We start from the raw sequence: 72,089 nt of genomic DNA on the forward strand, positions 1-72,089 counted from the left end.
TAACTTGACAATGTGTAAGATATAAATATAAGATCAAGTTGAGGATTGAATGTGTGCAAGGAATAGAAGATTTGAAGATGCTTAGAGGAAGCAAATTAGAAGGATAAGCAAAATATCCTTGTTGAGTTGCAAAGATACATTCAATCAGAAAGGATCAAGTATAAAAGCTAGAATTGAGATCTATAATCAGACATTTAGTTACATAAAAAATTATGTCATCTCATTGTTACTCTCTAACCATTGTAGCAATGATCTAAATCTCTTAACAAAGTCTACTTAACAACTATTTATAAATCTTCTAACAAGGTAGCATTTCTAGATTGAAGTGTTTAAAGTCCTCTAACAAGGCCACTCCTATCAGGATGATTAAATCTTCTAATAGGATCACACCTAACACTATTTTCTGTAACTTTTAACAAGGTTGGCTCTTAATGGGGCTCACTTTAGAAGAGTGAAAATTAGTAACTAGTTAAAATTGGTGGTTTTTCCCAAATTGGGTTTCCACATTAATTCTTGGTGTCAATTGTGTTCATGCTATTTATTTTATCCAACTAAGTTAAGTAAGGCTATTCATAGATAATATCTTAAGATTTTCATTTTCTGAGTTACTATTTCTATTTTAGTGTTTGTTGAGTTACAACATTTACTAGTGTAAACCAAGTGCCTATGTATTAATCGAGCATCAATAATTTTTGTAAATTTTATGTTATGTATTAACATCTAAGTGATCTAAAATTTATTTTAGTGGTAACTAATTCACCCCTCCTCTCTTAGTTACTCCTCTTATATTTGTAACAATCTTTATATCATAAGTTAAGTATTTGAAATATTTATTGAAGAGATTTGGCTTGGAAATTTGTAAGCCTATTGGTACACCAATGATAACTGATCACAAGTTATCTAGCAAAGATGAGACACCTAAGTTGAGTAGAAGAAGTACAAATCCATGATTGGAGGTTTTCAATATATGACTCACACTAGACCGATATAGAAAATGTAGTCAAGATTGTAGCTAGATTTCATGCTGATCCCAAGGAGTATCACTATGCAACAGTAAAAAGGTATTCAAATATTTGAAGGGAACATCTGATTATGGAATATGGTATGACAGATTGAGTAATTTTACTCTATGTACATATAATGATGCATTTTGGGTAGGCAATATAGATGACATAAAGAGAACTAGTGGTGAAGCATTCTTTCTTGGAGGAAGATTGGTTTCTTGACTAAGCAAGAAACAAGCTTGTATCTCATAGAGCATAGCTGAGGCAGAGTATATGGTAGCAAAAAATAGTTGTAATTAAGTGATGTGGATGAAGCAGATGCTGAAAGACATTTGGATAGAACTTTTAGAACTTTTTTTCATATATTGTGATAACAGATGTATAGTGAGTATGTCTAAGAATCATGTATTGCATTCTAAGACTAAGCATATATCTATTAAGTATAATGTTTTGAGAGAGAAAACATTAAAAAAGGAGATTAGATTGGATGATGTGAGTACTAAAGTTTAGATTGTAGATATCTTTATGAAGCCCTTACCTAAAGATACATTTGAGTACTTGAGAAGTATGCTTGGGGTCATGCCCCTACCTACTTTAAGGTAGATGATGTAGGGATTTCTTCAGTCTAGTGGTACAAAGCACTATTGTTTGACTAGATTGAATGTTGATGCTTCATGTATGGGGGAGTATCTGTGATGAGAAAAGTCATTAAGGACTCTTGATATTTGGTATTGAACAATGTCTTTGGATACTTGAGTTGGTTAAAATATTTGAGCAACACTTGATGTAATGAGGTATTTTTTCATTGATGTCAATGGGGGAGAAGAGTGCATGAAAAACATATCCTAAGAATACATGGGGAAGAAGAGTGTCCTAAGTGTGTATGGGGGAGAAGAGTGCATAAACATATGTACTTTATTATGGAGATTTAGAAAGATTTGTGAATATCTCTATGGGGGAGATATAGAACATGAAGAAATAGAACAAGTAGTGTTCTAGAGGATTTTCAAATTTGATTGATGAAGAGGATTTGAAAAGATGAGAACAACAACAATAGTAGCAGAGTACTGTTTGGTATTCTTGGAACTTAGATGTTTTTTATCTATGTTGTCGTGAATGCCAAAGGGGGATATTGTTAGCATGAATGTTGATGGTATTCCTTTGGGGGAGTATCCTAAGCATTGGAGAGTATTAACATGTTGCATTCATGATTGTGTTTTTCATTGATGTCAACATAGCAGTAAGTTTGTGAAGACTGACATAATAGCAGACATAGATCATACTTGTACGGATAGAGTTTTGATGTATAAGTGATGCATGTTTAAGGACATGTTTTACCTTTTGTTCTAATGATGAGGTTAAATGCACAAAGTCTAAGTCAAAGATGTACGAAAGCTACAAGTGATTTACAAAGAGTAGTGCAAAGACAGAGTACATGGAAAGTAGTTTCTGAAGATCCTATTATATCTTCTAGCAGAGAAATAATTTGATGATACATGGTCAACTAGTGACAAAGGGTAGTTTGATGGTGATGTCAGCAAGTTTACAGGTCCTAAAGTTGCACATGTAAGAAGTTGTATAGACTGTGAGCTAACAATGCTATTGTAATTGTGAATTAATTAGTTATCTTGTTATAATTAATTGGGAAAGCCTCAAGGCCAACTCAAGGACTTATTTTGAAGATATAGTATACAGGAAAGATGTTTTCCTTGTTTGTATAGGAGCAAAAATTGAGTGTATGTTCTATGTGAAGTTAGAAAAGGAGCATAGTGTTTGGTGAATGAGAGTAATTGATCCAGGGGATTATTGGATGTGAGATTTTTGATCTAGTTACAAGATTAGAAGAAGTAGAGATATGGTTGATAGGATAGAGAAAGAGAAAGGAAGTATAATTCTATTCTATTACTTTGCAAGGAATAATACAAAGATCATTTAGGCAATGGTTTCATTGGTCTTTCCCTTGAAGCTATTTGGATAGTAGGTCCATCTGCCTTCTACAAATCCTAAGAGGCTTGGCACAACACAACTTCTAATAGGGTTGGAATCTCCTAACAAGGACTAATATCTACTGAATATTATTATAGGCTTCAAATAGGGTCCATCCTCTAACAAGGAATACTTATATTAGTACATCAACTTTTGAATATCATTCCCACTAGGGTTTTCCCTCTGATCAAGGATTTCCCTAGTTAACATATCTGGTGTTATTGTGCATGAGTATCTTGTTGTGGTTTTTGATTATATTATTCACATGGTTAAGTTTGATTAAGGTTGATAATTGTGATAATAGTTGGATAATTGATTCACCCCCTCCCCCTTCTAAGTTATATTGGTGGACTATATATTCAAACATAGACATGGCATAAATACCTAAAAAGTAAAAAATATATTAAAATTGGTTTTTTCTTGCTTTAATTTTTGTAAATAGAGAACAAACTTAGACCAAAAATATGCCCCAAACTTAGAAAGTCCATAGAAATTCACCTAGGACTTGACTAAGTTTGAGGTAAGAGGCCACTAGTCTCTAGAAGGCTACCTTACCTCAAGACTTCCAAAGTCCTTAAAGGTCTCATCAAGTCCTGTAACAGTAGTATATATGTTCATTTTGAGATATTATCAATAATGATCCAAATAAGTGCTCATTATAAGGACAATTTTATAACTTTCAAGATGTATGTATATTCAGTAGCATAATAGTTACTTAAATTTTGATGGGACTACAAGAAAACCTTAGGGTACATGTTGTGGTGGGGAGATTTGATTAGGATAGGCTCTTAAGAGATGGTGAAAACTTGCAACAATAACCTTTAGGAAATAAAAATAATCAAGTCGAAGGGATACCCTCCTATGGGGGTTTTAAAATCACCCTCTTAATTTGGATTAAAGTGTTCTCTATAGAAGTTGGTTCTAAGCACATTCCTAATGTTATTAAAGGAATGTATAGTCAACTAGTCTATTGAAGGGGTTTGGAGATATTCACATATGTCATTTGGCCCTGGATTATTTTGAAATTAATCATGTATTTAAAGAAGGAAATATGATTGTTGATATCATGGATATGTTGGACTATCATAGGAAGGGTTGAGATGCTTGAGGAAGAAATAATCCTTTCCAAATAAAATTCAAACTCTCATAAAGGGAGAGAGCCCAATTGCCAATATTAATGGATGACATTTAACTTTGGCTATTATGGATCCTACTTTATACAACCATGTTTTGAACATGGATTAATATAAGATTCAAGATTTTGAAGGCCAAAAGAAGGAAAATTTTAATTTGAAAATAAATTTAAAATGGAATAAGGAGTAGATGACTCGGAAACAAGACTTGTGGATTTGAATTGGCAAAAAGGGTTGGGGTGATCAAGTCATATTTAGTAATAAAAAATTATCTATGTATCAAGAGAAGGATTGTAGGAGTTGTAAAGACTTTTTAGAGGGACATATAATGATGTGATAGCATCATTTAAAGGTGTTGCAATTTAATCAATTAATGAATACCTTTTATTTCTTTAAAGTGTGTGGATATCATGTATCAGGGAAAGGGGAAATCCTTTGTGGGTAGAATTTGTGTATGTAGAATTAAAGTACTTGAGGGAATGTAGAAATGATTATACCCAAGATAACACACAAAGCTTAAATATCTATTTTAATCACTAGGTTTCTATGGAAATTTTTCATAATTATGTTCAACTATGTCATTTTGGAATTTGGGTAGGCCTCTTTACAAATTTTTTTTTCTTCTTTCCCTAATATGGGTAGGGACTATATTAGCATTAAGCCTAGTGCATGTGATGAATTCTAAAATGATACCATTGTATGATATATGTATCTTCAAGGAGGGATTTCTAAGTTTATCGAGTCTATTAACTTGAATATGATGAGGGCTTGTTAATGTAAGATATTATCTCTAAGGGGGGTGGGAGGGTTATATTGGAAAAAAATTCCTTTTAAATTGGTGAAGAAGTGATAATGAAGACTATTGGGCTATTAAATAAGTGTAAAAAGTGGAAGAAAAATAGTTGACTAGAAGATAAAGAAAATATTAAAATATTCTTATGAGGGAATGAACCTTTGATCAAGATGAATAATGGTTATGAAAGGAAGTAGTTGTCTCTGCCATAAAGCTAGGTTTCTCTTATGATTATGAATTACTTTATTTTAGAAGATCAATTCAAATTTTATTATTTCTATCTGAATATGCCACTTCTTAACCACTTTATCAACCATTACCTTATTTTATTCCTATTTTTCCTACTAAGCACCCTTTAGAGTTATGTTATGGAAATGGTGGAGGTTGCCAAAAGTTAGGGAAAAAATCCCATCCCTCTAAACCATGGTTTGATTTGTGGGTTACATTATTTTTTCTTAGCTCTTTGTCCACCTAGTTCAAGACTCCTTTACTTTCCAACATCACTGATACCCTTGGTGCAAGGAAAACTGCAACAAATAATATAACCATTTCCACATAACCCATAATAGATCTGAAACAAATATGCAATTTAAATCCACATGCAAGAGAATAGATAACATACCAACAAAAATGTGACACAAGATATACCCTAAGAAACCCTCATTGAGGGAAAAACATAGCCTCCAAAAGTATCCATCACCATGTATTATTTAGCAAAAACACCATTTCAATACAACCATGGAAGCCTTTAAAGCCATAGCCACAACCAAGAAATCCATGTGAACAATCATGAATCCACATATCCCATTCGATGCTTCCAACATCCACAAATGCTCCCTTGGCTAACCTGTCAAGCCTTGTCTTTCTTGATTTTTTTTTTTTTCCTTTTGTCTTTCTGTCTTGTCTCTACAACTAAACTTGTGGCTGCTTATATATTAGTAAATCCCACAAAACCACCAAGTGGTATTACATAAACCATGTGCTACCTAACCCATTGATCCCACATTTAATATTGGACATTTAATTCTTTTCCCCAATATTAAATAATTACATCAAATATTATCACAATGTTCCAATACAACTCATCAAGTATATACCATGGAAATATTTACATGTTGCACATCCATCTAGGTTATCCTAGGTGTAATATTACATAGTAAAATAAAATAATACAATATAAAAATATTATACAATATGTGCAACACACATAATCTCAACAATATCCTACTTTTTGTATACATTGCATAGGGTTAATCTGTAGCCATATAAATGAACAAGGAAACAATCCCTCCTAGCACATCTACCATCATCGATCAAAGTACATGAAGTGCTCCATCTTGGTACTTGCAACAAAATCAAAGTATCCAACCTCTCAAACATGAATGAAGCCACCTTCAATAATGTCACTATAGAAGCCATCCAAAGAGAAAGCCACCCAACCTGTCACATAAGAAGATCATAAAATCCTATTCCAAATAAAATATCAAGCAAAAAACCTAATCCAAAGGTAATCACATGTATCTGTAGTTGTCAAATATCCAGAGCTAAAATAACACCCAGAACAAATGCTAACCTATCAAACTATCCATACCTCTAAAGGTATACCAAGTGAATCTCACATCAACATATCCAATTCGTAACCTACAATCACAAGCCTCAAGAGGAATAACTACCACATATATACCAAGGAGATCCCACTGCAAAGATAATGTCAAATCTATAACTAATCCACTCACAACATCTCAAAAAATTGAATCCATGTAGTATCAAGGAATCCATAATACATAAACCTATAATATGCAAGAACAACTCTCATAACAAGTCTCCAACACTCTCCCAAGTTGTCCACAACCAAAAAAAAAGGAGAGATAAATGAGTAACCATGTCATCTTTCACATGAAACACATGAGCACAAACTAGTGATCACAATCTCAAATCCAATATAAGTGAAACCAAACATCCAGGAAGATAACCAAGACTGGAGAGAAACCATGCAAGAAGCCACAACAACACCCACACCATACAATATAAATAATCATGGATGTGAGCCTCTCATAAGAAGGTCAAACTCATAAAATATTTCTAAACCAATGAATATGTCCAATATAAAAACCATCTCCCAAACTCAACCAACATAACAACAACAGATGCACAAGGAGATAACCAATTTTAAACCATCTCTCAAATGAACCCTCTAGAACTAACTCATGTCTCATAGCTCACAATCTATATCCATGAATGATAAGCAAAAACATAATACACTTAAGAGAAACAATGGAAAATATCTCTCAAGTTGTAAACCACTAAGTAGACCAAGAGTGGGAATGAGAATACTCATCAAGATATCCAAATCTCCAACCAAGACTCATCTAAGAACAATATCCTCTCAAGTCCATATTAGGTGAATGCCCTCGGGTTGTCTACTAAAACCATCAATTATCTCAACATGTACTTCTCTCTTCCAAGAGAAATCATCATCACCACCATCTCTAAGTATCCATGAGCACCTATAACTAGTCAATCCATGCCAACTCGAAAGGTAATATGGAAATATCACAAAGTATCAAGAGAATGATCAATTTACTAAATACTAAGAAACTATACCAAGATCAATGTCAAAGTTCCAACCACAACATAATCTAAACCATCTCAACCAAAGAGATAACATACTCCATATGAACATACCATAACATGTCAAAACTCTAAACATGTATCAAGAGTATACCATGACATAATAATGAAACCATCTTAATACCAAGGATAACATGTCAAATGAAAGCATAAACCACACATTTACCAAGAACCCCATGAGTCCTCTAGATGCAACCATCTCCACACACCATGAAGATAACAAAGAACCCCATAAGTCCTCAAGATCAAACCATCTTCACACACCATGAAGATAACAAGTGAACCATGCAAATGTCAAATATGCTTCTACAACAATAGGATCTAAGAAAAACCTACAACATTTGAAAACACTCAATAAGTATATCAATGCCAATAACTCCCACTCAACCATGGTACTAAGTCACCCATATCATCATAAAGCCTATCTCCTACATGAAGATCCTCCAGGTCTACACACACACATAGGCAAAGTGTTGATACCAAGTGAAACCAAGATCTCCAAACCAAGAAGATATAAACCAAACTAGGAACTAATCCTAAACTATCACCTCATCACTGTCACAAGCTCTCACAAAATTTTATATTTAAGATATCCATTAAATCATGATGAAAAAAACTATTTTCTAACCATGAGAATCAACCAAGGCATCAAACCATCAAAGAACTTAAAGTGCGCATCATGAGCTCCTCAAAAGAAACCAAATAACCATGATCCTCAATCAAGAAGATATATAGCACCATAGCTAAATAAAGAATCCAAACTAATGAACCTCAAGGATATAATTCTATACCCAATCATGTCATGCCAAAATCTATGACACCATGATCACATCCATGAACAAAGTAACTAACTGCCAATGTGTCCAACCTGTCAGCATAAAATAGTCAACCACAATCCTCCACCATGATTGTACTTGGTAACAACATCTCATCCCTTCTACATGAAAAAAAATTAGTAAGTCATGTGACTTAGAGAATATATAATGCAAATCCAAGCTACCAATCTGAATATGCATCAATAATGAAAGATCAATGGGCAAAGACAACCCATATCCAAGTCACAAATGCAACCTATAAGTATAGACCACTTACAACACTACACAACTTGTAGACCCAACAAGTCATCATATATATCCAAATCAAACACTAATATCCATACCATCATAAGACCAATCTCAAATATAAGTTGAGTATACAATGACATCAAACTCAATTCTCCAAAATATACAAGGTCATAAACTCATAATGTTACTACAGTCAATATATATCATAAACTATTCAGATCAATATTTCACCAAATAAATCATGCAAAAATTGCACCAAATCTAAACCAATATGTAAATCTCTCCAAGAACTTTCTATTGACTACTCGAAATCCAAAATCTAACTCTGTATGCCAAAGTTATGCCCAAACTTGTGTCAAAATAAACAACATCTAACTCTTGGCTCTTAAAACCTAACAAATGTCAATATTATAAAATAAAACCTACACCATGTTGTAGTTCTCTGAATTAGCTTTCCAATGACTATAAAAAGTCCAAAACCCGATATCACTATGATTTTCACTACGATTTTTCACTTTCACTACGATTTTTCACTTTTTTTTACAAAAATTCTAATGGGATTAAATTTGATGGCCATCATGGGCTGAAACTAAAGAACATTTGTATTTTCTCTTCACATGTCCAAACTAGGAATATTATATATCAAAGTTTATGGAAACATCAACTTGGATCCAATAGTGAGGTCTATTTTTGTCCAGGAGATCATTTCTGCAAGCTTCTCCCTAAAACCCTTATTTAAATGAAACATCCAAAAAATCCATTTGTCCAACAATTTCACATGCCCAAAATATACCAACATCCCATCATAACAACAAACCCATAAACCCTCATATCTGCAATTAACAACCTATGAAACAAATATATCTTACCCTTTCTTTTATCCTCTTATGCATTCCCATGGATTCAATCTAGGGTTACAAAAACAAAAACCATAGCTCTGATGCCACTTGTAAGGAAACTTGCAACAAATAATATAATCATTTCCACATAACCCATAATAGATGTGAAATAAATATGCAATTGAAATCCACATGCAAGAAAATATACAACATACCCACAAAAATGTGACATAAAATATACCCTGGGAAACCCTCATTGAGGAAAAAATCTAGCCTCCAAAAGCATCCATCACCATGTACTATTCAACAAAAACACCATTGCAATACAATCATGGAATCCTTCAAAGCCATAGCCACAACTAAGCAATCCATGTGAACATGCATGAATCTACACATCACATGCTATGCTTCCAACATTCACAAATTCTCCCTTGGCTAACCTATCAAGCCTTATCTTGCTTGACTCTTACTTTTTTTGCCTTTTATTTTTCTGTCTTGTCCGTACAACTACCCTTGTGGCTACTTATATATAAGCAAGTCCTACAAAACCACCAAGTGGTATTACATAAACCATGTGCTACATAATCCATTGACCTCACATTTAATATTTGACATGTAATTTTTCCCCCAATATTAAATAATTACATCAAATACTATCACAATGTTACAATACAACTCATAAAGTATATCCCATGGGAATCTTTACATGTTGCACATCCGTCTAGGTGCTCCTAGGTGTAATATTACATAATAAAACAAAATAATACAATATAACAATATTATGCAATGTGTGCAACACACATAATCTCAACACCTACATTAGTCAAAAGAAGTCTATCTATTATTCTAGTATCTCTAATCCCACTTATAGGTTAGGAACTCTTGAAACCCTTACTCTATGTTTCATTATTTTGAAAAATTGTGGTTTAAAAAGTAAATATTCTAAACTCTTGAATGCTAGTAAGAATAGAGGCCCATGTCCCACACCACACACACACATACAACTAAAAAGATAAAATTCTCCATTAAAGAGGTGCTAAGCAAGGAGGAAGATGGGGATGTGGAAGAATAAAATAGTAATAAAAATTCCCATAGGATGGCAACCCACTTTGTGGACAAAGGTAAAAATCCTAGTTGGTTGACTATATATTAGAGGAAGAGGGAGAGGACTAAGGGGCTGGAAAATCTAAAAGGAAGGATGAGAAGGTGGAGAATGTTAGTAGTAAAGGAGGTAAAAGTAAAACCACCAACAATTATAAGACTTCTATAGCTAACATCCCCACTCACATTTATAATAATGTGAAAATGGAGCCCATTGACTTAACTAGGGATATGATGCTAGAGGAAGAAAATATTAACATGACTATTATCAAAGGTACACATAGTAATTGTTAGACTACAAACACTAAGTTGTCTATGTTGGGGACCAAGTTAGGAGTGCTGAAAAATATAGTTCTTGACATGGAAAGGAAGATAGGGAGTGTCTCAACTTTTATCCTCTCCATGATGCACAATTTGGTAACTTCCATGTGTTTGACGTAGTGTAAAGTATTGGGAAAGGATGTGAAATGTGAATGATAGAGCTATCAGCTAAAATAATTATTGAGAAGTAGGCAATTGAATAGATAAAGAAAAATTAGGACAATATGAAGACTATTATGCTTAAGAATTACAAGGAGTTTCTAGACCACATTGGATTGAATTTAGAGTAAGTATTTTTTTCCAGTGTCAAAAAAGTGGGGAAATAATGACAAGTTTTTGTATGTATTATGATTATGTAAGGAGTTATACAGATTTGATATTGTACACAAAAAAGGTTTTGAAAAATAGGTCATAATCAGGAGGCATATGTATAGGGGAAGTTCGTATATAATTTCAAGTTATTTTTAAGCATGATGTTTTTTCCACTAATGTCAAAGGGGAGAATGTTACTCCCATAAATAATTATGTTTCCTATTAGTGTCAACAAGATAAGTGAAGGTGAATAGAGTAACTAAGTCACTATGTTGCTAATGGAATGAAGGAAAAGAATGATAAGTTGTTGGAAATATAATGACAAGCAAGTGACTGAGAGGGGGGGTGAAACAAGAACCATTTAAACTTTTTCTCACTTCAAATTACTTTAGTTTTATGTCTTTAGATTATCTAATCTACTTCCATGCATGAACATAAATCAATAAAGAAATCAATACCATAACAGTTTGACACAAGATATGGAAACCTAAAAACCCTCCAAGTAGAAGGCAAAATTGGGGTGGGGATGACCCCCACAATGCTGCATTACTACAATAATAAAGTTTTCCTATTAGGGCTTACAATTGATCACTTTTGATGATCTATTCTATTAGGAGTATGAAGGATTGTTAGGTCCACCTTGTAAAAGGATTTTATGATACAATGAAGTATCTACTCTGTTTAGAGATTTAGCAAAGGACTGTTAGGTCCATCTGGTTAGAGGATTTGACTAATGCACTTGTTAGGATGAATCATCTAGTTGATCTTTGCTTTGAAACTCTATTTTATGATGTAGATCCTTTGAATAATATGATCACCTAAATGTGATGGATGAGTCTCTACTCCACCTTTTATACTACCTTGTAGCTTGATTACTTAAACTACTTCATATTCACTTCTTGTCCTCAAAATAATCATATATCTATTCTATATTTTCTTAAGCACTTAGACAAATGAAATTTCCTTCCTTATATATCCCAAAATCAATAACATCACATCAAGTCAGCTCCCACAATAGATATCTTCAAAATAATCAGATTATACCTTTAGGTCGACCCAAATAGTGATGCTTAGGCAATACTATGCACTAATCTTTTGTTTATGCTCAGGCAATATAGTGAACTTGGGTGACATTGTTGCTCAATTAACACTATGACACTCAAGTGATATATGAGCTTAGTTCACATAATGGACTTAGTTAACACTATGAACTTGTCTCACATATGAGACTTGGTTTCCACTAAAGATACTGAATAACTCAGCTTATATTATGAGCTCGATTAACATAGCATACCTTCATCTTCTCAGGCTACACTAAAATTTTCTTCTTGATGGAAACCTCAGTTGTAGTATTAACTAACCTTCCCTGATAGTAAAAGTGGTTTGTCACTAATTGACAATATGTCTTTCCATAGGGTCAACAATCTCACCTTTTGGCATTAGTGACAAAAACACTTATCTTGAGTAGTTCTTTCAGTAATCAAAAAATCTCTTGATCAAAATTTTCTATCAAACTCCCCCTTTGCATGTGCATGGTTATGTAACTTGGTTTGAACTGGAAACTATAGCTCGGTTATAACTTATTTGAATTTGAATTTTTCAAAATTGTTTTTGTTTGACTGATCATCATATACATATTCCTCTATACATTTCTCATATACATATTTCCTCCTTGATTACACACATATCATATTTCCCCCTTGTCTTTGTTACAAATGCAAAAAACATATACTTACAAAGTAATACCAAAACATGTGAGGAATTTATTAGGCACTTTCAAAATTAAAGACACAATTTTATCCCAATTTTCCTATATTACTTTCAAGATGTGTAGTTCAATCTAGATTTTGGTTGATAGCTCCATCATGAGATCTGCAACTGAGAAGTTGGTGTCATTGACGAGGCATATTTTAATGTCTCAAATTTTATATAGTTTTTATATAGCCTGAACTTATTCTTTTAGCCTTGTGAAAAACATTTCCAATATATCTTTTTTAAATGTCTTGAGAACTTATGACTAAATGTAGCTAGAACCTATTAAATCTATGGATAGTTGATATGACATACCTTGCTTAATATTATATATAAAGTGCAGTATTTCATATAAATATTTTAAGCTATGTTCTAATATTTGAATGAGAGTAGAAATGTTGTTGTGTATATCTGTTCAAATGTTTCTAATTTTAAGGAAATGGAGAAGTGGCATAGCATGAGAAGAGCAAGTCAATTCTGAGTGATAAGTTGCGTCTACGAGAGGAGTTATTTCAGGAGACCTGACTTGTTATATTATCTACGGATTGTTATTTTGTTGCTCAATCAATGTTTTAAAGTCATGGTTGACATTTTTCCTTTTTCTTCTAATAATGTTTGCTCACGATTTTTATGTAATAAATCCCAATCCTTTATATATGGAAGAAAAGGAAAAATTTAGTGTGTGTTAGTTAGAAGGATTCTAAAGTTGCTCTTTTCTATTCTCTGCGAATTATTCAGTCATTTAACAAAAGATGAATTCTAATGAGAAAGTGATTTTAGAATATCCATTGTGTTTTTAATTAGTTGAAGCCAACCAAGGGGGCCCACTTGGGAGGTGGAATAGATTTAGGTAGAGTATATTAATTTCTTGTAGTTTCCTATTTTAAGATAGATTTACTATACTAGTCCCGCAACATAGTTACTGTGAAAGTTCCTATAACACTTTGAAAAATGATCATAGTGGATTTTTGAATTTTTAACTATCTTAGAATTCCTTTTTCAAAGTTTTCTATAGTCATATGTTGATAGTCTAGATGTGTTTACTATTATGTGTCAATAGCATAGATTCTTTTCATGCATTTTACTTTCCTGTAGCACAGGTGTTAAGACTTAAAGAAACTTAGTGCACATATTGTGCTAACCCATTTCAAGTCCTATGTTCTTGGGTTGAAAAATAAAATTTATTTAATAATGGAATATATAGTTCTTAAATTGGATATAATATCTTTGAGAGAGGAATCCTAGTGTGATTATCTTGACCTATTATGAAAGCCTTCATTTTTTGGCACCGTTGCCGAGGATTGTGTCAAACTAGGAACCTTCATGAGTCCTCTATTTTTTAAGATTAGTCTATTAGTTAGAAACCACAAGATTGAGTGCTTGATTCAGAGGTCACCAATTCAATTGCATGCATCGAAGAGGAAGACAACAAGATTAATATGGAAGATTTCTTCCATGAAAGCCTATTAATCTGGACAAAGAAATTGAAGAAGAAGTTGACTTGCCTTTTGAGGATGCAAGCCCTATCTTTCCTATAGAATCATCCTCAAGAGTAGAACCTCTAGATACAAGTGGTCTTCAACCTTTTGCTGAAATTTTGTCCAATTTCCTTGATACTACTACTCCAAATCCACCAATTGTTAACAATCCATTACCCAATGTTCCTTTTTAGCATCAACCTTATAATCAAATACCTCCAATAATGACACAACCTATTTTTCCATTTCCTCTTCCAAGCCTTGTAACCAATGCTAATCTCAAAAATGTACCTCCAAATGCTCTTCCAAAGTTTTATGGCCTTGCAACTAAAGATCCTGATACTTTCTTGCTTGAGTTTGACATACTCTATCATAGCTTTGACTACAACACTAATGCCCATAAGCTCAAGTTGTTTCCAGCAACACTAAAAAAGTTAGCTTTACAATGGTTCATGGGCTTAGGAGCCAATGTAGTAGGCACTTAGGATGAAATGGAAACTCTATTTTTGGACAAATACAAAGAGTATTGCAAAGAAAATGATTCAAGAGGAGATTATATCTTTAGAATATCACAAAAGGAGGATGAAACATTGGAAGACTATGTATCACATTTCTTGTATACATTGCAAAATAACCCTGAGCATGTGTTGTCTGAGGATTCATAAAAGCTGGTCTTTTTGAGAGGTGTGAATGATAGTTGTCTAGAAGCATTAGACTTGATGGCTAGAGGAGATGTATATCAATCTTCTTGGGATGACCTGAAGAAAATTTTTCTTAATTACTCAAGGTCAACAATGAAGAAAGGAAAAGGACACCAGACTACATCTATTAAAGGAATTAGTCAAGATATTTCAAAGGTCAAGATATCTAATCTCCTCTTAGATTTTAAGTAGGACATTCTAAAAGATGTCGCTACACATCTCGACATGATGACTGCAAAGAAGAAGCATGCAGAACCTAATGTATAGTTAGCTGAGACCGCCCACATTCCCAAAAATAGAAGAAATATTTGCAATGCAAATTGGTTACTAGTGTGGAAAACCAACATCTTCCAACTGAGTACATCAAGATAGATGGAGATGATGAGCAAGTAGTCTTTGTTGCTCACTATCAGCCATGGACCCAATGTCAAGGTATGCCTTAGGACCCTTTGCAAAATTTAAATCTATATGGTAATTAATGGCAAAACCATAATAACCAAGGTCATCTACAATATAGTCAACCTAATTGGAATAAAGTTTGGCAAAATAATCCACAATAGCCTCAATGGCCTTAAAATTCCCAACCTTCTTGGCCAAACCAATAGAATAAGAAATGGAAGAATTAGCAGAACCAATGGCAATCACCTCAGGGGAATTAGCAGTCTACAAATCAATGGAAAGGACCTCAACAATGGCCTAACCAAAGTATTGGTAATCCATAATTACCATAATTACCACCTCTAGTCCAACAGCCTACACTAATGCCACCACCTACAAGTCCTAGACCTTAGAAGAAGAACTAGTTACCTATACAACTTTAGCCAAATCCAAATAACCAGTAGTTACAATAACCCATGCACTATGCTGATGCTCAAGAATATCCTACTTACACTCTAAATGTTGCACTAATGCCACCACCTACAAGTCTTAAACCTCAGAAGTAGACCTTGTTACATGCACCACCTCAGCCAAATCCAAATAAATAGTAGTCACAATAACCCATGCACTCTATTGATGCTCAATAATATCCTACTTACACTCTGAATGTTCCAAATATACATTTGACATCTAGTACAACCCTACCAGTGCCTAAATTGCTTCTTATAACTAAAATACTAGATACTCCTACAACATCAAAACCCATAGATTCTAAAGAGGTTGTCCCAACTAATGTTACTAGCTTAGCTCAAGCCCAACCAATAGTTGAAACTCCTTTTCCAAAGAAGCCCATATAAAATAATCCTACACAAATAGAGGACCAGTCTTTTGATATTTTTGATCAGTTAAAGAACATGCATGCCCAAAAACCCCTATTCCAAGCTATTAAATATGTTCTTATCTATGGAAAAGCCATTAGAGAAGCCTACCTAAAAAATCTTGGGACAAAGAAAAAGGACCCAACTATAGTGCATGTTGTAGGACAATTGGCTGACATTATGTTAGAAAAATTGATCATTCTTGAATATTCTGATCCAAGAAGCCCAATTGTGAATGTGATTATAAATGGTCAGTCTGTTAAAAATGCTTTGATCAATCTTGGTGTTGCTATAAATATCATGACTAAGGATACTATGAAGAAGTTGAAAATAGAAGGATTGAGGGCTACCCCAAAAATTCTACAACTTATAGATAGTTCTACTATCACTCTTGATGGGATGATAGAAGACATAGTTGTAACCCTATACTTTCTAGGGTACCCTACAAATTTCATGATTCTGTCTCCCAAAGTCAATTTATCTGGTTACCCTATCATTCTAGGATGACCATGGTTAGTGACAACTGATGCAAATATAAGTTGTAGGTTAAGGAATATGACCATATCTAGTGGTCAAGTAATGAAATTTTTTGATTTATATCCTCCAGCACAACCACAACTAGATTTGAGCACATCTATATGGCCAGATTTAGGAGATGGAGAAGAAGAGTTAAACTCAATAGAACAAATTATGATGTTACACATACAATCTTTTCTAAAGTTGTAGGAAGAGGATTCAGTAATTCAGAGTATTCTTAATAACACTTGTGTGGTAGAAAAAGATGTATCTGATAGTTCTATTTTAGAATTAACCACATATGAGGAATGTAATGAGAGTTGTATTCTACTCAAGGAGCCCAACATTATTCATCAACTCTTACCATATGAATTAGATACTAGTCCAATCTCTAAAGCTGCTATAATTGATTCTACAACTATTGTTCAGTTGTCAAAAGGTCATAATGTTCATGTCAAACCCAAATTATCTTCCACATAGATGAAACAATTTAAAAAGCTTCTTCAAAAACATGAAAATGATTTTGCATGGGACTATGGGGATATGAAAGGGTTGAGTCCTACATTATGCACTCATAGAATATACTCAATGAAGGGTGCCTACCACTCCATCAACCCCAGAGAAGGATTAATCTAGCTCTTAGAGAAATAGTTAAAACTGAATTGTAAAAATTTGTTTAGTTTTATCTATCCTATATCTAATAGTAGATGGGTTTCTCCCCTGGTCATAGTGCCTAAAAAGGGAGGGAAATGGAAGATTTGTGTAGACTATAGAGAATTGAATAAGGAAACCAAAAAGGATCACTTTCATTTACCATTCATTGATCAAGTTCTGGACACTCTGGTTGGAAAGAAGTATTTCTCCTTAATTGATGGATACAGTGGTTATAATCAAATAAGTATTGCTCCTGAAGATCAAGACAAAACCACATTTACATGCCCTTGGGGTACTTTTTCATATTCTTTTTTTCCATTTGGCCTATGTAATGCCCCTACAACATTCGAACGAGCTATGATCAACATTTTTTCTGATATATCACATGATTCCATGGAAATATACATGGATGATTTCACAACATTTGGAGTCATCTTTGAAGAAGCCATGATGAATCTTGAAAAAGTTCTTATTTGATGTAAAGAACATAATCTAGCACTTAATAGTGAAAAGTATTTTATGCTTATGCAAGAAGGTGTGGTACTTGGTCATTTCATATCAGCTATAGGAATACAAGTGGATCTAGCTAAGATAGAGGTAATTCTAACACTCCCCATACCTACAAAACCAAAAGATGTAACATCTTTTTTAGGTCATGTTGGCTATTATAGATGTTTCATAAAAGATTTTAGCAAAATAACTAGTCCTTTGTATACATTGTTGACTAAGGAAGTTGAATTCATTTGGACACCCGAATGTAATAAAGTCTTCCTACAGCTTAAGAAACTCCTCACCATAACACTAGTTTTAAAGGGACCAGATTGGTCAATTCCATTTCATATTCATAGTGATGCATCAGACTATGTCGTAGGAGCTATATTCGGAAAAAATCTTGCTAATATTGTGAATGCCATCTACTATATTAGTAAAAGCCTTCATGGACTCGAGCTGAATTACACAATAACTAAAAAAGAACTTTTAGTTTTAGTCTATGCATTGAATAATTCAGATATTATGTGTAGATATCCTATTTTTGTTCATACTAATCACTCAGCTCTAAGATACTTAATGAAAAAACCAGTTGTCACTAGTAGACTAGCAAGATGGCTCTTGTTGTTACAAGATTTTGATATTACTATTATTGATAAGCCTAGAAAATTCAACATACTTGTAGATTATTTGTCTAGATTGACCATTACTAATGAAGATCTAACTCCAATTGAAGACACCTTTCTAGATGAACACTTGTTCCATATAGAAACTCATACACCATGGTATGTAGACATCACAAATTACCTAGTTTCAAATAGAATGCCCCCACACTTCTCTTACAAAGAAAGGAGAAAGCTAGCAAAGAAAAGTTTGTAATATTCCTGGATAGATAACAATGTCTTCTATGTAGGACTAGATCAAGTCATGAGGAGATGTGTCAAGCAAGATGAGATATATGATATACTGCATGCTTGTCATGATGAACCATGTGGAGGCCATTTTATAGGGAAAATAAAAACACTGAAGATACTTACAACTATATATTATTGGCCAACCTTACATAAGGATGCAATGACTTATACAACTAATTGTGACAAATGTCAAAGGATGGGCCAACCAACCAAAACTAATGAGATACCACTCACTCCACAGATTGTAGTCATGCCTTTTGATAAGTGGGGCATGGACTTCATGGGTCCAGTTGATCCACCATCAAGTAGAAAATCCTACATATTTGTATGTATGGATTATGCAACTAAATAGGTGGAAGTTAGAGCAATGAAAAAGGCTAGAGATGAGAAAGTAGCTAAGTTCCTATATGAAGAAATACACCTATTATCGAGTGCCTAGAGAACTTATCATAGATCAAGGAGCTTAGTTTACATCAAACTTGATCATTGAGGTTATGAAGGAGTACAACATAAGACACCATAAATCTAGTCCTTATGAACCTCAAGCAAATGGGCAAGTAGAGGTTACCAATAGAGAACTTGAGGTTATTCTTACTAAGACAATGCACATACATAAAAAGGATTAGACCAGTAGATTAACTAAAGTTGTTTAGGCACACATGAACACATAGAAAACAAAAACTAGATTCACTCCATTTGAGGTGGCCTATGGTAAAGCAGTAATGTTTCTTATTGAATTTGAACATAAAACACTACACACTATTTTAGAGTTAAACATCAATCTTCCTACATCACAACAAGAGAGACTCCTCCACTTGAATTTACTAGATGAAATACAAAAGAGAACCTTCGAAAGAACATAAATTATTCAATAGTAGTGAAAGAAGTGGCATGATGCACACATTAGAAATAAATAATTCCAAGTAGGAGACTGTGCTCTCCTCTATGATTCTTGCTTCAAAGAGAATCTAGGGAAATTATAAACTTGATGGTTAGGGCCTTATGAAATTCAACATGTATTGACAATGGCACAGTGCAATTGAAAAAAATTGATCTTGTCCAATTTAAGTTACTTGCGTATGGCCATAGGCTGCATGTCTACCATAAGCCAAAGACTAAAGCATAGTTCCTGTAGCAATTCCACCTAACTAGTTCACTAGCTCTTATGAACATAGTTCTTGTAGTAGAAGGTGAAAACCTTCTTTCTGTAGCCATACCATGATAGAATTTTAGGAGCCTTCATAATAAAACCTCATTTAATTATGAAGTCCATTCTTCTATTCACTTTTCTCTTTCTTCATATCAACCCATCTCATTTCTCTATTTACCATCCACCCACAATCCACGTCACCCACAAATTCTATTTTTCCTATTTTCAATAAACAAATCCATTAGCACCTTTTCTATGGTCATCACACTTTGCCACCTCATCAAAATACATGCGAATGTATACTCTCAAATTTTCAGGTAAGAATTACCCCAGTTTCTCCTTCCCATGCCAAAATTTTCAACTACATTATATATATCATATAAGAATTACCCCAGTTTCTCCTTCCCATGCCAAAATTTTTAAAGTGAGGACACTTGTCAAATTTTATTAGGCGGCTGGGAAAGTGTAGTAATTTCCAAATGTCATCTCCACATTATCCTAGTCTTGTCTACATTAAAGGATGTACTTTGGTGGCAGTCTAATAGTTTTCATTTCATTACTTTTTAAAATCTTTCTGTATCTGCCATACCTTTTTATTGCAATTTTTGGGAAAAGACCTCTTGTACTTGGCATGATTGAAAGGACTAAGAGTTATTATGGGAACACCTTCAATTAAAGCCTTAATATCCTTCATTATTTATGCATCATTATTTTACATGCCAGAAAGAAAGGGGAATTATAACAAGAAGTGGTAATGGCATGTCATTTTTCGTTAAGATTAGTTTTGAAATTTAGAGAAAGAGAGAATTCACAGAGGTAAAAGGGGTAAAAATTTATCATAGTGGTGAGAGTGGAAGCTAGAAATTTTGAAGATGGGGGGATAGCTAAAGAGGTATGAGCCAATTTTTCATAATCTTTTACTTACAAACATTGAAGCAGTTCAGCAATTTCATGCTTGTGGATGGCTCGGTTACTTCTTACAATTAATAGAATTCAATGAAGAAGTGGCAATGGATTTCATGACAATATTTGATAAAGAAGAAGCCTCAGTTTGGGAATTAATAGTGGTTGCCACTAAGGAAAGGATAGTAGAGGTTATAGGATTATCGGCAATTGGGGAACATTACCCAAATGAACATGATGCCAGGTCTTCAAGGGCATAGTTCACTTAGCAAGGTGACCCTCAACTCGACATTACAAAACAAGGATGTAAGAGACTTTCTCTTCCACCTCCATAACTAGAGTTAGCAACCCACATTATCAAGTATTTAACTTGTGAAGGTAGGTTTTCAAACTTGCATGCTCATCATTTTAAATTGCTTAGTTGCATAAGGCATAACATGCAAGTTAATGTCCCCAACTTTCTGTATAACATGTTGTTTATAAGTGTATATGAGCAATGTTAGTATGCTAATAGAAACCAAACTTAAATAAAGCTTCTACAAACTAAACAAAATTCATAAACTTCAATATAGACTAAGATGAGCTCTCAATTGAGAATATGAACCATTAATGGGCTCTCTCAATAAGAAGCTCTCTTGTTGAGTGGCTTTGTCTAAATAGATAGGATGTATGCTCAAGCTTATGCTTCAAAAAGGGCTTCAAATGGAGTTAGAATTTGGGTGTGAGTATATGGTTTTGATGTACAATGGCTTCTTAAAATCGCATTATGACTTTACTTCATGGATTGTGTTGTTTTGCAAAGGGGAAGGATCCAATTTATAGGCAAGAGGCTTGAGGGATTGAGGGCTAAGATGCAAGGATGGGAAAAATCTCATGGAGGGCGCCGATTGCATGAGAGGAGAGCACATGGATTGTGCTTCCTTACAGCCAATTAGGGAGTGACACATGTCACAGGGTGAGAGGATGGAGGAAAGGGGAAGGATGAGTCAACAAAGGAGGCTCAAGGGATAAAATCCTCATAAAGACCCTCATAATGTCTTGTAAGAGCAATGAAAGGGCTTGGAAGAGTCATTTATGGCCTAGTGGGCTTCATAAAGTTTTATGGTTGGGATATTTTGAGGGAGATAAGAGGAATTTCAACTTGGGCTTGATTAGGAAGGTTTTAAGCTGTCTTAGGATTGTGCAAATGATTAGAGGATGGTTTAGGATTAGCTTAGGGATAGGCAAGTGGATGACATTTAATGAGGGTGGGTGAAGGAGGAGATATTTGTTAACTTTGGCTTGGGTTAGTAAGTCTTAACCCATGTTTAGGGAATGTGACAAGGTTAGGAGGGGATTAGGATTAGGTTTAAAGACATCTTCTAGAAGAGTCTAGACTTTGGATGAGGATAAAGACTTTCTAGAATAGTCTAGAACTTCCTAGGATGAGGATGAAGAATTTCTAGAAGAGTCTAGAATTTCTTAGGATGAGGATAAATTAGATTTTTAGGAAATAAATAAAGTTTTATTTATTTCAAGGGTTTGGGTTGAGGAGATATTTATTTAAACTTTTTTAATAAACATGAGGATTAATATTTAATCTTAATTAAATATTTTGAGTTGGGATTAGGGGTAGGAAATGATGGGATTAGCCTTTAATCAAAATTAAAGAAGGATTAGAAGATTTTGGAAGAGGTTAGTGGTCTTAAGGAAACTGGCCAAGTTTTGGGAAAAAATATATATATATTATTTTAGGTTTTTTTGTCAATTTATTAATTAAATAATTAATAAATAAGGAAATAATGTTTAAATAAGATTTAAACATTTTTGGGAGGGATACCTTAATTAAATATTTTTAATTAAGATAAAGGGATTTAATGGCATAAAAATAAATAAATTAATTAAATAAATAAATAATTAATAAATGATGATGTCATCAGGATTTTTTTCACAAAATAAAAATACTTTATTTTCTAAAGGATTTAGGTGTCTACAATAAGTGCTGAGGAAACTCAAAAAGGAAGGAAAAATTATGTTTCCTGTCAAACCCTCATTAAACTTCTTGTTGAAAGATCTCTTAGGGATTACTCCCCTATTTCATGGGCATAATTTGTTGAATCCAGGACCTTACAACCTCAAGCCAACACCGTTCCTCAAAACATAAGAAATGAGGAAGAAACTACAAAGCCAATTCAAAATCCAATTGAGATGGAAAAAAGAACCTCTCTTGATAAGCTTGTTAAGCCTAATTTAGAGGAAGATATGCCAAGATCTTCTAGGGATAAAGGAAAGTGTACAGTTAGCCCTAACCTTGAAAAGGAAGTACAAAACCCCTCTGCTAAAGTAACAAAAAGAAAGAGGTTTATTCCTGCAACATCTACTCTAGCTTTGCCTAAACCAAAATGGACTCGTAAAATAGTAGAAGTTAAAGAGATTCTTGTACGTAGAAGCCCTCGCATGCAAGGCCGATCATCCCCAACTTCTATTGAAAAAACAAATGCCCGAGTTTCAAAGTCTCATATAGAGTTAGTAGTTTAAAATGTCCCAAATGATTCTCCCGTGCAATTGGAGCCCCAAAACATAGAAACACATGAAAATGAGCATGTCAAGGAGACACCGCAAGAGAATCAAGAAATATGCAAATCAAATCTTACTGTTGCTCCAAAAAAAGCACCTAGCAATGATCAACCTACCATGTCATCAATCCCTGAATATTCCAATGTTTGTCTTATACCTTATAAATCTTCCTAGTACACCCAGCATTTCCAACAAGTTTCCAAAGAACAAAAGATGAAATCTAAAACTCAAGAATTTTTGTCATCAACAATTTAGTCAATATTGTTTGGTCTATACAATCAATTTATTTTTTAGAAAGCCTTGTAGAAGCAAGAGAGACCAAATGCAAAAGGCAATATTTGACAAAGATGAGGAAATTGAATCATTAAAGAAGCAACTAGAAAAATAGAAGCAACTAGAAAAATAGAAGCAACAAATGAATAAAACTTTGAAGCTAGTTGATTAGGCTATGGCCTATAGACCACCCCCAAAGGTGTATGCTATGTGTTTGAAAGAATAGTTTTTGTTATTCCAGTTGATGATGACAATGAGAAATATTGATTGTGAATTTAAGAATGCTTGAGATTTTTATAATGTGTACCAAACTTTTCCTTCATGGCAAAAGAACTTGTTGTGTGAGTTTTATTTGCATAAGTTCATAATTCCACAAGAAATAGAGTGGAATCCCCCACTTTACATAGGGGATGTTCACTTAAGAACTCTAATTTCATGGATGCACAATGAAACAAATTATCAAAGATAGTTGGATACCTATAGAGACCTTGAAAATTCTAAACCACTGCCACTCTAGGTGAATCCCATAAGCCTTATGACTTCTTGAGGGATTGGTTCAGATTAACCTATGGAAATCCAAAACCATAAATTAGAGAGGAAGTGTTTGAAGAAAGGGAAAAAGTTTACAGAGAGTATCAAACACTTCCTAATTTCACACAAAAAAGAGCAATTGTTAGGTGTCATGTCCCCTTTTCAAATAATTAAAAAATAATAATCTTTGCTAAGCCAGGCAGGCCCAAGAAAGTGAAGTTTCAGAAAAAGGGGGTTAATCTTTGGAAACCGTTGGACTAATAAATGAAAATTATTATTAAAATATGTTTCATTAACCTCTCTTGGACGTGAGTTACAATTATGCCCTCTTTTAAGGGGTTTGGAGGCATTTTGGGCTGATTCCAGAACTTGATTTTCGCTCATTCTTTGTTATTCTTGAGAGGCTGCCAAACCTGTGGAGAAGGAGACCTAAGAACGGGAGTTTGTAGGTTTCCAGGGAGACCCAAGAACGGGAGTTTGCAGGTTTCTAGGAAGGCTAAGGATGGGATTTTGAAGCCATTCCATGTGCATGCTCATACAGAGTTTGCCTTTGTGGTGAACAGTGTAGATTTGTGAGTTTTTGGGTGTGTTTTTTGCATGAGTTTGGTGTTTTCAGTTGAGCATTTCATATCAGTTTTGGTTGCTGCTATATTTCAGACTTTAAGCTATTAAAATAGAGTTGAATATATGTATTGGGATGTGATTAAACTTCTGAGATAGTTTATTAGTGTTTTTGTGGTGTTTCCGAGCATTTTTGTGTTAATTTCGGAAGCCCGATGAGCATAGTTTTTGTCCTACATTTTTGAGCTGTTGTGTAAAGGCTATACGGATCTGGAAATGTCAATTTGTAGGCTGTTATGCTGCTGAAAGTTCTGTAAAAATTTCCATTTTTAGATTTATTAATAATTTGTGAAGTTGTGAAGCTTTTAGCACTATTTTTAGCATACCCGATTTGGGGTTTCATTGAGAAATTGGTGGATCTTTGTGATATCAGTTGTTTGATTTTGAAAATCTGATTAGAGGTGTGAAATACCATATCAAATCAGAAAAGGGTACATTTTAGTGTTATCAGAGCCATGATCTTGCAAGCCTGAGGGTTTGTAGAAGTTTGCAGGTCAGTTTTGACAACTACCCAGATCTTGCATTTCAGTTTCGAGAACTACCCAAATCTTGCATGTCATAATTTATGATTGAATGTTGTTTCTAATCAGATGCATGTCAAAATTTATGGTTTCATGCTACTTCTAATCATTTTCATGTTAGTTCTTGGTGAATTTGGTGGTTGTAGAAGTTTGCATTTCAGTTTTGACAAGTACCCAGATCTTGCATGTCAGTTTTGACAACTACCCAGATCTTGCATGTCATAATTTGGTGGTTGCATGTTGCTTCTAATCAGTTGCATGTCCAAATATATGGTTTCATGCTACTTATAATCATTTTCATGTTAGTTCTTGGTGAATTTGGTGGTTGTAGAAGTTTGCATGTCAGTTTTGACAACTACCCAGATCTTGCATGTCATAATTTGGTGGTTGCATGTTGCTTCTAATCAGTTGCATGTCAAAATCTATGGTTGCATGCTACTTCTAATCATTTGCATGTTAGTTCTTGGTGTTTGAAGAAGTTATATCCTATTGGGGTTACACTCTACTTTATCTAGAATGGACAGGTATAGTACAGAGTCTCAGAGGGAACGATCTTGGACAATTGATAGCTAGAGTCAAAATAGTAGAAAGGATGGTTATTTAGACATTCAAGATAAACTTATGAAAATAAGCCATGACATGTCTAAACAGTTGGTTGAGCACCACCGTATAATGAATGACATGTTATCTGAACCAGCTAAGGTGGATAAGTTGACTGGATTTCTATTTGGCAGATTTTCTCACAGGACAGATGACACAATTCCCAAGAACTTGCATGAGGAGTTTGAGAAACTAGCTGATAGCCAGGTAGAGGTCTCAGATTCTACTCTGCCACAGGAGGTGGTGGGAAAGGATATTACACAGATTGATAGTAACGGTCAACTTGATACTCAAATTGAGACAATTGTTTATAGGTTGTCAAAGGGTGATGCCACAGGTATTCAGGATGGTATAGTTACAACAAGCAGTGACTACAGTGTAGTGGGTTCAGATGATGATTATGAGGATGTTGTTGTGCAAGATGGTGAGATACCTGGTAGAGATGAGAAAACATTGAGCATTCATGACTTTGCTGAGAAAGAGTACCAGGCACAGTTAGATGCTTCATCACATGAGGTTGAGGCAGGTAGTACTTCACATGATTTATCCCGCCAGCTGAAGGTGAGTGAAGATAGTATTTTGACTTCATTATCTCATCATGATAGGTATGTGGAGCTAGTTGGTATTGGTCATATTACTCAAGTGAGGATTTTTCTTGAGTTACCAGCTGATTCTAGTTTACAGATATGGACTCAAGATTGTTATATTGGCATTTGGGATTCAGTTGACAGGAGATCTTTAACACTTTTTGGTAGCAGTGTTTGTTTGGGTGCTATCATGCATTTGATTAGCAGATTGCACAATGTTGTCTTTTCTTGTGCTAGCAGCTTGTCCAATGTTGGTATTAGTTTTTATAAACTGATGTTGGGCTTTGTTCATATATCCAGTCGACCATACTTGCTAGAATGTGTTGATGATATTTCATATTTGGCAGTGTGTATAGATGAGTCCCAGGATCATATTGGCATTGATGACATCCAGGAGGATGCAGTGGGCAATTTTGAAGACTTAGTTTCCTTGGGTATAGAGGAGTTGGACAACAATGCTAATGTTTTTGATACTCCGTATGTTGATATGAGTTTTAGATTTGATTCATAAGATATGGATGGTAATACTCTAGAGACTAGTAACTTTGAGGATACTCCTTTAGACAGTGCATCAGAGGAGGTTTGTAGGAGACAGTCAAGCCAGTGCCATCATGTGTCTAATCAGTTGAGAGTTAGTGACCAAGACATTGATATCACTTGCCAGCATTTCGATGCTACTCGTTAGTTGTTAGCAGTTTATGGATGGGGTTCTCCTACTAGTGATGAGCAGGGAGGCAGTTATCTTTCCTTGACAGAGTTCAACTCTTTATGGGAGGCTATCTAGATTCTGAGACAGGATTATATGCAGTTGGTAGCCGACAAAGATTATCTTATGAAGTGGGGCAGTACAACATATGATGCATTGTTGGCCAAGGAAGATGAGGTGAGTGAGCTTACTGAGCAGCTTGTGGTGACTTCTGAGATTCTTGAGAGTACACAGTTGGCTTTCAAGGAGTCATAGTTTCATTTGGGTAAGGTGACCATGGAGTTAGAGTGACTACAATCTTCACCTAATTCTATACAGTCACAAGCAGTGGTGTTTGGTGATCCAAGGATGTCCATGGCCGAGATTGTCAGAGACAGTGGAGATGGGGATGCATCCATTCTTGATACTAACATTGGAATATCAGGTTCATTCCCACTAGAGTTAGGTTCAGTTGAGTTGGGTGTTGTAGTAGATTGTTGTATGCCTGACATGGTGGTGGCCTCTAGTATTGATGGCACAAAGACTAGAGATTTATCAAAGATCATGTGTGATGTTGTTGAGTCGACAGTTGGCATGGTTCCTACTAGTAACACTACTCCCTTGGTGATATCTTCGGAGGTAGTAGTTAGTTCCAACATGGTTAATGATCAATTGCAGTTAGTTTCATTTGGATTACAATCTGAGCCACTGACTAAGATTGGTGCATTCTATCGGCATTACACTGTGAGGTATGCTCATCAATTTACGTTTGATGACCATGTTGATGAGATAATGATACAGAGATGTACTTTGGTTCCTAGTGCTTATCATCAGTTATGGGACAATTTGATGCCTCAAGATGAGAGTTGTGATGGGCATGACATGGCGATAGGTTCTACAGTTGATAGCTTGATAATACATGACTTAGAGCAAGAGTTTCAGAGTGATGCTTCAACGGGTGTTGTTATTGATTCTACTCCTTTGGCTATGACATCTCCTGACTTAGCTGGTGATCAGTCACAGTGGGTTGTATCACTTGTTCATGGTGAGTTGTTGACTAAGGTTGGTTTTTTTTATCAACATTATATTGCAAGGTATGTACATCAGTTAGCATTTGATCCTTGTGTTGAGGAGTTGATGGCAGGAAGATTTGGTTTGGGTTCCAATTCTTGCTATTTATCTTGTGATGGCTTTTCACCATTAGGGGTGCATGGTAGTTATGGTTATGAGATAGTGGCCAGTGATTTGCAAAGTTGTGTTGACTTTAGGAGTTGTATAGTGTGTGGATTCTCCATACTTGGTATAGTTTTATTCGAGAGCATTCACCATTGTTGCAGAGTTGGATTGTGCATTCCGTATAGGCCAGTGGGATGCGTTGATGGTATTTACTGTATTGGTAGTTTGATTTGTCCACTTTGCTTGGGTTTTGATGTTCTAGGAGTTTGTGCCTCATGGATTTTTGATTGTGGTAGTGGTGATTTTGGAGTTTGGTTGAGCTATAATTGTCAGTTTGATTATGGATTCCTCTTGGTCATATTGCAGAGGATATTGCAGGAGCCTGTGTTAATTGGTAGTAGTATAGTTCATGACTACATTTGGGATCCAGGTGGATTGATTGGTTTATTTTTCAACCATTTCTTGAGGACAAGCAATGTTTGGGAGGGGAGGACTTGTCATGTCCCCTTTTCAAATAATTAAAAAATAATAATCTTTGCTAAGTCAGGCAGGCCCAAGAAAGTGAAGTTTCGGAAAAAGGGGGTTAATCTTTGGAAACCGTTGGACTAATAAATGAAAATTATTATTAAAATATGTTTCATTAACCTCTCTTGGACGTGAGTTACAGTTATGCCCTCTTTTAAGGGGTTTGGAGGCATTTTGGGCTGATTCCAGAACTTGATTTTCGCTCATTCTTTGTTATTCTTCAGAGGCTGCCAAACCTATGGAGAAGGAGACCTAAGAACGAGAGTTTGCAGGTTTCCAGGGAGACCCAAGAACAGGAGTTTTCAGGTTTCTAGGAAGGCTAAGGATGGGAGTTTGAAGCCATTCCATGTGCATGCTCATACAGAGTTTGCCTTTGTGCTGAACAGTGTAGATTTGTGAGTTTTTGGGTGTGTTTTTTGCATGAGTTTGGTGTTTTCAGTTGAGCATTTCATATCAGTTTTGGTTGCTGCTGTATTTCAGACTTTAAGCTATTAAAATAGAGCTGAATATATGTATTGGGATGTGATTAAACTTCTGAGATAGTTTATTAGTGTTTGTGTGGTGTTTTCGGGCATTTTTGTGTTAATTTCGGGAGCCCGATGAGCATAGTTTTTCTCCTACATTTTTGAGCTGTTGTGTAAAGGCTATACAGATCTAGAAATATCAATTTGTAGGCTGTTATGCTGCTAAAAGTTCTGTAAAAATTTCTATTTTCAGATTTATTAATAATTTGTGAAGTTGTGAAGCTTTTAGCACTATTTTCAGCATACCCGATTTGGGGTTTCATTGAGAAATTGGTGGATCTTTGTGATATCAGTTGTTTGATTTTGAAAATCTGATTAGAGGTGTGAAATACCATATCAAATCAAAAAAGGGGACATTTCATCAGGCTGAGAAATAAATGGAGTTGATTGCTAGAATTTTTCAAGAAGGTTGAACCACATAGCCCTATTAATTTTGATGCAACAATGAATAGAGTGGCTAAATATATGCAGTTGGGAAGGCAAATTAGGAAAGAGTTATGGATGCCACTAATTTTTCAACCTCCTACCCTTCTCTAGCCCTTGTATGAAAGCAATGCTACCAAGTTAGATTCATTAGTTGAAGACACTTGGGTGAACATTGGAGACGATCCAGAGATTATTTCTACACCTTCAAAAGTGGGAAACAGGGGAAGACAATAGTGGGAGATTTTAGAGCAATGGCAAAGATGTACAATACTTGAGGGCAAGAATTTTCATAGTGGGGGGTAGATGATGAGGCATATTAATATCTCAAATTTGATATAGGTTTTATATAGTCTGAACTTACTCTTTGAGCCTTGTGAAAAACATTTCCAATATATCTATTTTAAATGTCTTGAGAATTTATGACTGAATGCAGCTAGAACCTATTAAATCTATGGATAGTTGATATGACATACCTTGCTTAATATTATATATAAAGTGAAATATTTCATATAAATATTTTAAGCTATGTTTTAATATTTGAATGAGAGGAGAAATATTATTGTGCATATGTGTTCAAATGTTTCTAATTTTCAAGAAATGGAAAAATGGTACAAAGAGTGGTGAGCACTGTATTAAAGGAGTAATGAAGACCGGTCATAGCATGAGAAGCGCAAGTCAATTTGGGGTGATAAGCCACGTCTACAAGAGGAGTTATTTCAAGAGACCTAACTTGTTACATTATCTGAGGACTATTATTCTATTGCTCAATCAATGTTTTAAGGTCATGGTTGACATTCCACTATTTTCTTTTGACAATGTTTGCTTATGGTTTTTATGTAATAAATTTCAATCCTCTATATATATATGGAAGAAAAGGAAAAAGTTAGAGTTAGTTAGTTAGAAGGATTCTGAAGTTGCTTTTTTCTATTCTCTACAAATTATTCAGTCAAGTAACAAAAGAAGAATTTGAATGAGAAAGTGATTTTGGAATATATGTTGTGTTCTCAGTTAGTTGAAGCCAACCAAGGGGAGCCACTTGGGAGGTGGAATAGATTTAGGTAGAGTAGATTTATTTCTTGCAGTTTCCTATTTTAAGATAGATTTACTATACTAATCCTATAGCACTTGTGGAAAATGATCATAGTGGATGTTTGAATTGTTAACTAGCTTAGAATTCCTTTTTCAAAGTTTTCTATAGTTCCATGTTGATAGTCCAAGTGTGTTTACTATTCTGTGTCAATATTATAGATTCCTTTAATGCATTTACTTTCCTGTAGCATAGGTGTTAAGACTCTTAAAGGAACTTAGTGCACATACTACGTCCCTAGGTTGACAATTCAAATGTATTTTCATAATGGAATAGATAATTCTTAAATTGGATATAATATCTTTGAGAGAGGAATAGTGGTATGATTATCTTGACCTATTATGGAAACCTTAAGTTATGTACTAATATCTTTGCATGTGCCAAATTTTTCTACATCACATCCATGTGAGGAAGTATCATACTCTGGATTTTGATATGTTTTCCCTTATTCTGGCTTCCTCCCTCAAAATTTATGCCTACAAATCTGTAAAAAAATTGACCTTCACAAAATTATTTGAGTTGGAACTCATCAAGTGCTAACTAACTATCCTTGATCTTCAAATCTCTATTAGTATTAGTTAGTTTATCTTTTATTTCCTTAGTAAGATTTGAATTGTATCACACAATTTTGTGAATAAGTAAACAACATTATTTATAACTCCTTCAATATTTTTAATAAGAGTGGATAGTTCCACTTGATTAATAGCAATTTTCTTTGCTACATTGTTCAAAATTTTATTCTCAAATTTTCTTTCTACCATTTGCAAAAAAAAATCCTACCCATCTATGTCCTTATTTAATTCATGTATAATATCAACTAATTTCTCAATAATGGGGACCTTATTATTTACCTCTATTTACATAATATCCAAAAATATGTCCTTGATGTCTTCAAGAACTTTTTCTCTATCTCTTTTTGCTTTTAACTTCCTCTGTTGTGCTCTTTTCCTCCATATATCACTGATGATCTCCATTTTCTTAGTAGTGAGATTGGATTGATCCCAATTTGGAATTACAAGCTCAATAACAAAGTCAATCTCATCAAAGATCTTTTCCTTTTCCTTTCCTTTTGCACTGTGAGAGACAATGATTTCTTTATATTTTTCCTCATCCTTCTTCTCCTCTCCACTCAGTTGACTCTCAGTTTCTTCTTTTCTTTCTTTGTCAACCTTGTCTTCGTCCTTTGGTTTCTACTTGGTTAAAGTTTTCCCAGAGGTAGATTGAGTTTGTAACTCAATTCCTACTTGGGCGGATGGAAGACTTTGTTCCTTCTTCTCTGATTAGAGTGGAGGGTAGAGATGTAATCATTGAAGTTTCCATTATTTCTACATCAAACTCTTCTATAGTATTTACTTCTTTTTCTTCATCCTTTTTCATTTTAGCTTCTTCCTCAAAAATGGTTTTCCACAACTTTGTTGTGGACTATACAACATCTTCAATATTATTTGTTGAAAATTGAAATGGGGTCTGCCTATTCTCATGCTTTGTCAAGGCCTCTATGATTTCCTCATTTGAAAGGTTAGGAATGATACTCTTCAAGGTTTTCTCTTTGATGTCCTCTATTTTTACAAAATTTGTCCATCTTTGTGTAACTCCCTTAAATAGGATACCAGGGGCTTAGCCTTTTATCTCATTTGGGTCACCATTTGGCCATGTTATCTACTAGAGCATCCTCTATTTGTTGTTTCTCTTCTTTGCATCTGGATTCTTACTTGATGTATTTAAAACCTGCCGTGCCACTTCATTCTCTTAATCTCTTCACTTATTGCTCAAAGGATATTGGGAGCTTCTTTAGCTAGATGATAGAAGTGTTATCTTCTTCTTCTTCATCATCCTTAAGATTCAACTTCCTTTTGGATTTCCTTTCAGTTGTGATCACATGGGTAGTTTCCTTCTTGGGTGTAGCATTCTTAGGTTCCCTTATGATCACCTTCCCTTTCTTCTTTTGAGATTCACATTCCTCTTCTTCATCTTCCTATTCTTCCTCTTATTCTTCCTATTCTTCCTCTTCCTCTTCTTCTTCATCTTCAACTTTACCCTTAGTGAGCATAAGAGGGTCACCTTTCAATTTCTTCTTCAAGGTTTCCATCCTCTTATTCCCTCTTTTCAATACTTGAGGAGTCTCTATCTCTAGAGATATCCTAGTCTTGGCTTCATCATAAGTACCAAAATATGTTACCTTGAATTTAGTAGACTCATTCAAAAGAGCATATATGATATCCTATGCACCATCTATATTAACTTCATAACCTAAGGATTTTACCCATGTAGTCCTACGAATGACTGCTTGAATATGAGTATTGTCACAATCAGCTAAGAAATAAATATCTTGAGTATATTTCTCAGCCAATTGTTGAGTTATCCTATACCTATTCTACATTTTCTCCTTGAAATATTCAAAATATGCATCCATTATGAAATCAAATTTTCTCCCAACTCTTGTATGTAATCATTAATTTGATAGATTATAGACCTATCATTACTCTTCACAACACTACCTTTTGATGGAAATAACTTTTGAACATAGAAGAATAAACAAATGAGGAGAGATCCAAACTTAAATATGTTCTTTGATGCTCAGATGCCCTCCATGTTTTTTCCTAGTTGATTGAGTTGTAACTCGGCAAGGTTGAATGATAGATTGCTCTTCACCACCTTGTAAGCCAAGACAACTACTTAACACAGAATACTATTCAACCTATTTGAGCTATAGATCTTGTGTGGAATGACATAAATTCCAAATTTTATCTCCATGTTAGTGATATTATTTAGCTTCATTCCTCTCCCATCCCATTCTACTAGGGTTTTTTTTGCCAGTTCACCACAAGCTAGGGTTTTGGTTGTTTTGGGCCTATCCAACATAAGGTAGCTCGTAACTTAGTGAACCATCTTCTTCTTGATCTTTACAGGTTGCTCGAGTTAGAAGGACATGTTATGAACTCTTCCCAAAATAAATCTAATCCACTTTATCTTGAAATCCTCTAGCATGTACAGGGCATGTGTTAAACCCTTAATCTCCAAATGTCTATGTTTAGGCTTCAATACTCCATTATCAAATAGGGCATTATACACTTCATTTATTTCAGATGTGCCTAATTATTGAATAGTACAATGATAGAATAACCAGATATCATTAATCAACAATACTTTTGGAGGTAAAGTTGAATATGCACCCATTGGATCCTTTTACTCAACAATTGCTAGATGAAGCTTGAATTTTGGTGCCTCGCAAACCAAATTTTTTACCAACATCTTTAGAACCTTCTTCCCCTTTGAGCTAGAGTTGGATACTATTTTCTTAGTGAATCATGAATTCAAAAAAACTATAAATTTTACCATAACTTTTCCCTTCAACACTTTGTCTTTTAGTCGCTCTAGTGGTCAAAATCACTCTAAAAATTGAATTTTAGAAATAAACCCTTTATTTTTCCTTTTATGAAAAAATTAAAAATTTATGTCCTCTTAAATGCATCATATAGTTGTAGGTACAATAGATCAGTTAAGTCATTCAATCTTGAAATGAATTGATTATCGCATAGCTCAATTAGAACTAGGTTCTAACTAGACTCTTCTCAATAATAACAAGCAACTCAGTTACAACTAAGTTATAACTTGGTTAAAACATATTTTTTTTACTTGACCTCATGCATCTTACTATGCTGATTTTAGTTTCTCCCTTTTGTATACCTAGAACTGGTGTAAGATCTTCTTGGTTTCTTACTTCTAGTCATCTCCCTGACTTGCCTAGTTGGATGTGGATGCATCACCAAACTCATTAGATTATATGATGATAGCTTCTTTCCTTAGACTCTCTTCTAATTTCCTTACCCATTTTTTATTCCTCTAATTTTTTATTTCTTCAATCTTTGACTTGCCTTTTTTCTTCACCATTATTTGTATTCATACAATTTCTTGCCAAGTGACCTATCTTCTTGCATACATAGCATCTCATATTGGTATTTCTTTTTTTTATGTGATTTTCTACACAATTTACTCCAATGTGTCCATATTATCCACAATAATGATATCTTCCCCATGTGTTGAAGTTTAAATCAATAAATGTTCTTTGTCCAATTTCAATGTGCTAATTATTTGGATTTGATCTGCATTCTGAAGATTTGTGACATGTAAAATAATTTCATTCAAACTTTGATTTGGTTATGCTTTTATTTTCCTTGTTACCATAGTTGTTGCAATTGTAACACTAACCTTTGAACTTGGGTTGCATGGTAATTCTCCAACAAACATTTGATGTATGACCTATTTTTCCACAAGTGTTGCATGTAGGCCTTTTGTTCTTATGTGCTCCTTGTTGTGATGAATCTCCTTGATTGATGTACCCTAAGATAGTAGTGCCTTTAGGTCTTTTCAAAGAGTGCTCATATAATTGATTAACACTTTCTTGTGATCTCAATCTTCTTTCCTTTAGTTCTTTTTCAACTCTTAGTTCATTTTAGAGTCTCTCATTTTCTTTGCTCAGATTGGTGATTCCTTGATTTGCATTATCTAGTTGATCTGCCATGTCTGTCTAATGTTGAGATAATTGTTAAACTCTATTGGTCTTTTCTTATAGCCTTGTAGAAAGTAGTATTATGTCTTCATCTACCATTTCTTTATCATTTATTGCTTTGTTCTTTTTTTTCATGACTACACATAGCCTGGTCGAGTCACTTTTTTGTTCTCTTTTCAATTTTATTACTTCTTCTTGTAGAGTAGCATTCCTCACCAATAGATCTTCTATGGCTACATCTGCTTCTCCTAAACTTCTTTTTTTTTATAGATATTTTATTGTTTCTTCTGTGTAGAGGTTGTCATTCATCTGTATAGCCAACAATTTTTTTCTTTTTAGAGAGTGAGTTGTTCCTTGATTTTCTTGACTTACTCCATACCCATGTGTAGATCCAATTTTTCATTGTCAATAGCTTTCTCTAACTTGTACACTTCCATTTTCTTTGTTCTTTACTCTCTTGTTGTTAAGCCTCTAATAGATGAACCTTACACTAATACCAATTATTGGAAATATGTAATGACAAGTGACTAAGAGAGGGGGGGTGAATGAGGAACCACTTAAACTTTTCTCACTTTAGATAACTTCAATTTTGTTGAAAATAGATTGATAAAAGTATGATAAATGTGTTTCAATCATTATTTTATCACTGATGTCAAACCTGCTACTTGTTGGTAAGACAATTGCTTATATGATCTGAGTACTATCATTTGTTTGATTGATGAAGATGATTTGATCAAATGGAATAACAATAGCACCTAGAGGAAAGGGTGGGTTGTGATATGGAAAATGAGTACAAGGATCAGTTAAGACAATGGTATTATAGTGAATTTATAATCTACTTGAGGTTTCAAATGATGGTTACACTGACTAAGTTTAGAAGAACAAGTCAAACAAAGTTTTTTTGCCAAGGTTAACAATCTGCATAGTAGGTATCGAGTAGAAAGTTAATTAGAGCCAAGCAAAGTCAATTTTAGTGTAAGCTAAGTGATACAGTGTAAGCTAAGTAAAGTTTAGTTAATGCTAAGCACCAATAAACTTTAGTTCATGCTAAGTGATTTGATAGTTGATGCCGAGCAATGTAGTATGTGCCGAGCACTAGAAGCTAGTTAATGTTAAGTGCCAACATTATGAGAAAAATTGAGAATTCGATGAATCTAAGCTGATAAGTTTGATTTCTTCAATTGTGTGAACCATGTGGAAGATAAGCTTGATGAGCTGGTGACATAAAGTTCAAAATAAACCATTTTGAGGCAACTTCAAAGAGGATTGAAAGAGAAATTTATGGAAGGAAACGAAATGAAATGAAAGGTAGATTCATTGAATGCTACCTAATCTAGCCTAACCCTAAAATGGATGAAGGCAGATGAATGGAAAAATATCATAATTTAATATTTATAAAGATGGTTCCTCAGAAGTAAAAGTCATCATGTGTGAGAACCTAAGGAAGATAAGGAGTTTAGGGTATTGCTTCATTCAATGACCTAAGAGAAGTGTCTGTATTTGGCAAGAAAAGTAAGAAGGCTTAAGGGTATGGATTCTTGAAGGGTGAACAAGTTCTTAGAGATAAAGTCTGTGAAATCCAAGAAAATTAAGGACTGAAATAGAGATCTATAATATGCAAGTGTTGTAATTTGTTATCAGATCAAGCGTTATTGCTACTTTCTAATCATTGTACCAGTCTAGGGTAAATCCTTTGTATTAAGGTTGACCTAACAGTCATTTTTAAATCCTTTAACTAGGTGACATTCCAAGTGAATGATCTAAAATCCTCTAACAAGGCTCACTCCTAATAGTGTGATTGAAATCCTTTAATCAGGTCACATTTAATAGTGTACAATGTAACCTTTAACAGGTTGGCCTTTCATAGGTCATCACTTTAGAAGAGTGAGAATGAGTACATGTAACTAGTGGTTTTTCCAAATTAGGTTTCCACATTAAATCATTATATCAAATGTGTTATTAAATCTATTATGTTTAATGTTTTCATTTATGCAAAGTTGATTTGACAGTAACCTACAAGTTTAAGTGAATGTATGATCTAATGGATGCATGCATGATGAAATTTTTTTTATGGATATGGGTTCACTAAGATGTGAAGAATTATAATTATACACTTGGACCTTGGATAATTGATTCACCCCCCCTAGTTATTTTAAAGAATTCTAAAAACTAGTATCAGAGCTAGTTGCTTAAGAGGACTAGTTTGAAGGTAAAAGAAGAAAAAAGATTAAGCTGTCAAAAAGAGAGGTACCCAAGCTCAATAGAGATAACTTTCATGCATGGAAAAGTCTAATGAAGCTGCACCTTCAAGGACTTGGAGATCATGCACAATCTACCATCATCATAGAACATGTTAATCTTGTTGGAGCCCTAACTACTAATTATCTAAAAAAGAAGAAAGAACACAACCAGACAATGTTGGAGATTGCCTCTGCCCTAAGTTATGCTAAGTTTTATAATATCAAGGGTTGTGACAATGCATAAAAAATGTGGGATGCTCTACATATTATCTATGGAGGTGAGAAAATGTTCTAAGAGCCAAAGTTGAAAGTCTTAGAGGTAAGTTTTATGATATGAGAATGCAAGAAGGTGACAATATTTCTCAAAATTGATCTAGGATAAAAGATGTTATTAATGCAATAAGAGGAGCTACTAGTAAAATAGATGATGATACTATATTATGAAAAAATTTTGGGAACATTATTTCCCATCTTTGGTATTAGAGTTTCTACAATACAAGAACTAAGATGTATGCTAGGGAATGATCTAACTCTTGAAGGTATGGTAGGTAGGCTTATTTCTTTTGAGTTATCTAGTTTTGATAATTACAAATCTGGCAATGTTGAATATGCTTTCAAAGCTAAGCTATCATTGAAAGAGCTTGATGAGAAGAAGAAGAAGAAAAAGGTAAAATATGTGTCAAGTGACAATGATACAAATGAGGAAGATGTAGATCAAATTGAAACACTATTAGCAAGGAGATTTCATAAAAGTAAAGGAAAGTTCAAAGGTAAGTTACCTATTATGTGTTTCAATTGCAATGAGGTTGGTCATATTGCTACTAGATGTCCAAAGAAGAAGAATTACAAAGGTGGAGACAAGTGAAAAAGTAGAAGAGATGAAGACATCAAAGATTACAAAAAAAAAGGTAAGAAGTCTTGCTACATTGCTGAAGAGGAAACTAAAGATAGATTTGATGATCATGATGACGAAGTGGTGTATGTTGCAATGAAGAATGAATCTGATGAGGATGAAGCAACAACACTAGTATCTTGTATGAACAAGAATGATAGATGGATCATTGACAGTGGGTGTTCACATCACATGATCAAAGATAAAATTAATTTCATTACCTAGCATTATTATGATGGAAATAGTGTATGGTTTGGTAATGATGCACCATCTTTGATAAAAGGAAAAGGTTCTATCAAACTCACAGAAAAGATTTTATGTGATAATGCTTATTATATTGAAGGACTTAAATATAATTTTTTAAGCATGTCACAACTAAATAATTTAAGTTTTAAGATTGAGTTTGAAAACAAGATTGGTAAGATATATGATATTGATGGAAAAATAATTGGAAAAGGTGATCGAACTAGAGGTAATCTATTCTACCTTGATATAGAGGATGCTACTTGTTTAGTTGTAGAATTTGATGATGTGTGGCTATGGAGCAAGAGGTTATGTCATGTTAATTTTGATAACTTGGTTATTATTAGTAACATGAGAAGAGTCAGAGGTTTGCCTAAGTTGAAGAAACCTGACAATATAATTTGCAAACAATGTAAGTTAGGCAAAATGACAAGTCAAGTTTTAAGAGTAAGACTCATACCTCTAAAAGTATATTAGAGATTGTTCATATTGACTTGTGCGGAAAAACTAAAGTGAAAATCTACAAAGGAGATAAGTACATTATGCTATTTGTTGATGATTATTCTAGAATGATGACAATTATGTTTTCTGAAATAGAAATCTAATGCTTTCCAAATGTTTAAGTGGCAAGAGTTGAGAAGGAAATAGGTAAGAATCTAAAATGTTTGAGATATTATAGAGGAGGAGAATTTACATCAAATGAGTCTAAGATGTTTTTAATGACAAAGGAATCAAATGATAGACATCTACTCCTAGGACCCCTCCACAAAATGGAAATGCTAAAAGGAGAAATAGGTGTGTAATGGACTATGCTAGGTCACTCATGATGGAGAAAAATGTTGCCTTGAAGTACTGGAGAGAAATTTTAAGTATAGTTGTTTATACCTTGAACCATGTGCAAGTCAAGAAAGGTACTCATTCAACACCTTTTGAACTATGGTATGGATCATGCAATGTAAAATATTTTAAGGTATTTGGAAGCAAGTGTTATATTCTCAAAGATTTTAGGAATGGTAAATTGGATGCAAAAAGTGAAGAAGGTATATTCCTTGGTTATTCCATAAGAAGGAAAGCTTATAAGTATTTAAATACTAACACTAACAAAGTTGTCAAAAGTGCAAATGTGAAATTTGATGAATATACAAAAGTTTATGAGGCTGAACCTATGAAGGAACCAAAAGAATACAAGTCATTTGTATACTTTTATGAAGGTATGCCTATGGATGAAGATATTGTAAATCAAGTTGCAAACCAACAACAAGTTTCAATGTCTATCCATTCACATACTATGAATGTCAAGTTACATTCAAGAACCAAGCTACATTCAGGTACTAAGTTACAAAATGAAGTTGAGGAAAATTCTAATTCTAAGGTTAGTGTACATGAAAGAGACATTGAACTACCTGATAGAGACATACATAGTGATTCAAAAGTTGAGAGACCAAGTGAAGAAATTAAAGCATAACCAAGATTGTGTAAGTATGTCAAGAGACATCATCTTGCTACAAAAATCATTGGAGATAAAGATGCTAGACCAATAACAAGGAATAAGTTGAGAAATAATACACATTTTTTTAGCATGAAAGAACCTAAAATAGTGAAATATTCCTTAGAAGATGTGGACTAGAGTAAAGCCATGGAAGAAGAGAATGAACAAACTGAGAAAATGAAACATGGAGTCTAGGAACTAGACCAGAAGATAAAAATGTGATTAACACCAATTGGGTATATAGAAAAAAGTTAGATGAAAATGGTGAAGTCATAAGGAACAAGGCAAGATTATTTTGTAAAGGTTATGCACAAGAAGAAGGGATAGACTAGGTAGAAATTTTTTTCCCTATTGCAAGATTGGAAGGAGTAAGAACTCCACTTGCTTACTCTGCATAGAACGGTTTCAAAGTTTACCAAATGGATGTTAAGTCTTCATTTCTAAATGGTATATTAGAGGAAGAGGTTTATATAGAACATACAAAATGATTTGTTGATGCTAATAACAAAAACATGGTATGTAGACTACAAAAAAATTTATATGGTTTGAAGTAAGCACCAAGAGCATGGTATGAAAGGCTTCATAATTATCTTGTGAAGATTGTATTTGAGAGGAATAATGATAACATCAATATTTACTTGAAGACAGAGAAAGACAAAGGTATTTTACTATCTAATTTTTTTGTTGATGATAACATATTTGGAGGTCAAGATACTTTATTAAAGCTTTTGCAAATGAAATGAAGAAAGAGTTTGAGATGTCTATGTTTGGAGAGATCAATTTCTTTGTGGGTTTGCAAGTACGTAAAATTAAATATGGTGTATACATCACTTAGTCAAAGTATGCTAAGGAGATATTGATTTTTTTTGGAATGGAGGATTCCGAGCAGTAAGCACACCTATGGTAGCAAGCCATAAATTGTCAAAGAATGATGATTCAATTGAGGTGAATCAAACATTATACAAGTCTATGATTGGAAAATTACAATATGTGTACATACCAGACCTAATATTGCATTATCTTTTGGGATAGTTGAAAGATTCTTTGTTAATCTCAGGGAGAATCATTAAATGGTAGTTAAGAGAATAATGAGATAACTGAAAAGAATAGAAGACTATGGCCTATACTATAAGAAAAATGAAAAAATTGAATTGAGAGCCTACACTGATGTTGATTGGGATAGAAATATTGATGATAGAAAGAGCACTAGTGGAGAAGCATTTTTATTAGGCAAAAGGCTAGTTACATGGACTAGCAAGAAACAAAATTGCATCTCTCAATCTACTGTTGAATCTAACTATGTTGTTGTTGCATTAAATTGTACAAACATTTTATGGATCAAACAACTACTCAAAGGTATGAAGGACGAAATCATTGAACCTTTGATACTTTTTTGTGATAATATAAGTCTTATAAATATATCAAAGAATCATATGATGCATACAAAGGCTAAGCACATTGCAATCAAGTATCATTACTTGAGAGAGTTAGTTCAAGATAAAGAGGTGAAGATGAAATATCTTAAACAAAAGAGTAGATAACTAATATCTTCACAAAAGCATTACCTAAGGATGCTCATGAGTATTTAAGTGGTAAACTAGGGGTGATACCCCTATCAAAGGCTATCTAAGAAGAATTAGGAGTGCCTTGCATAAAACAAGTTGATTTACATATGTTACACATTGGTGAAGTGGATCTTACTTTAGGAGTTGCCTAAAGTAATCAAAGAGCAAGAACTACAAATTAGTCACAAGCTAGGTGACCAAGGGAGACACTAAGAATGTTCATATATTCATATTAAGATGATAGGTCTTTGGACTTATTGTCAAAGAGGGAGATATTGATGAGGGAGAAGAGGGAGAAATCATGATCTTCCTGATTGGGAGATAGTGTACCTGTTAATTACATCTACCTAGTAAGAGGGAGATAATGTTGAGGGAGATATAAGAAGTGATCAAAAGGGAGTCATAAGGATGAGTTGATTGATTTTCTATTTATCAGTACAAATTTTTTGTAACCTATTTAGAAGATGAAAGTTGCTAATAGAGGGAAAGATTTTAATACAAATAGTTATTCTCTTTTTGATATTCCATTGGTTGTACGGATTGAGATTGGTCACTTTGGTTTTCCATCAATGACAAAGAGGGAAATTGTTGAAAACAAATTGATTGAAGTATGATAAATGTGTTTCAATCATTGTTTTGTCTCTAATGTCAAACCTGCTACTTGTTGGTAAGATAATTGTCTATATGATTTGAGTACTATCATTTGTTTGATCGATGAAGAGGATTTGATCAAATGAAGGAACAATAGCACCTAGAGGAAAGGTTGAGTTATGATATGGAAAAGGAGTACAAGGATCAATTAAGATAGTGGTATTTTAGTGCATTAATAATCTACTTGAGGTTGCAAAGGATGGTTACACTGATTAAGTTTAGAAGAATAAGTTAAACAAAGTTTGTCTACCACGCTTAACAATCTGCACAGTAGGTTCCAAGAAAACTTAGTGTAAGCTAAGAAAAAAATTCAATTGGAGCAAAGTAAAGTCAATTTTAGTGTAAGCTAAGTGATACAGTCTAAGCCAAGTAAAGTCTAGTTGATGCTGAGCACTAAACTTTAGTTTGTGCCTAGTGATTTGATAGTTGATGCAGAGCACTAGAAGCTAGTTAATTTTGAGTATCAACATTATGAGAAGGATCAAGAATTTGATGAATCTAAGCCAACAAGTTTGATTTATTAGATTGTGTGAATAGTCTAGAAGCTAAGCTTGATGAGCATGTGGCATAGAATTCAAGATAAACTATTTTAAGGCGAATTAAAAGAGGATTGAAGGAGAAGTTTCTAGAAGGGAATGTAACAAAATGATGGGTAGATTCATTAAATCCTACCTAATATAGCCTAACCCTAAAATGGACAAAGGAGGGTAAATGAAAAAATGTCTTGATTTTATAATTATATAGATGGCTGGTGAGAAGCAAAGGTTTTCATGTATGAGAACCTAAGGAAGAAAATAAGTCTAGGGTATTGCTTCATTCAATAACCTAAGAGAAGTGTCTTTATTTGGCAAGAAAAGCAAGAAGACTTAAGGGTATGGATGCTTGAAGGGTGAACAAGTTTTCATAGTTGAAGAGTGTAAAAACGAAGCACAATGGAGGACTAAAATAGAGATCTATAATCTAAAAGAATGTTGTAGGTTGTTATTGGATCAAACCTTACTATTACTTTCTATCATTATACCAGTCTAGGGTAAATCCTTTGGATTAAGGTTGACCTAATAGTCATTTGTAAATAATTTAACCAAGTGACATTTTGAGTGAATTATCTAAAGTCCTCTAACAAGGCTCACTCCTAATAGGGTGATTGAAATTGATGCAGGAGCATCCAGAGGTATAAGGGCAATCTTGTGTCACCCAAAAAAATGTACTTAGACTTAGTTTTTGTTTCATGTGTTTTTATTTTTGGATACCCATTTGGGTCAAATAAAGGTTCCAACTCTCACAGTTCCACTATCAGTGTGCTAGAAAATCTCAAAAAAATAGGAGCATGTAATTGGGCCATCATTTTGGTGAACTAGGAGGTGTAAATTGGCTAGATGAATGTAATTATACTTTAGAGCATTATAGAAAAAGAATCAGGTCAAAAGGCCCCACGGTTTGAAAGTTATTGCAGTTTTTCAGGTTTTAGAGACCTCCTAAGAATGCTTCAAAGTCAGTTAGGGGCATTAAATGACCTCAAAAAGGGCCAAAAAATGGGGACAAGCAAAGCTAGTCTATAGGGCTATAGAGCACTTTGAGATCTTTCCAAAAATGTAAACGGTTCCTCAATCGGAGCTACGGTTCAAAAGTTATGACTCCCAAAAGTTCGGTTACCATTTCTGGATTCTTCTAGATTTGCACCGACTTCTAACGCAGCTTCTAGAACCTTCTATTTAGTCAATGGATGCCTACTAGCACTTTCTAGAATTTACTCCTAGTCCTTAACCCTTCAAGGTCTATTTAAGAAGATTTATGGCATTGTAAAAGGTAGTTCGGAGTGGAGTTTGAGAGGAGGTACTAAAAGGAGAAATTATCACCAGATTTATGCTATTGTAAGCCCTTAGGGCATGTTTTGAAGTTTATTTTCTTTGTACTCTTTGTACTAGCTTATTTTCTTAGTTAATACAATTTCCCTTTTTTGTTGTGTCCATTCTATTCTTGGGTTGTGTCCCCATCAAGTGGTATCAGAGCTGGTTTTCCTGAGTGTGTAGACAGAGCGCCGACTGTGAGGCAGTTTGCACCAGGACTGTGTGGTTGTGGGATTGAGTTAGAAGATGCCTCCATGAAGAGATCATGGTAGAAGGGCCAGAGCTATTAATCCTAAGGAGGCTAGAGTCCTCCAAAGGCAGGTGCAGGCATTGCAAGAGGAGCTCCGTAGGGGAGAAAATGTTGCCGCAGGTGATGACAGTGAGGATGACAATGAAGAAGAAGTAATGGAACCAAAAGGGGAATTTGACTGGGAAGTTTTGAATCATGCAGAGGAAAGGCTTTTTAGGGCCATTACTAAGTTTGGGAAAATACCTACAATTGAAGTGGGTGTATTTTCAGGAAATCTGAAACCAGATGAGTTGATCGATTGGATCAATGAACTGGAAGAATACTTTGAGTATGAGGATATAAGGGACCCAGATAGGGTTAAGTTTGCAAAGGCCAAACTAAAAGGCCATGCCAAAATCTGGTGGCAAGAGGTCCAATTGGAAAGAAATAGAAGAGGAAAGGAGAAGATGACAAGATGGGATCTCATGGTGGACAAATTGAAGAAGCAGTTCATTCCTATGGACTAAGAGCTTGATTTGTTTAAGAAGATGCATGGGTTAAAGCAAGCAGGAAGATCAGTCCAAGAATATACAGAGGAATTTTACCGACTATTGATTAGAGCAGGGCATGCAGAAGCAAATAAGGAGAAGGTTGCTCGTTATATCAGTGGGTTGCGACCTAGCATCCAAGAGGAATTAAGTCTAGTAAGAATGACCAGTGTTGAAGAGGCATACCAGTTTGCCCTACGAGTTGAAGAGAAGTTGAATAAAAGGTTTGAAGGAAGACAAAGAGGGCACAGTCAAGGAGGAAGGGGAAGTGGTAGGTCATCTGGAGGCCCCAATGAAACCCAAAAGAAAAATGAAGATGTGGGTACTAGCAGGAACCAGAGGAATGAGGGTTTCAACTGCTCCCATGATCAAGACTTTGGAAATCAAAGAGGAAGAGGAAGAGGATGTGGACAAGGAAGAGGAGGCTTCTATGGTACCTGTTTCCATTGCAATGAAGAAGTTCATCATGCCTTTGAATGCCCTCAACAACAAGGAAGGATAGATAGGAGAGCTGAGGGCCAAGCTAGGGTTACTCACATGGATGAGGATGTACAATCATCTAATTTAGAGGATGCAGAAAGAGGAGAGACCTTGGTAAATGAAAGAGTCCTACTAAGTGGTGAGATTGAACCAGGACAACGGAGGAGTTTGTTCCGTACTAGATGCAAGTGTGAGGATAAATGTTGTGACGTGATCATTGATGGTGCTCAAGAGGGAGAAACATCCCCAGCCCTATCAGATTGCTTGGGTAAAAGATGATCATAAGGTCCTGGTAAGTGAACAATGTTTAGTAAAATTCAAAATTGGGAGTTACCATGATGAAGTTCTCTGTGATGTTATTTCGATGGATGTTTGCCATCTATTGTTGGGTAGACCATGGTAGTTTGATAGACATGCAATACATGATGGACATGCAAACACATACTCTCTGACAAAGGATGGATTTTTCCACAAATTGAAGCCCATGAAAAAGGAAGGGAAAAAGGTATGTAGCAGTGCTAGGATTTGTCTTGTTGATGGAAGGAAGTTTTTAGATGGCATGAAACATCAGTGTATGTGCTATGCTTTGATTCCTAGGAAAGATAAAGAAGGTAGTAGTGAAATACCACTTGAAGTTTCAAATTTACTAAGGGAGTTTGGAGATATTATCTCTGATAATGTTCTAGATGGATTGCCACCAATAAGGCAAATCAGTCATCAAATAGATCTAATTCCAGGAGCTAGTTTGCCTAACAAGGCTGCTCACAGGATGACTCCTACTGAAACAGAGGAGCTAAATAGACAGGGTTCAAGAGCTGTTGAGGAAGGGCTTGATTCAAGGGAGCCTAAGTCCATGTGCAGTACCTGCAGTACTCACACCAAAGAAGGATGGAGAGTGGAGGATGTGTACAGATTCTTGAGCTATAAATAGGATAACCATCAAGTACTAGTTTCCTTTGCCAAGGATGGATGATATTATGGACTACTTGAGTGGAGCTCAGTACTTCACAAAGATAGATCTGAAGAGTGTTTATCACCAGATATGGATTCGAGAAGGAGATGAGTGGAAAATAGCCTTCAAGACCAAGGTGGGTCTTTATGAGTGGTTAGTCATGCCCTTTGGATTGACGAACGCCCCAAGCACCTTCATGCGGCTCATGAATGAGGTACTTAAGAAGTTCTTGGGAAAATTTGTTATTGTTTATTTGGATGATATTTTAATTTTTAGCAAGACTTTGGAAGAACATTTATTGCATATTCGTAGTGTCCTTGAAAGGCTAAGGGAAGAGAAACTGTTAATTAATCTGAAGAAGTGTAACTTTGCAAAAAGGGAGTTAGTCTATTTGGGGTTTGTTATATCACCTAAAGGTCTCAAAATGGATCCGGAGAAGGTAAAAGCCATCTTGGAATGGCCTACTCCAAGGTCTGCTACTGAGGTAAGATCATTTCATGGTCTAGCTAGTTTTTACAGGAAGTTTATTAGGAATTTCAGTGGCATATGTCCACCCCTAACTGATACAATAAGAGGGGATAGAAAAGAGTTCAAATGGACTGCAGCAGCTGTGAGAAGTTTTGAATTACTGAAGGAGAAGGTAATAGAACAACCTGTGTTGGCACTTCCAAATTTTAGAAAAGTGTTCCAAGTGGATTGTGATGCTAGTGGCAGTGCTATTGGGGCTGTATTAAGCCAAGAAGGTAAGCCTATTGCATATTTTAGTGAAAAATTTAATGATGCAAAGAAGAAGTATTCTATTTATGATCAAGAGTTCTATGCAATAGTTCATGCCTTAAAGAAATGGAGGCATTATTTATTGCCAAAGGAATTTTTTTTGTATACTGATCATCAGGCATTACAGTACCTAAATAGCCAAGGTAAATTGAATTAGAGGCATATGAAGTGGGTAGAGTTCTTGCAAAGTTATACATTTGTGTTGAAGCATAGAAGTGGAAAATCTAACAGGGTTGCAGATGCACTAAGTAGGAGACAGTTGTTGCTTACAGTAATGCAGGTTGGAGTAGTTAGGTTTGATGAACTCGAGAATTTGTACCCTGAGGATCCTGATTTTGCTGAAGCTTGGAAAGCTTGTAAAAAACCTATTGCTGTAGATAGAACCAAGTGGTTAGACTATTTGATTTAGGATGGTATATTGTTCAAAGGTAGTCAATTGTGCATTCCAAGGAGTTCCATGAGGGAAAATCTAATTAAGGAGAAACACAGTGGAGGGATGGCAGGACATTTTGGTCGAGATAAGACCATTGCCATTCTTAGAGAACATTATTTTTGGCCTCAAATTTCACAAGATGTGAAGAAGTTTGTACAGAGTTGCCAGGTTTGTCAAGTTACCAAGGGGTTTAGTCACAATACTAGCCTATATCAGCCATTGCCTATTCCATCAAGGCCATGGGAGGACATAAGTATGGATTTTGTTCTTGGATTGCCAAGGACACAAAGGGGTAATGACTCAGTATTTGTGGTGGTTGATAGGTTCTCCAAAATGGCACATTTCATTCCATGCCACAAAACTCATGATGTTGTCCATATTGCAGACTTGTTTTTCAAAGAGGTGGTAAGACTACATGGTCTTCCAAGGAGTATAGTTTCTAACAGAGATACTAAATTTGTGGGGTATTTTTGGAGGACATTGTGGAAAAAGTTGAGAACAGACTTGAAATTTAGTTCCACGCATCACCCACAAACTGATGGCCAAACAGAAGTGGTAAACAGAAGTCTGGGCAATTTGCTGAGATGTTTAGTTGGGGATAAGCCCAAGGGATGGGATTTGATTCTACCACAAGCAGAGTTTTCTTACAATAACTCTATAAATAGGAGTATTGGAAAATCACCGTTTCAAATTGTATATGGGAATAGCCCAAGGACTGCACCAAAATTGAGGAAGATAGAACAAGGGGAGAGGACAAGTGCTGAAGCTGAGGAATTTGCTGAACATATCAAGCATCTACATGAGGAGGTTCAAGCACACCTTACCAAGATAAATCAAGAGTATAAAGCTAGGGCTGATCAAAGAAGAAGACATAAGGAATCCCAAGTAGGGGATCTAGTCATGGTGCACTTACGAAAAGAAAGATTTCCAGCCGGTACTTACAACAAGCTGAAAATGAAGAAATTTGGCCCCTGCAAAATTTTGAAGAAACATGACTTAGGAAATGCATATGAAGTGGAGCTGCTAGACGATATTCACATTTCTCCCATTTTCAACATTGCAGATTTAACATAGTATCATGATGATGGTGCAGATGAGGAGCTGGTGTTAGAGCCATGTCCAATTCCCGCTTCTAAGAAGGAGGAGATAGAAGAAATTCTAGATCATCGTGTGGGTAGGAGTACCAGAAATAGGCAGTATGAAGAGTATTTGGTCAAATGGAAAGGATGACCGATCGAGGACTCAACTTAGATTTCAGCAGCTAAGGTTTCCCATTTGGGATTTCCTCTACCATTCATAAAGTGACAGGGTCACTTTTCAATCTACCCTGGGTGTCTGATGCAGGAGCATCTAGAGGTATCAGGGCAATCTTGTGTCACCCAAAAAAATGTACTTAGACTTAGTTTTTGTTTCATGTGTTTTTATTTTTGGATACCCATTTGGGTCAAATAAAGGTTCCAACTCTCACAGTTCCACTATCAGTGTGCTAGAAAATCCCAAGAAAATAGGAGCATGTAATTGGGCCATCATTTTGGTGAACTAGGAGGTGTAAATTGGCTAGATGAATGTAATTGTAATTTAGAGCATTCCAAAAAAAGAATCAGGTCAAAAGGCCCCACGATTTGAAAGTTATTGCAGCTTTTCGGGTTTTAGAGACCTCCTAAGAATGCTTCAAAGTCAGGTTAGGGGCATTAAATGACCTCGAAAAGGGCCAAAAAATGGGGATGAGAAAAGCTAGTCCATAGGGCTATAGAGTGCTTCAAGAGCTTTCCAAAAATGTAAACGGTTTGTCAATCGGAGGTACGGTTCAAAAGTTATGCCTCCCAGAATTTTGGTTACCATTTCTGGATTCTTCTAGATTTGCACCGACTTCTAACGCAGCTTCTGGAACCTTCTATTTGGTTGGTGGATGCCTAATAGCACTTTCTAGAATTTACTCCTAGTCCTTAACCCTTTGGGGTCTATTTAAGGAGATTTATGGCATTGTAAAAGGCAGTTCAGAGTGGAGTTTGAGAGGAGGTACTGAAAGGAGAAATTATCTCAAGATTTATGCTATTGTAAGCCCTTAGGGCATGTTTTGAAGTTTATTTTCTCTATACAATTTGTACTAGATTATTTTCTTAGTTAATACAATTTCCCTTTTCTGTTGTGTCCATTCTGTTCTTAGGTTGTGTCCCCATTAGAAATCCTTTAACCAGGTCACATTTAATAGTCTTCATTGTAACCTTTAACAGGGTTGGCCTTTCACAAGAAATCACTTCAAAAGAGTGAGAATGAGTAGCATGTTACTGGTTATTTTTTCCAAATTTGGTTTCCACGTTAAATCATTGTGTCAAATATGTTATTGAATCTACTATATTTCATGTTCACCTTTATGCAAAGTTGATTTGACAGTAACCTACAAGTTTAAGTGAATGTATGATCTAAAGCATGCATGCATGATGAAAATGTTTTTATGAATATGGGTTCACTAAGATGTGAAGATTTTTAATTGTACATCTAGACCTTGGATAAATAATTCACCCCCCCCCCCCAAGTTATTCTAAAGAATTCCAACAAATTTGACTTACTTAGATTATCTAATCCAATTCCATGCATGAACATAAAGCAATAAAGAAATCAATACCATAACACTTTGACACAAGATATGGTAACCCAAAAACCCTCCAAGTAGAAGGTAAAACTAGGGTGGAGATGACACCATAATGCTTCATTACTATAATAATAAAGTTGGCCTATTAGGGCTTACAATTGATCATTTATGGTGATCTACTCTATTAGGAGTATGAAGGAATGTTAGGTCCACCTTGTAAAAGGATTTTACAATACAATAAAGTATCTACTCTATTAAGATATTTAGCAAAGAACTATTAGGTCCACTTGGTTAGAGGATTTTACTCATGCACCTGTTAGGATGAATCAACTGGTTGATCTTTTCTTTGCAACTTTGTTTGCTGATGTAGATCCTTTAAATAATATGATCACTTGACTATGATGGATGACTCTCTATCTTGCCCTTTATACTTCTGTGTATCTTAATTACTTAAATTGGTTCATATTTGCTTCTTGTCTTTAAAATAATTATATTGACATCAAGTTGGCTCCCACAATGGATATCTTAAAAATAATTAGATTATACCTTTAGGTTGGCCCAAATACTAATGCTCGAGAAATACTATGCACTAATCTTCTGTTGATTCTTGGGAAATATAATGAACTCAGGTGACACCATTGCTCAGTTGACACTTTGACACACAGGTGATATAGGAGCTTGGTTTACACAGTGGAATTGGTTAACATAATGAACTCAATTCACATATGAGACTTGGTTTCCATCGAAGATACTAAATAACTCATCTTATACTATGAGCTTGATTAACATAGTATACCTTTATCTTCTTGGTCTACACTAAAATCTACTCCCTAATGGAAATATCGATTGTAGTATTAACTAACCTTCCTAAATAACTTAAGTGGTTTGTCTCTAATTAAAAATATGTCTTTCCATAGGGTCAACACAAGTGTATAGTTATTACCGAGCTCAATACTCACTAAGTAGAAGAACACACCAAGCCATACAAAGTAACCAAGAAGAGACGTAACTAAGTGACAACAAACAAAATAGAGTATTTACCGAGTGGAAAAAAAGTTACATAGAAGTTTTATTTGAAACAAAATATTATGTGAAATGATCCTACCAAGTGAAAAATCTAATTCACAAAGTTCAAGGAAAAGTTTTGGGAATATTTCTTCAAGAATGTTTATTGATTGTTTTATGATTTCAAGGTAGAAAAGACCAATAAAAATATAGAAGAGGAGAATATGGAACTCTAGATTATTCTAGATCATTAATTTTGATCAATGAATTATTCTAGAGGTTTCCTAAACCCTAATTAGGTTAGAGATCAAAGAAGTAAAAGTAAATTATAAAAGAACCTAAAAAGAATGTAATTACGTTGTTGTTGAGAAGCTTTTTTGAAACAAGAAAGATAAGTTCATGATGAAGGAAAGTTTTGAGGATGTTAGATGTCATAGATTCAAATAGTAGAAAGAGGAATTGTAAATTAGTCATAGAAGGTGATAAAAAGATGAGCAGAAGTGGGATATGATCAAGCAAAGTAAGTTTCAACCATATAGATCATTTGTTGCTACTTTCTAATCATTGTATTAAGAAGATAGACATAACAATCTTATGTAAAATCTCTTAACTAAGTATAGACTTAGGATAGTACTATAAAATCCTTGAAGAATGTAAATCCTAGTAAATATGATTGTATACTCCTAACATAATCACCAAAAGTGACAAAAAACATTGTAGCCCTAACAAGGTTCCCTCTTACTACAATAGTGATGGATTTATGGGTACCATCCCCACCATAGTTTTCCCTCTGACTAAGGGTTTCTACATAACCAAAAAACTATGTTATGTGTTATGATTTTTTATTGTATGGTTGATGTATGTTGAATTAGTTAGGTGACTTTCTTTTAAAAATATTGTGGTAAATGTTATGTGATTACCAAGTGGTAGAGGAAATAAGGGAAATACTGAACTTGTTTAAGAATTGAATTTTTAGAGGATAATGATCTACCCCCCCTCTCAGCATTCTACCTTTCCTAATATTCTAATAATAAAATATTTTTTAATTTTATTTGGCTCATCAAGGTACATTGTTTAGTTATGCACTCTTCTCAATACAATTTGTATGCATTCCATTTTGAACACCTTTGGAAAATGAAGAACATGGGTCAATCCCTTTGTCTCTAGGTGCTTATGCTCATCTTTGAGCTAACTATCTACAAAAAAAAAATTTATGTATTTTTTAGTTCCCAATCACCCACTTCTCCATTCTTACAATGCATAAATGCACAAATATCATGAACCAATAAAACCTTGCATGTATCAATCATAATGCTCTAGCCTCATAAATGTTTTTGGCCACCTTGAGGTGTAATTTATAATTTGGCTCCTCACAATCCTTATTACAAATAAACTGTTAGGATAAACCATGGACAGAAATAAAAAAAACTACATGCAAATATAACCAATAATAGAAAATAATAGAACACACAGAAATGAACACAAGGCACTAAGATTTAACGTGGTTCACCCAATCCCTGGGCTATGTCCACCAAACAGCAAGTCCGATCTTATTACAATCCAGTGATTACAACCTGATTACAATCTGTAATCCCTTATAGCTCAATACCGCCACAAGAACCAATTTCGTATCACCACACACAAAAAATACCCAACCCTAAGCCCTTTTTATACAATTATTAAACCACTTTAGGGTTATAACATGTCGGCCATATGTCGGCCATAATATGTCGGCTACCATGTCGGCTACTTCCCCAAAAAAAAAAATTTCACTATTTATGAAGTATGTACAGTACTTTCCTAATCTGTCACCACAATCTAACATAAACTTAAATTTACTAACCTTTGAGGTCTTAGTAGATGTAGAGTTGGAAACCATTATAGAGATACAAGAACTATGGTTTCAAAAAATGCTAATAAAACTTATTCAGTTAGCTCACTTCTACACCAAATTTTCTTGCATAAAGAAAATCTCTATCAAATTCACACTTTTCTGCTCTAAATTAAACATCACACAACTATAGATCCAATTCACACAAATTATCTCTACACACTCGTAAACACAAGGTGAAGAAGAAATAGTTTAGCCTTAATATATAGATAAATTTTCTTTTGGTGTTAGGTAGTGCATAATAATTTCTCTAAGTACAAGCTTAGTCTACACACCATCTATCCATACTCCACTTAGTCTCCACATGACACTTAGTTAAGCAACACTTCACTGACCAACTTAGTTAACTTTTTGATAATGTTAACTACTTTACATGCTCAATTAGCTCTTAGCTTTCACTAACTTCCATGCTTGGTGTAACTTCACTAAATCATTTCATTCAATGAGTTTTTGTATTGCATCTTACAATATGTTGATATGGACTTCATTTCTAGATTACAAGGAATTGATGTAAGATATAACACTTCTAATGTAGTTCGCATACCTTTATGTATGATTTAGTTGGTGGTAGTGAACTCACCTAATCCATTAAATGATGTGTCATTGACTATAAAATTTGATGTCCTTTTCTCTTCTATCTTATTTCTCCATGTCTTACCAATCATATTACTTATGTCATAAACATCAATTTTTCTCTTTCCTTTAGTATCATCATCATTGGGTTCTAATGCATGGTATCTATAATCTTTTCTTAAATTACCAACCCTGTGATGATGAAAACATGTCATTCCAATATTCCTTCAATTGCCAAATGTTCCTCCAAATTAAAAAAATATATACAATTTTATACAGTGTTACAATATCTTCCACATGTAGTATATGTAATCCTTTTATTATAATCCCAATTAGAAGTGTTACCTTGCGTGCTCATTACCTAGTTGGAATTTTTTTGTGATCTCCAATCTTGTGACTTGTGACCAAACTTATTACAAGTGTAACAATAGACATAAAACTAATATTTCTTAAGAGAATAATTAAACTTGGATCTACATTCATATGCTTGATGACCGTACTTATTGTAATTACAATAACAATCAAATTTAGGTGTAACAATTGTCTTACCAACTTTTCTCCTAAAAAAATTGGATGCGTGTCCAAATTTACAAAGTGGTAGCATGTAGGCTTATTTGGTTTTATATTTTCATTGGAATTCCTTTATTCTTCTTACTTTGATGAATCTCCTTGCTCAATTGTAGATTGCTCAGTAAGCCTAGTCAAATAGTGTCTCTTAGTCTTCTATGTCCTCTCAACTATTCATCTAGTTTCCTCATTCTTTCTTCTAATCTTTTCAACCTTCTATTTGTGTCTTTCTTAATTAGTTCATTCTTTAAATTTTCATTCTCATATCTCAACTCAAAAATTTATTCAATTTTCCTTCAAATCTCATGGTTTTCACCAAGTACTTGATTTACCAAGTCATAATGATTTTAAGTCAATCTCATGATTTTATCATCCTTTGCATCCAGTCTTGCATTGATCTATCTCTTATCATCTTCAATCATTATTTTATCATTTTCTTTTTGTCCCTTTTATTCCAAAATAGCACACATCTTTGTATACTTTTCTTCATGTTCTCTCTTCAATGATTTCATATACTTAGTCAGGGTTTGGTTCTTCTCCATTAGACTTGATACAATAACTCCAGATCATTAGACATGTTTCTATCAGATAGTTCTCCAATCCTTTCTTCCTAATATAATGTGTTGTTCATTTGATGTTATATTTCCTTCCTTCTATTTAATGATTGCTTTAACTTCTATTTTATTTTATTGATCTTATCTATGGCCATCTTTAGTTCCAACTTCTAATTCTCAATAATCTTATCAATCCTATACCTTTCCATATCTCAAATCTTTCCTCTACAGTGGTAAAAATTCTTAGCAATAGAACCAACTATGATACCAGTTGCTAGAATATTTATGAAAGGAAGGATACTGAGAGAGGTGTGAATTAGTATCCTTAAAGGCTTCTATATTATTTAAATTCTTAATAGCCTTTATGATTTTTGAGCTATGTTGACATGCATATTCTCAAATTCATAAACTGAAATGAATGTAAAAGAAACTAATCCACTTCACCATAAGCACACAAACATAAAGCATTTAATCATCACATATAACACAAAGATTTTGGTCATGCAAAAACCCTTGGTTAGAGGAAAAATTGCAATAGAGGAGTATCCTAGCATTTTTGGAGCATTCGAAAGATTGATAGCATGACTATGTGTTGCATTCATGACTATGTTTGTCATTGATGTCAACATATTGAGAAGACTGGTAGAGTAGAAGACAATGATTGAGATCTTATAGATTCTAGAAGATGAGGTCAAGTGTAGTTGGGAGCATGTTCTATATAGTGTCCTAATGAAATGGCTAAGAGCGCATGTAGAAATTTGAATACTATTGAAAGTTATTTTGCATATACAAAAGACAGCTTATAGATAGAATTCTTGAGAAGTAGTTTCTTGTAATTGGATTATATATCCTAACAAGGATAGAATCTGATTGAGCACAGTTAAAAAAATATAGAAGACATGGTGATGATGATATTAGTGAGTGCATGAAGTTTGAATTTTCACATGTGAAATAATTGTAAAGACTATGAGCCAACTATGTTATGTAATTATAAAAAGATGTAACGTAGTGTGTTATTTTAATGAGGTCCTAGTATAATTGTAATCTGGAAAGCCTCAAGGCCAATTCAATGAATTATTTTGAGGACCTTAGGAAAGTTATTTTCCTTCTGATGAAGTGTGGAAGTGTAAGTGAGATTCTTTTGAGATGGAAAGTGAATTGTAAGTATGAAGTACATGCAAGAAAGTGATTGAAGGGATTATTATGATGCAAATTTGTAGACCTGGTATTGAGGTATTAGGAGTATTTAGTGTTGTAGAGACATACTGAATGAGTGTAGTGACTATATTTGGTAGAGAGTGCTAGTGGATAGTTGATCAAATCTTATTATTTCAAAAGGAATAATACCAAGGCTAGTTGGATAGTATTTTAGTTGTCTTACCCTTGAAGCTATTTAGACAGTGGGTTCTTCTAACTTCTACAACACCTAATAGGGTTAGAATCTCCTCATAGGGATTCAAATTGTCCTAACAAGGACTGATATGTACTAAATATATTTCATTGGTTTCTAATAGAGTTCATCCTCTGATAAGGAACTTATATATTAGTACATCATTTTTGGGGTAACATCCCCACTAGGATTTTCCCTCTGATCAAGGGTTTCCCTAGTTAACATATATGGTGTTATTATGTATGTGTATCTTCTTATGGTTTATATTTATATTGATCAAATGTTTGAGAATTAATAAGGTTAATAAAATTTGTATTGATTAGATAGTTGATTCACCTGCCACTTCTCAATTATCGTGGTGAACTTTACTTTCTAACAATTGGTATCAGAGCATCAAGTCCATGAAGGAAAAGATTAATAACTTGAGGAGATCAATTGTGGATCATTTCAGAAAAGAAAGTCCTAAATTTGATGGAGTTGGTTATGATATCTAGAAAGAGAAGATGAAGACACATCTGATATGCATGGGTCTAGGATATTGGTTGGAAACTTAGAATGGGAAGGTCATGGTTAAAAATGAAAACTTGAAGAATATATTAAAGGTGAAAGAGATTTATTAATGTGTAACATGCTTTCCAAAGAAGCACTTTTGTTAGATATTATTGAAACTGGGCACAGTTTGGTAAAATATTTGAGGTTATTTAGTGAAATTTGGAAAGCTTTGGAATCTACTTTTGAAGGCAATAAACATACTAAAAGGGTTAGATTACAAAATTGGATATGTCTATTTCAAGAAACTAAAATGATGTAAGATGAATATATAAGAAGTTATATTGGAAGAATATCAAAAATTATTATACGAATCAATTCTTGTGAAGGAACTAAAGAAGAAGATGAGATCATATGGAAACTATCAAAAATTTTGACACCACCATTCAAGCAGATGGTCTAGATGATTGAGCAAGTAATACCTCGTATAGAGAAGTTCTCTAGAGAGACTCTTCTTGGAAGATTGGAAGAAACAAAAATAAGTTTGAAATAAGCTAGAGATTTTCCTAGAGTAGAGACGACCTTTATCACATTAAGTGTTTGACCTACTCTATCTAGAAGTGTCAACACCAATGGAGATTATACTAGCAATAGTAGATCAAGATCTAAGGAAGATAGAAAGATTAAAGAAGGAACTTCCCTACTTGTGAGAAGAGAACTAGATGATAATAAAATCTTTAAATGTTGAGCTTTTGATGAATTTTATCATTATTCTTCTAAATGTCCTAAAAGAGTAAAGAAGTACATTGTTGGATACAATTGTCTAATTGTGTGTTGTCTTTGATGTTACACAAATGTCATATTAGTTGTTAGTCTATCCTTACCAAGCTCACTTGGTCAAAAAGATAGTTTCTCTTGTCTATCAAGCATTCCTAGAGATTACTCTGCTAAGAAAGTGTTTACTAAGCTCATTCAGGCATCGAAGGAGATTATGGTAGAAAGTAACCAAGTTCTCATGGTTAATCATGTCAAGACCAATATTTACCGAGCAGGGTCAGCCAATGAAGGATTTTGTTGGTTTGGGTTATGAAGTTTAATTATTTCAAGTATTGATTATAGCAAACTATGCTAATGATTATTGGTCATTGTAATTTTTAATTAAGCCAACTTGATAATCTAGATGGTATAAAAGAAAGGTTAAGTTGAGAATCTAGAGTGTGTGTGAGTATGCAAGTGTATTGATTGAAAAGGAAAGTGTGTGAGCAAATTTGAAGGATAGTCAGATATCTTGGGGAGCAGCAAAGTAAAATTTTATCAAGAAGGATCTAGTAGGAAGCAGAATAGAGATTTGTAATCAGTAATTTAGTTGCATCTCAATTAGGTCATTACATTATTACTTTTTACCATTGTAGCAGTGATTCCAAAATCTCTTAACAGAGTTGGTTTAATAGCCATTTGTAAATCCTCTAACAAGGTGACAGTTCCATTGAATATTTTTAATACCTCTTGCAAAGCCACTCCTAGTAGGGTGATTAAATCCTCTAACAAGGTCACACCCAATGGTGTGTTTTGTAACCTATAACCAGGTTGGCTCCTAACAGGGTTTAGTTCAAAAGAGTGAAAATCAGTAACTAGTTACATTGGTGGTTTTTCCCATATCGGGTTTCCATGTTAAATCTTGATGTCTCATGTGTTCATTATTTTATGCTTGCAACTAATCACTATGAATGTTTAAGTTCAGTTAAAAGTATAACATACACTGCATTTACCAAGTTACAACATTTTTCGGTATGTTTACCAAGTGATAGCAGTAAGTAGTTTTGTTGACATCTAAGGGATTTGTGGATATGTTTTTGTGGTAAGTGATTCACCCCCCACCCAATTACTCCATATAAATTTCAACCAATTGGTATCAGAGCTTTTGGTGCTTTTAGGAAAGGTTTCAAGGACCTAAGTTAAAGATCAGGATGCCTTACAAGAGAGAAATTCCAAAGCTTAAGAGAGAAAACTTTTTAGCATGGTAGGGACTAATGATACTTCATCTAGCTTCCATTGGTGATTGAGGATGCAAATACCTTGATGAAGAATACACAACTCCTATTGGCACATTATCTATTGGTGACACTGCTGAGAAAAAGAACCATAACACCATGATGATAGATATTGCATCTACTCTTAGCTATGAGGAATTTGATGATATCAAGGATTACAAAAATTCTTTTGAAATGTGGAACAAGCTTAAGGACATCTATGGTGGTGATGATAGTGTGAGGAGAGCCAAAGAAGAGAGCCTTAGAGGATAGTTTGATCAGATGAGAATGAGAGAAGATGAAAATGTTGCCAAATATGTGGAAAGAATCAAAGCTAGTGTTAGTGCAATCAAAGCATCTGGAGGAGAAATCAAGGAAGATACTATTGTAAGTAAAGTTCTCATAATATTGCTTCCTATCTATGCAATTAGAGTATCTTCTATTTAGGAAAGGAGATGTGAGACAAATCATAAGGTAAAAGCACAGATCTGTGTTACTGTTTAGGATAACAAAACCTATTTTGGTCAAATCTCAATTCTCTATCAAAACTCAATTTTTTTCAAAAACTAAAAATACCCTTTTATAGATATCAGATTCAATATCATCATTATATAAATTTTTGAGTGTTTTGATTAGTTATAATATGTTATACTCTCAAAATATTATAAGTTGATATTTCAACATTTTGAAGATGTTCCCTCAAAAAAGGAAAAAAAAAATTTAAATCATATAAAAAAAATTTTAAAATCATATTTATCTCTAGAGGAGAGAATCCTCTTCACGAATATGTAATTTTTTTCAAGAAGGTATAGATTTGAGAGGGAAGTTTTGATGGGAGGAAAAAACTGTTGGATTCTGATAAGGTCAAATTTGAGTACTTATAACAAAGAAAATATACATAAAAAATAATTATTTCTTTTTTTGTTCCCTAGCTATACATGTCATCTATAAGATATTTTCAAATCAGAACAAAAAAAGATGATTTGCATATACTTGTTTGATGGGAACTACACCCTATATTTTTTACAGTTAAAAAGGGACTTCAAAATAAATTTAAATAAATAAATTCTTACTCAAAATAATTATAAAAGTTATAGGCATAAAAATCATCCAATTCTACACATTTCATCAGTTTACATCTTCATATTCTAAACACAAATACCATTTTTTTTGTCATTAATATTGAACTATCACATTCTAATATTCCATTTCTTTATAAAAGGTGACACAGGTTTGTGCTTTTACCCCATAAGATAACTTTGGATGCCTTAGTGGGAAGATTGATAGCATTTGAGCTAGATAACTTTGACAATTATGTTCCAGCTTCCAAGAATATTGAATCTACATTTGAGGCCAAACTTTCATTTAACGAGAAAGGCAAGAAAATAAAGGACGTTCAATCAGAAAGTGAAGAAGAATTAGAAGAAAGTTATGATAGTGACCTTGAAGTTGTTGAAGCTATACTTGCTAGGAAATATTCTAGAGATAGAGGAAAATACAAAGGTAAAGTTCCCTTGATCTATTTTTCATATGAAGAGGTTGGTCATATTGCTGCAAAGTGTTCAAACAAAGAAAACAAGGATGAGATGAAAAGTCACAAGTGCAATGGCAAGAAGGGTTTTTCAAAAATAAAAAATCATTCGAAGACAAAGGTAACAAAACTTGTTTTATGGCTAAGGATTCTAATAATAGTGAAGATGAAATAGTTTACACTGCTGTAAAAGATGAATTTGATGATGAAGAAGATAAGATGGCACTTATCTCTCATGTGAGAAAAATGATGCATGGATCATAGATAGTGGATGTTCACATCATATGACTATTGAAAAAAAAAAGTTTGAACACTTTGAAGACTATGATGGTGGTAGTGTAAGGTTTGGAAGCAATGAACCTTGTTGCATAAAAGGGAGAGGCCAAATCTCATTAACCAAAGAACTTGTATGTGACAATGCCTATTGCATTGAAGGACTAAAACATAATCTACTAAGTGTGGCACAACTAATTAACATTGGATTCAAGTTAGAATTCATGCATGGAAGGGCAAGACTGCTGGATGACAAAGGAAAACTAATTGGATCAGGCAAAGAAACAAAAGGTAACCTATTTTACCTTGATCTTAGTGATTGCTCATGTTTTATTTCTCAAGTTGAAGAAATTTGGTTATGGCATAGAAGGATATGTCATGTAAACATTGATAACATGGTGAAAATAAGAAAATTCAAGAAAGTAAGAGACATTCCTAGTTTGGAGAAACCAAAAGTTGGTTTATGCAAGAATTGTTAGATTGGCAAAATGGGAAAAACTAGTTTTAAAAGAAAAATCTATCAATCTGAAGATATCTTGAAAATTGTGCATACTGACTTGTGTGGACCTATTGGAATAGAAAGCTATATTGGAAAAAAATTCTTTATTCTTTTTGTTGATGACTATTCAAGAATGATGACTATTATGTATCTTTAAGAAAAGTCAGAAGCATTTGAGAAATTCAAATAGTATCTAGCAATAGTAGAGAAGGAAATAGGGAAAAGATTGAAATGCTTAAGATCAAATAGAGATGGTGAATTCATCTCCAATGAGTTCAATAAATTTTGCATTGAAAGAGTAATCAAAAGACAAGTATCGGCCTCTAGAACTCCTAAACTGAATGGAGTAGCTAAAAGGAGAAATAGATCTATCATGGATTGTGCAAGAACTTTGATGATTGAAAAGAGCATTACTATCAAATACTAGAAGGAAGCTATCAACACTATAGTTCATACCTTAAACTGAATACAATTGAAGAAAGACTCATTTAAAACTCCCTATAAGTTATGGTATGGCTATAAACCCAATGTAAGTTACCTGAAAGTATTTGGAAGTAAATGTTATATCTTGAAAGAATCTAGAAAAGGAAAATTTGATATGAAAGGTGATGAAGGTATATTCTTAAGATATTCTTGCATAAGTAAGGCATATAAATGTTTGAATTTTTCTACTCATAAAATCATAGAAAGTGCACATGTGAGAATTGATGAGTTTGTAGAAAGGACTAAAGAAGAAAGCAAAAAGGAACCAGAAAATTATAGAAGATTTGTTTACATCGAACCTAATACATTGCTAGACACATCTATCAATAAGGAGGCTTCAACTCTCAAGTCTTCCTCAGTCGCTAAGTTGTAAGAAGTTCAAACCAAGTCACAGTCTAAAGCTATCAAGCCAATGCCTACCGAGTCTGGAGGACCCGAGCCACACACAAAAAAACAAGAGCCAAAAGTTGAAATTCAAAATGAATACAGTTGAATTTAGTCAAAAGGCAAAGAACCTGTATTAGTCAATTATGTCAAGAGGCATCATGCACCAGATCAGATTATTGGAGATAAATTAGAAGGTACTATGACAAGAAGTAAGCTAAAAGGTACATGTTTACTTGCTGATTTTAAACCTAGAAATGTTAAAGATGCATTGGAAAATAAAAGTTGGATTGAGGCGATGAATGAAGAAATATAGAAAATAGAGAACAAAACCTGGATTCTTGTACTTAGGTCTAAGGATAAAAATGTGATTGGAACAAAATGGGTATTCAGGAATAAGTTGAATGAAGATGGTAAGGTATCAAGAAATAAAGCTAGATTGGTATGTAAAGGCTACTCTCAAGAAGAAGGCATTGATTGTGGTGAGACTTTTTCTCGTGTTACAAGATTGGAAGGTGTTAGGATCTTACTTGCATATGTAGCACATAAAAGATTTAAGGTATATCAGATGGATGTTAAATTTGCATTTCTTAATGGTATTCTTGATGAAGAATTCTACATTGAGCAACCAGAAGCTTTTGTTGATCCAAACAAAAGGGACATGGTCTACAAATTACTCAAAGCATTGCATGGTCTGAGAGGTTGCACAACTACCTTATACAAATTGGTTTCTAGAGAACTAATGATAATAGTAGTTTGTACATCAAGGAAGGACCAGATAACAAGATTGTATTGGCAAAAATATTTGTGGATGACACTCTATTTACAAGGAATGATGATCTATGCAAAGAATTTTTAGAGAAAATGAACAAAGAGTTTGAAATGTCTATGTTTGGTGAGATTAAATTATTTGTTGGATTCCAGATATAGCAAAGCAAGAATGGTATCTACATCACTCAGTCTAAGTATATCAAGGAGATACTCAAGAAGTTTGGTATGGAATAATCAAAACCAGTTGGAACCCCCATGTGTACTAGATTAAAGCTTACCAAAGATGATGATTCAAAAGAGGTAGATCAAACTTTATATAGATCAATGATTGGAAAATTGTAGTATGTAGTTCGTACAAGGCCTGATATTGTTCTTGTAGTTGGTATAGTGACAAGATTCTTGGGAAAGGCCAGAGAAAATCATATGATGGCAATCAAAAGAATCTTAAGATATTTGAAAGGTAAGACTATGGTTTATGTTATAAACTTGGAGGAAATTTGGACCTAAAAGTGTTCATTGATGATGATTGGGCAGGAAATATTGATGACAGAAAGAGTACAAGTGGTGGAGCATTCTTTCTTGGTAAAAGATTGGTATCTTGAACAAGCAAAAAGAAAAACTGCACATCCCAATCCATAGCTGAAGCAGAATATGTTGTAGCAATAGTGAATTGTTCTAATATTGTTCAGTTTAAATAGTTGTTAGAAGACATGAAGGTTGAGATCAAAGAACTAGTTGTCATGTTTTGTGATAATACAAGTGCAATTAACATATCTAAGAATCTAGTGATGCATTTCGAAACCAAGCATATTGCTATAAAATATCATTTTGTCAAAGAATTGGTGCAAGACAAATAAATTAGATTGGAATATATCATACAAAAGAAAAAATTGTAGACATATTTACCAAGCCATTACCTAAGGATGCATTCTTGTATCTAAGAGGTAAGCTAGGGGTCATTCCCCTATCTGAAGCTCACTAAATAAAATTTTAGTGATGCATTAATAGGAACCTAGTTGAAGATCTATTAGTTGATGCAGCATAATCAAGAGAACATTGCATATGAATCAGTACTCAAGGTACATTAATACTCATTTGGATGTGTTTTCTTTGGCATGTGTTGTCAAAGAGGGACAGTTTACTATCATATCTTTCTGAAATTTGTTTTGAGAAGAAGCTATGAAATTCCTTCATAGAGGAAGATTATTGCATGAAAGAAAAAGAGAAGCTTGTGGTATAAAAATCTCAGAGGGAGAAACTTTCTAACAAAAAAAGTCTTATTATCAAATTTCATTGTGCTATGACATGTTGTGTTTCCATCAATGCCAAAGAGGGATATTGTTGGATATAATTGTCTAATTGTGTGTTGTTTTTGATGTTACACAAATGTCATATCAGTTGTCAATCTATGCTTACTGAGCTCACCTTATCAGCAAGATAGTTGCTCTTGTCTACCGAGCATTCTCATGGTTAATGGAGTTAATGGAATAAAGTAGTGTTAATGGAGTTCTCATGGTTAACAAATGAAAGTTGGTTTGATTTAGTGTTCATTGAGTTCACTTGCTTTCGAAAGGATTTTGCAAGTTTGCAGTGTTAACCAAGCATCTGTTGGTTAACATAGGAAATCATGTAAGGACCAGTGTTTATCGAGCAGGGTTAGCCAATGAAGCATTTTTTTGGTTTGGGTTATGAAGTTTAATTATTTCAAGTATTGATTATAGCTAACTATGCTAATGATTATTGGTCAATGCAATTTGTAACTAAGTTGACTTGATAATCTGGATGGTATAATAAAAAGGTCAAGTTGAGAATCTAGAGTGTCTGCGAGTATGCAAGTGTAATGATTGAAAAGGAAAGGGTGTGAGAAATTTGAAGGATAATCAGATATCCTAGGGAGTAGCAAAGTAAAATTCGATCAATAAGGATCTAGTGTGAAGTAGAACAGAGATCTATAATTAGAAATTCAATTGCATATCAATCAGGTCATTTCATTGTTACTTTCTTAGCATTGTAGTAGTGATTCCAAAATCTCTTAATAGAGTTGGTTTAATAGTCAGTTGTAAATCCTCTAACAAGGTGATAGTTCCATTGAATTATTTTAAGACCTGTTGCAAGGCCACTCCTAACAGAATGATTAAATCCTCTAACAAGGTCACACCTAATAGTGTGTTTTGTAACCTTTAACTAGGTTGGCTCCTAGCAAGGCTCAGTTCAGAAGAGTGAAAATTAGTAAATAGTTACATTGGTGGTTTTCCCATATTGGGTTTACATTAAATCCCAGTGTCTCATGTGTTCATTCTTTTATGCTTGCAATTAATCACTGTGAATGTTTAAGTTTAGTTAAAAGTATAACATACACTACATTTACCAAGTTATAGCAATTTTTAGTATGTTTACCGAGTGACAACAGTAAGTAGTTTTGTTGACATCTAAGGGATCTATGGATATGCTTTTGTGGTAACTGATTCACCCACCCCCCAACCCCACCCCCCCCATTACTCCATCTACATATCCAATAGTACATAAAGAATTTCAAATCTAGAAATCCTAAAGAATGTTTATATGCAAATGATGATGATAACTAGATGAAAGAGTTCTAAGAAAAAGTGATGATGAGCTAGGATTTTTTTCTATAAAAGAAGAAATCCTTGAAAAGAAAGTTAAAGAAGAAAAATCCCTAGTGTCATAGGTTGAGAAGAAAGTTTATTGGAACATAGACAGTGGTTGTTCACATCATATGGCTAATGATATGAATAAATTTGTTGATTTCAACAATTGTGATGGAGGAATTGTTAGGAATTGGAATAACGTGGCTTGTCATATTAAGGGAATAGGATTTATTAATTTTATGGACTAAAACATAATCTTCCAAGTATTGGATAGTTGGTTGTTAAGAGATACCAGTTACAATTCACCAAAAAAGACATGCATCATGAAGGAAAAGAATGGTAAGATGATTGGCACTAGTACAAGATCTAGAGGTAATATTTTTTAGCTAAATCCTACAAAGATGACATGTTTGGTTGCTAAAGTTGATAACACTTGGTTATGGCATAGAAGGGTTTTTCATATAAACTTTGATAATATTGTGAAAGAAAGTAATACATTTGTTGTAAGAGATTTACCAAAAATTGTGAAGCCTACTAATGTTATGTGTAAGGAATTTGTTATGACTAAGAAAAAGAAAAGGTCTTTTCCTAGCAAGAAGTTTTCTACAACAACAAAATTGGAGATTGTTCACAAAGATTTGAGTGCTCCCACAAAAAGAAGAGGATTATATGGTAGGTATTTCATGATTATTGTTCATGACTTTACTAGGATCACTAGTACATTTCAAGTTAATTTTTGACCTTTAATTTTGACCAAGGCCTTTTTTTTGCTTGTTCAATTCTTTTTTTTTGTTTTGTTTATGAGCCTAATTTGGTCAAAATAAACAAAAAAGGGTGCATGCAAGATTTATTTCACACTTTGGGCATTTTAGGTGGGAGCTAATTTGGAGGATTGCTTGCTTTGGAGGTCTATATTTTGGGGAACTGAACTTGGAGATAGGGGAGGGATTTTGATTCTAGGGGGAGAGTTTCTATTGCTTGTAGAGGGGGGGGGGGGGGGGGGGGGGGGAGGATAAAGAATTTGATGGTTCATGAAGTATTTTGGCCTTGTTGGGATGAATTTCTAATGTTCAAACAATCAAATCCTCTCGATCTTACCTACAGACACTACAAGTCCTCTCCTCAAGCCAAGCCATCCTATATTATATGTCAATAGGAAAAACAAGCATAGTCTTCTATAGATGATACTAACCATTTATGCAATGTCACCAGAAACCCCTTCAAGTTGAGTAACCCCAAATTTGTCTGCAAGAAAAAAATATGTAGGCAAAAAAAGGACATGATATTATGCATGCTACATTGAAAGAGAAGATAACATCAACCATTCTACTAGAATACTTTATTGGCTCAAATATCACACTTCTTCATCAAAAAAAATTAATGGATAAGTTTGTAAATACCTCTCTATCTCCCAAGATTATAACTAGTTGGGCTAAAGAAAATTGGTTTGGTTTAAAAGAAATCTTCCTTGTTGACTTTGTATCAAACTTTTTTATTGTGATATTTGAATCAAATATGTCAAGGGATAGAGTACTTAAGTTCAAAGGATGGTTCTTAATGGAATTAGTTTGTTTACCATGCACTGGAGGTCAAATTTCATACTAGTTGACAATCTTTGTCACTATTTCCTACTCTAGCTTTTCTTTCCCCCATTGCCATTGGAGTACAGAGATCCTTAAATTGTTGAAATTATGGAAAATCTATTGGGTATTTTTATCAAACATGATCTACTACCATTTGAATATCTTCACTAGGAGACCAGAGTTTGTGTCCTTAAAGAAATATCCAAGCCTATCCCAAAGGCTAGAGACATTAAATCTAAATGGGCACTTGGACTCAACAAGTTCTGATTCAAGAAGATATCATAATTCTTCCCATAATCATGTTGATGCCAAAATATTTCACTAGATCTAAATTATTGTTCATTTATCAAAGAGTGTGAGATTCAACTATGTTAATCAATATTGGTGTAGAAGAGATAAATGCATGCTTTGGAGGTCTGTGAGTGTGAGATTTTACCATATTAATGCTAGAAAAAAAGTTGTGAATTCACGCTTTGTAGCTAGGCCTGCGAGTGACGTGAGTTTGAAGATGTTTTCCTTCACACATTTTTTGCACATTTCTTCAATATTCTTGTCTATTCATGTAGGTAGAGTTTTATTCTTATTCTTGCTATAACATTAGAAATCTCATTAAATAGATTTAGTTGTTTTTCAAGTGCTTCACATGATTGAGAACTTGCTCTAATCAAGACTTTATTTCTCTGCCCACACTATTACAAGTTTATACCTGGGATACCATGTTTTTATCTGTGTTTTATCATCATCACCAAATATCAATTTATGTGCATATAAGGTCAAAGGAAGTTGTCATAAAATTCACAAGTAGGTTTAATGGTGTCACTTTTGGCTAGTGGGTAGGGGTATGAGATTCCTAAACCCTCACTAAGAAAATTCAGTGATAAAGTGAACCTAGATTATGAAGATAATAAGGAAAACCTTCATCATGGTAAACCAATATGACAAAAGGTAGAGTGTGTAGATCAGTTTGGTTTCCTTTTAACTATTATGTCACTTCAATATTGTAAAATCATGTTCTTGAGTTGGATTATGATTTGGAAGATTGTTTGGTTATAGTGCCAGTTGATTGGGTTCTCAATGCATCCATTTAATACTCAACCAGATTGCTATTTATATTTATTTTTATGTTGCCACTCATTTATTTATCAATTTTAGTCCACTAATGCTAAGGATGGTAGTATGTAGAGCACTTCCATACTCTTGGATTTGAAGGTGTACTTAGATTTGGGGCACACAATAGGGTAGAAGCTTATCAATTCGTCACATTAGTTGATGTATTTTCTCTCTCTTTTATCTTTGAATATTGTCGCTGGATATGCCAAATTTCATCTATGAAGTTCAAATTTCAGCAAATTTTTACTCCTTCAAAAATTCATCCAAATTCTATATGTCTTATCATAGTTGCCTTTAGTAATATCTAGTCTCACAAAAAATCTTTCCAGTAAGGCTGATACTAATTCATCATTGTGAATTAAAATATGAGGCCTCCATCTAAGTTTGTATTACTCATATTTACACATCAACTTAGAAAATTAGTTTGATTGTAGGTCACTTGTAAGAGAGACATTGAATTTCTCATTTGACATAAGTAAGGCTGATAATCTTACTAGTTGGAAAAAACCTTGTTTTATGAGTCATTTTTTCTTAGATTTATTTGGTGATTCAATTGATGACTATAGCCATTCAATACTAAATTTCTGCCATACTAATACACTAGAATGTGTATATTCTGCCTTTTTGTAACATGATATATATTTTTCTCCACAACAATAATAGACATTTGTTGTCTCATCTAGTTATTGTATCACTAGACTAATTTGTAACAAATGGATATTTTATCAAATGACTGGTTTCTTCAAGACATGTTTCCTATCTTTTCTAATTCAAAGGAAATAAGTTTGATTCAAATTATTATCTTATAGGGTCATAATACTATTTTGTATTTGTAAATTAATTACATTCAAGTAATTTTTTCATAGGAAAAGATGTGCATGGCTCGTAGTTACACTTTCTATGATTTTTTAATAAAATATTTAAGAAAGAGCTACTAAAGAATGATGACCAAGGGATTTTTTTTATTAAGGTTCTAGTTATTTATTAAGTTATATTTCTCTTGTGGTAGATTAACAAAGATAAACCACAAGGAATATTGGGAAGAACATGCTTTATGCCTCAGCAATAAAGAGACACAAGAAGGTTTTCAAGTTGGGATGATAGAAGCCTCAAAAGAGAATATTGAATACTGCTTTTGACCTTTCAAATGTTTGAATATTTCTTGATTTGATTATATGAATCTTTCTATCAATATTTTCATATTCACATTCTACAATCCACCATCAAAATGAACAAAAGAGAGAAGAAAATAATTAATCTGACAAAAATCTTTTCAAGCTATATGGGAAAGTTTGAATGAATGTTTCATGAAAAATAGAGATATGATACATGGCTTAATTGTGTATAAATAGATGGGACATAACCATGGAAGGTAGTACAACATATAAAAGTATAGACCAAATGGTTGCTTATAGAAAAGCCCTAAATACTTGAAAAATTTGGGAAAATTCACAAGTAGATTTCAAGAAATCAATGGTATTTTTCAGCACCATGACACCTTTCCATTCAAGGTTAGTCATCTTATATGATATTTATTTCTAATTTTAGTCAACAAGTTTTAAATTTTCATTATCATGCACTATAGTAAATAACACTGCATTGTTTAGATTTATTATTTATTCATGACAAAATTTCTATCATAACTTGATTACATGAAACTTCTTTCCATGAATGTTGTCCATCATACACCCTGATCTATCATTAGAATAAAGAAAGTATAACAGTAGACAAAGAGAAGATCATAAAGTATGATTCATAACATTGGTGGAAATAATTCACACAATCAAGCCTTGAAATGTTTTTTATGATTAATTTCAATCTAAACATGTCCATTTGAACTCTAGTTAACATAATTGGCATAATTTTAATACAACTGTGAGAAAGATACAAAGCCTTTGTAGAGCACATATACATACAATCCTCCATTACCATTTCAGGTGTCAATCCTAAAACAAGTTGTGACAAACACAAGTTTTCCTCTTGTTTTATTGGATATAATAGAAATGTCCTAGCTATTCAAGGATTCACATCCCTCTAAATATGGTGGTTGTAGCGGCTCCTCAATATGTTTTAATGGACTCTTTCTTGATAACATTTCCTTGTACCACTTGGAATGAGTGATGGGATGCAAGTATTGACTATGTGCTCAGAGCCAATATTATTCAATGGTATAAAGTGTGGAAGAAAACTTAGATTGCAGGTGTGCATCTTATTTCTTTCTTCTTATGTGATGGTTTTTTTAATCCTAGGAGAATATGACTGGATATAATTACTATTGCTAACAGGGCTATGAAGTTGTTCCTAATGCTAATTTCACAATTTCTTCTTCATTTATATATTTTTATAACTGAAGTTTACTTCCGTTGATTATGTCCCATTTTTTTATTGCTGGCATTTAACTCCATATATATGATATATCCTCTCTATTGAAGTGTTTCAACTCTTATATATCCAACAGATGTTAGACTCTTTGCACAAAGCTCTGTATTTTAAACACTATATCAGTATGAATTATAGCTTAGATGATGATTTGATTCATATAGATGAATCTTATGTATATATAGAGCACAACCAACTTATACACGTGACTACATATTATATCATTTATTTTGATTCTCCTACCTTTGCTTATAATTATCTACCCTAGTTTCTGAGAATCTCCATTATTAAAAAGTGGTCATTGTATGGGTTCCATTCCTACATTTTTTGGTGACCACATTTATATAATATAGGTTTCTTCTCATTTATTTGTTTGTACACCTTAATTTGATTGACACTCCCATCCTTGACCCTGTACCTATACTAGTAGTCGTATGCATTGCGGCAACTTGTTTATTTAGTGTATTGGAAAACTAGTATTCTAGCATCATTATTGTCCACCTCTTTTTTATTCTCTTTTTCAATACAAAGCTCACATGGCAATGACATTTGGAATAAAGTGAACATGTGGAGTATTATGATGATGGGTGGTGGGACTGGAAAATAGGCTTGAAGAATATGCTCTAAAAATTAATTCCTACCTATGATTCTAAAATGTCTTACTTGACGAAATTCAGTAGTACAACCCATCATGACCTGTATTAAAGATTTCATGTGCACATTTTGTAACTCAAAGTTTGTTTGGTGATGATAGAGCTATTGCAACTGGTGCACTAGTGTTTCTATGTAATTTCCTCACTAATATGGATAGTTAGGGACAAGTAATACCTACAAAATAAATGTTAGAATTACAATGATAATAAAATTAAATATATTACTCTACCCTCTAATTTAACCCCAATCTTAAGGATGTCTCCAAGTCGGGTTTCCTAGCTCATAGCTCTCTTGTCATCTTCCTAGGAGCGCATCCCTTAAGATTCTTCTTGGGTGGGCATCCTCTATCCAAAGCTACTCACATATGCATATATTGACAACTTCAAAATATTTTGGTAGGTCAATTATCAACCATGGGGTACTATGGAGATCTTAAATATCTCACATGCTCCATGTTATGATATCAACACTTGGCCATGGAAGACAATGGATATCTTAAATATCTTGCATGCTCTATGTTACGAGTAACATTGGTAACCATGGTATTAACCTCATAGGTTAACATAGTATTATCCACAAGTATGATTCATTAATATAAATAAATTCATAAATATAATTAAACAAATATAATCCATAAACATACCTTTCTTACCTTCTTCTTTTCTTGGTCCATGTGGCTCTAACATTAGTTGGCCCTTCAATGAATTATTCCTTTTAGATTATCTCAACTCTATATTTACTTTCCAAAATTCTTCA

The sequence above is a fragment of the Cupressus sempervirens genome, chromosome 1 (genome assembly GCF_028749045.1).
Source record: "Cupressus sempervirens isolate cs-2001-9-10 chromosome 1, ASM2874904v1, whole genome shotgun sequence".
NCBI classification, from domain to species: Eukaryota; Viridiplantae; Streptophyta; class Pinopsida; order Cupressales; family Cupressaceae; genus Cupressus; species Cupressus sempervirens.